The sequence below is a fragment of the Protobothrops mucrosquamatus genome, unplaced genomic scaffold (genome assembly GCF_001527695.2).
Source record: "Protobothrops mucrosquamatus isolate PMUCROS unplaced genomic scaffold, P.Mucros_1.0 scaffold8, whole genome shotgun sequence".
Classification (NCBI taxonomy): domain Eukaryota; kingdom Metazoa; phylum Chordata; class Lepidosauria; order Squamata; family Viperidae; genus Protobothrops; species Protobothrops mucrosquamatus.
This window is the reverse complement of record NW_015386395.1, coordinates 2,698,452-2,768,084: the sequence shown is the minus strand read 5'-3', so window position 1 is coordinate 2,768,084 and position 69,633 is coordinate 2,698,452. Positions and strand designations below refer to the sequence as shown.

At 40.4% G+C, this 69,633-nt stretch overlaps 1 protein-coding gene across 1 annotated transcript; it reads left to right on the top strand.

Moving 5' to 3' along the window:
- The first annotated feature begins 9,214 nt into the window (after nucleotides 1-9,214).
- Nucleotides 9,215-57,315, top strand: LOC107282551 (potassium voltage-gated channel subfamily C member 1-like). Its single transcript, XM_015810347.1, has 4 exons — nucleotides 9,215-9,814; nucleotides 24,600-25,533; nucleotides 35,973-36,167; nucleotides 57,194-57,315. The coding sequence occupies exons 1-4, from the start codon at nucleotides 9,215-9,217 to the stop codon at nucleotides 57,313-57,315; spliced, it is 1,851 nt and encodes a 616-aa protein (XP_015665833.1).
- The last annotated feature ends 12,318 nt before the right edge of the window (nucleotides 57,316-69,633 follow it).

The following is a 69,633-nucleotide window of genomic DNA, read 5'->3' as shown; positions in this document are numbered from 1 at the left end:
AGAAAGGAAAGGGGGGGGGGGAAAAGAGAGGAAAGGAGAGGGGAGAGGGGAGGAGAAGAGAAGAGAGGAGGGGAGAGGAATAGATTGCATTCATATTCATATACATATGCAAACATATAAGGAACGGTTGCTGGAATTGGGTATGTCTAGTTTAACAAAGAGAAAGATGAGGGGGGACATGATAGCAGTGTTCCAATATCTCAGGGGCTGCCACAAAGAAGAGGGAGTCAAGCTATTCTCCAAAGCATCTGACAGGCAGGACAAGAAGCAACGGATGGAAACTGATCAAGGAGAGAAGCAACTTAGAACTAAGGAGAAACTTCCTGACAGTTAGAACAATTAACCAGTGGAACAACCTGCCTCCAGAAGCGGTGAATGCACCAACACTGGAAGTTTTTAAGAAGAGACTGGACAGCCATTTGTCCGAAATGGGGGTTTCCTGCCTGAGCAGAGGGTTGGACTAGATGACCTCTAAGGTCCCTTCCAACTTTATCATCATTATCACGTTTGCATGTTTGTGTGGGTGTGAATGCTGACAAAAATGGGCAATGGCTCTGGCCGCATGAGCCACTAACATGAAGTCCTAAGGAAGAGAGATTTAAAGGGAACCAGGCTGGACAAAGTTTTTCTCCCCTTCCTCAGTCTTTCATTTCACTTTAGATTGTAAGCACATGAGACTGAGACTTTTCCTCTGCAAAAACTATGCAGACTCATGGCTGCCTGCCTCATTGCCCTCCATCTTTCTGCAAATATTAAAAGCTATTTTAAATGTTTAAACAGCAGTGGTTTTTTTTTTTAAAAGTGCACTATCTGAAAAGCAATAATAACTTCTGGCATTTTAGTTCCAATTGGCCACAACATGAGTAGATCCTAATGTTGATTCTTACATTTTTACCCCACATTTCTTCCACGTTTCTTGGTTGTTGGCTGTTGGTTGTTTATGCATTGCTCTTATCTACAGCAGGTGGCAGCCCTTAGCTAATCTTGAAAGTTAAGCAGGACCTGATATTCCCAAAACATGAGACTACAGGGGAATATCAGAAGTGAAGCCCACACTGGGAAGTCCAAATCATCTTTTGGAAGAAGGCGACTGTTTTTAAATTGTTGCTATTAGAACTTCATGGTTGTTTTTGTTCATAAAGTCATCAGGAATCAAGGAGAGCTTTACCCTAAATAATGCCTTTCCTTCAAGGAACATAAGGAAACTCATCTTCCCTTTTTTCTGCTGAGGTTGATTACGCTGATAAATAGCAATTGGCTAAATTTCACCCACTGAGAATAATAATTAGATGTGAATTTCAACGTCCATCTCCTGGGAGTGGTCTAGTCCCCCAATCAATACCCCAATACCTCTTATTGCCTTGAAGCTACTGTGTCATATTCAGTTCTGGGAATAAGAAACCAGTTTCAGCCTCGTGTCCAATAGGTTACCTGCTAAATTGTTGAAGTTCTGGGCTGGGAGAGCCTGTGACACACTGGGCAAAATTCCCACAACTGCTTGTTTTGCATGTTCAGCAGTTAGTGGCAATGGATTTTTTAGAAGAGACTTTAGTTATGATGACAGAAATTGGATGTAAGCCAGAAGGGTGGCCTTCTAATGCCCCATAGATTAATACCATCTTTTCTCAATGACTCTGGATGATTGGAATTGATTTTTTTTTTAAATCCTCTCAATATTGTCTGGACTGAGATGTGGGGAGAAGAAAAAAGAGCAATTGATCTTCGCACACCTGAGTGCAACCTAGCCCACCAGAAGGAAAGCTGAGTTTTCTGATCATATATTATGCCTGGGATGTAAGGGAAATGTATGTTTCCAAAGAGCAACAGTCCTCTTAAGAGTAGCATGTAGGGAGGGAGTATTAATGTAGCCCCTTCATGTTAGCTTCTTTTGTGTTTCCTGCAAGGTAGTGTACACCTCAAATAAAGGTCAGTCTCTTCCTATAGCAAACTTTATCATATCCTGGTCTGTGGGTGTCCCCACAACCATCAGCTCAGCAGTTTAGGAACAATCTCCTCAACTCACCCCAGTATTTAAGCCCTCTTTCTCTTTAAGGTGGCTACCTTCACCATCTATACCTTTACTCTCCCAAAAGATTCTAATGTTTTCTAGAGTAGAATAGGTTACCTTCTAAGCACCATAACTTTAGATATCCTGGTTCAGAAGAAGCCTGGATGGATAAGTGGATGGATGGATGGGTGGGGGTAGGGGGTGGATAGATGTTTATGTGGCAGCTCCAGGGAACATAGCTCTTCAGGCCATAGTCCCAAATTTATGCCCCATCCTATAATCACTTGTTTATCTCTGGTGGCAGCCACAAGTAGAAAAACTGTATGCGTGTGCGTGTGTGTATGTGTAGGTATTTCTTTTGCAATTCCCTGTGAGCAAAATTGTGTTGTGCTTCTCTGAACCTCAGCACTCCCCAATCACAGAAAACAAAACGTTCCCCCACCTCCAAACCAAACCAAGCCAAGCCAAAAAAATCAGACAGCCTAGGAGATGCCCCAAAATTCCACCTTAAGAGGTAGTGATGTCATCACAGGGTCTGCAGTACCAGAAGGCGCAGCCCTGCATCCGGAGACTAGGGGTGGAGGGGGGGGAGGTAGGAAGCAGAAACACACAAGGTGTGTGGGGGGGAAGAGGCAGACAGAGTGACTCTATTCAGCAACATCCTGCGTCTCCTTCTCCCCCCCCCCTCCTCCACCTCACCATCAATTATCGACTCCATCCTTCTGCGCTGCTACAGAGATATCTCAATCCCCAGAAGGTGGTGGTGGGGAAGCACTCCATAACCTCTCTCCTGCTCCCCTATTTTTATTCTTTTTTATTTTTATTTTTATTTTATTTTTTGGCGGAGAGGCAGGGGCAATTCCCTCCATCACGGGCTTTCCTTCTGTCTCTGTCTTCCTCTCTCAAAAATAACACTAAGCCAAAAGGGCTGGTTTAGCAGGTAAGTATGGGCCTTTAGTGGCTCTATTGGTGTGTGTCAGTGTATGTTTGTTTTCTCTGTTGGATGGCAGAGGGAGGGGGTGGCTAGGGTCAAAAAGCTGGGGGGGGGACAAAAATACAGGCTGGTTGTTCCCCCCCCCCCCGAAAAGGGAGCTCATAGAGAGCATATGGGGCCAGAGATGGGGCGGGGGGGGGGAGAGTGAGAGTTTCAGCACCTGTGACTGGACAGCAGCATGTTAAAAATAGACAGACGGCAAGGATGGCTTGTGCTCTGCTGACACTTACTGATTTACCATCTTCTAATCTAGAGGATTCAGGTCTGTTTTTCAGTTTGGTGGTTATTTGCCTGCTCATATTGTGTGTGAGAGAGAGAGAGGGGGGGGGAGATCTTGATTTGTCTACATCTGTGCATTGCAGTGTGTGAATGCATGGGCCATGGCTTCAAGGATACCTCAATCTCCCCCAAATGCAGGCCCTCCAGACATGCTGGACTACAGGTCCCATCAGCTTAGGGGAACCTTTGCTGTCTGGAAAGTGTGGAGTATGGAAGTCATAGACATAGTCCATTACATCTGAAGGAAGGGAAGGGAAGGAAGGGAAGGGAAGGAAGGGAAGGAAGGAAAGGAAGGAAGGAAGGAAGGAAGGAAGGAAGGAAGGAAGGAAGGAAGGAAGGAAGGAAGGAAGGAAGGAAGGAAGGGAAGGAAGGAAGGAAGGAAGGAAGGAAGGTAGGTTTAGAGGGATATGAAAGCAGAGGAGGAATCAACTCAAGGGTGTGCAAAAAGACAGCTATTAATATGATTGGATGGTCAGTGTGTATGAAAGTGTGTCTCTGGGATTATGACTCTAAAGGGAAGTAAGTTATATTTGATTGGGATTGGCACATGAGAGGAACTACCAAGCTAAAATATGGCCAGCAATTGGGAAATGTTTGCATGCCTAGCTGCACCTGAAAAATAGGCAACAATTTGGTGTGTCATTGCATTCCTGTATGGTGGTTGCATTAGTGATGTCCTCGGCTTTTGTGTGCTATCCATTGCTCTGCTGTAGTGGTAGGACAGAAAATGTGGGGAGAGAAAGAAAGAGAGAGGGGAAGTTAGAGTGAGATTATTTCTGTAAGAAAAAGCCAAACACAGTCACATACTTCCTCACAGGAAAGCACAAAAAGAAAGCTGTAAGAACCAGATGGCCCCACAAATATTAGGGCATGCAAGGTTTTAAAAATAACAGATTGGCTCCTGCCCTTGAAAACAGTCATGCACCATTGCTAGATACATGTGCTCTATTAATAATAGTATTATTTCAATTTATAGCCTATCTTTCTGCTTGGGAACACTCATTCCAAATTCATATGAGGTTGTTGGCAACTTCCTTGCATTTTGCCTTCATGTGTAATTACAAAAATTTAAATTGCATCCAGAAACAAAAAATCTTTTGCCTTTGAATACTGTATACATATAGAAAAGAGATTCAGGATATTACTAATGTATTAACTATATTTTAAAATAATAATAAATGAATTTTCAGCCAATCATTCTCAATAAAGCTTATGATGAAGGCAAATTGTAAGAATTTTCCATTAAATAAATTGGCAGACCAATCTTATCTGGATGGACTCAGAAGGAATCCCAGCTAGATTCCTCAGAAATTGCTGTCTACATAAGGCTGAACAGGTTGCAGACCTGAATAATAAAATTTTGAAGGTTCTTTGTGTGTAGGGGGGGGGTTAGAAGTTGGCTCCTCCCATTCCCACATCCTTCAAGCCAGCTTTATCCCAATGGAATACTTCCAACCTCTTGCAAAGCTCTGGTGACCAGGATGGTTTGAAATGATGAGCATAACTGGAAGGGCAATTACTCTAAATGTTTCACCTTATGCCTTTCCTCTTTCTCAGTTATCCTCCCTAAAACATTTATATATTTTGTTTTTGGAAATATACTATGGAGCAGATTATAGCTTTCACTGTGGGAAATATATTTCAAATATATGCACACTATTAAAAAAATGCTAACTTTGAAATGGAAAGTGCAGGGTTTGGGATTTTAAAAGTCTAAATCCAAAGTCTAAAACTCGGATTCTTGGTGAGAACAGTTCATTAGGAATTTAGTTGTGCCAGTTATCCTAAGTGACAGACTCAAAATTCGGATAGCCATTTACTTTCCTGCATGTTGTTTTTATAGATCTGTTTCCACAACCTGTGCATTTTTATTCCCTCCACAACCTTACATGCCATGTTAATTTAGGAACATATGTAACACTGAGGCTTGAGTCTTAATTCACACACACAAGCCTACATTCCCTTTACAAATACCCAAGCTCCCTTCCAAGTACATGAGCATGCATTTGAGTGTACAGGGACAATTATACACTCCATGAGTAAAAAAACAGCAATTAGTGAAACTCCAGGCTCCCCCCCCCACCTTTGGTATACTCACACAACCAATATTTCCCATCTGTTCTTGAACAAAAATAATCTCAGCACAAACGTTATTGACAATGGATATCCACCCATTTAATTGCATGGTCATGCTTTCCCTTATTGTCACTGGTCAAGCTGGTTCTCCTCTTGGAATAGGTCACTTGATAAGAGAGAAACTTGATGCTTAGCAGCTGAATGTGTGAACTGTTCATGGGGTGACATTGCATTTCAAATATACGGAAAGCTCATCTGTGGTGGTTATATTTGTTATGGCTTATTCACACACTGCCTTGCTGATGCTGAGACATCAAGCAATATATAAGCATACATTAAAATAAACCACTCCTAAAGGTAGCATAGTCCTTTGGTTGCAAGCCTCTCTTAGAAAACCCTTTCCCTAATTCTCAAAACAACAGAGCTGCAGCCTTATGAACTGATATGGAGCAACTCCATTAAACACAGTGGAATTTACTTCTGAGCAGATAAATGCAGGATCATGTCTGAGAGACATTTTACAAATGCCTAATTGCTGAGGTCTTGTAGATACAAGTTTAATGCAGTCAGGTTAAGCATCTATTGGCTAAAATTCCTCATTTCCTTCCAACTGATCTTCAAAGATCCCAAAATCCAAACATTGGTCTTCAGGTGAATATGGACCTGAATTCTAGGCATTTTCCCTTCTAGGTAATGAGCAGATCCAGATGTGCCCAGCTTCACTGTAGGAGTTGCATTATGTGCCTTTAGACCAGGGGTCTTCAAACTTGGCCCTTTTATGACTTGTGGAGTTCAACTCCCAGAATTCCTCAGCCAGCGTGCCTGGCTGATGAATTCTGGGAGATGAAGTCCACAAGTCATAAAAGGACCAAGTTCGAAGACCCCTGCTTTAGACCAATGCTTCTCAACCTTGATAACTTTAAGATGTGTGGACTTCAACTCCCAGAATTCCCCAGCTAACATGCTGAGGTTGAGAAGCACTACTTTAGACTCAGGAGAGAGAATGATATAAAATAAAAGGAAAGGTTATATAAAGCTGGGGAAAAACACAAGCCAATTTAGGCCAAGAGAAATTGTCCAAGAATATAACTTGCATTCAAAGTGATAAATCTCCCTTATACATTCATACAAACTTTCCAATGTTCCTCCTGCCTTTTCACCCCATCTTGTTATCCTGACTATTTTAATCCAGTAAGTATAACTAAATCCTCATTCCTAACCAGGCCAACACTCTTCTGGTCCTGAGGGACTTTACACACAAAAATACACAAACACATAAAGGAAGAAAATTAGGGAGAAAATGTTTTTCCCAGCCTGGCAATTCTGAGATGTGTTGGAATGCAAGGATGGCTGCATAGGGAAGCTTGCAGGGCTGTGACTTGAAGATTGTTGAGGTAGATATAGAAGGGAATCTTTGAAAAAAAAAATAGCCAAAACCAATATATACAGGAGAAGAGCTACAGATCAGAGGTTGAGGATCTCTGAGGCAGCGGGATTTGAAATAGAAGCAGAGGTCATGAGAGGTCAAAGGAAGGGGTCAAGGGCAAGGATACATAAAATGAGGATCCAAGAAGAATTAGGGTGGCAGTTTGACCCATCGTGAGGAACAGAATGAGCCGGGATTCATCAATAAGAGAAGAGAGCTATAAGACTTGTGTTGGGAAAGTACAGGTAGAAAAAAACTATCAAGACAAAAGAGCAATTGCAGAAAAGTCACTGAAGGAGGACTGAAAGGACTATAACATGTAGTTGGTGGCTGGGTTCATACAACCCACAACTTGGTTACTGAACTAATCCATTTTCTGGATTTGCACAATTCACCAAATCATACTAACTAACATTAACTAAACAAGCTGAGTTTTCATAACACATTAAAAAACCCAAGAAAGATGTCTTGAATTAGGCTTAGTACATAGGGCAGTCTTTAGCTGCTTAGGCATGTTGGGTGTACCCAGCCAGTGAGGATTATCTGGAAACCTCCATGCTAGGAGCTTCAAGGGAAATCTGGTCAAGCACAGGAGAAACAAGGCAGTGGGAATGGGGGGGGGTGGGGGGGTCACAGAGGGACCTAGAACTTGGGCAGAGGTAGAGTAGCAGCTCTGCCGTGGATGGCTGCACAGAAGCAAACCAGAGCATTTCCTTAAGGCAGCGCCAAGAGTCGCACAATCAGCAAAGAGTGTGAGCCAGGGCAGTGTTATTCCAGAGCCAACAAGAGAGCAATGCAGGGAAAGGGCATAGAAAAAAATTGGCAACTCTTGGGAGGGGGAGAAGAACTGAAGAAGGAGCCTTGAAAAGTGGCTCCACAAGGGGAAAACGTTGGAGGGGGAGGGAGGAAAGAGGAGGGAGGGAGGGGACAGGGAAGCTGAGAGATGAATGGGGAAATGGACAAAGGCAGTGGAAGGGCAGTGCAGGCTGAGCAGCATATTCTAAAGAGAGGAAAAAAGAAAAAAGGAAAAGAGGAAGAGGAGAGGGGAAGCCAAAGAAAGAGAGAAGGACAGAAAATGGAGACAAATGAGAGGAGTTTGATGCCTGGGAGGGCTGAGTGAAGCAGGGAATGGAAGGAAAGGTGGGAAGAAGGGAAGATGTGCTCAGGCAAAAGATCTCTTTCGCCTTGTTCCTCCACATACCCACCTGCCTGTTAGGAGGAAGACCCCAGTGGTTTCTCTCTTCCCTGCAGGAAAGCATACCCTGAAGTGATTCCCACCAGCCACAATGAAGGAACGCAGGGCAGAGCCAAGAAGGGGTGAAAGAAGAGCAGAAAAGAGGCAGGAGGCAGGGGAAATGAGGGAACCAGGCAACGGGGGCTGGGAAATCAAAGGCAGCAGCCAGGGAGAGGAGAAACAGGCAAAGAGAGGAGGAAACCGGTAGCAGCTTTGGAGGAAAAGGAGAAATCGTTAGAAGATGGGGAGGGGGCGAGAAAGAGGCAGAAAATGGAAAAATGAAAAAGCAAGAAGTAAAAAGAGGGAGGAAGGAGGAAGTAAGGAAGAGAATAAATGAGTGAATGATAAGATGGATGGAAGGAAGGAAGGAAGGAAGGAAGGAAAAGATTGAATGGAAAAGGAGGGAGGGAAGAAATGAATGAAAAAACCGAATGGAAAAGAAGAAAGAAAGAAGGGGAGGAAATTAGTGAAAAGACTGAATGGAAAGAAGGAAGAAGGGGAAGGAGGGAAGAAAGGAAGGTAAAGGAGGAGACTGGAGGAAGGCGGCAAAAGTGAGAGAGGCGAGAGATGAGGGGGCGTCGGAGGCGGAGGGAGAGCTGCAAAGGGACAGAGCTGCGCCAGCAATGGAGCGTCGTGTTGGCAGGATAGCGCGCAAGGAGGCTGCGAGGCTCCCCGTCGAGCCCACCAGCTTTCGGCAGAGGGGATCCTGAGTGGCATAGGGACCGGGGCGGGTGGGGAGGAGGGGAAAGGCGCAAAGATTGAGACAGGGAGCACAGCAGAGCAGAGGGGGCCAGGCTGCCCCCTCTTCCAAAAAAAGACGGGGCGGAGGTGGCCGAGGGGTGCAGGTGTTGCGCTGGGAGTGGGTGGATGGAGGGGACCGGCGGGATGAAGGGGGAGAAATCGGATTGTGGGTGGGTGGGTGGATGGTTAGGGTGGCGGAGCAGCGTCCGCACTCACCTTCCCCGTCCCTTCCTTTTCTCTTTTGCAGAGCCGGGCGCTGAGCCGCGGGCTCCCTCCTCTCGCTTGCCCGCCCGCCCCGTCTAGAAAGAGCGGGAGTGGGAGCGGGAGGGAGGGAGGGAGGAGGAGGAAGAGGAAGAGGAGGAGGGGCCGCGATGACGCCTCGTCCCCTGATTTGACACCTGCCCGGCCTCGGGGGCGGCTACCCTCCCCCCCGGCCCGGCCCGGCCCGCGCCCCCGATGCTGAGCTCAGTGTGCGTCTCCTCTTTCCGCGGGCGCAAGTCTGGGAACAAGCCGCCGTCCAAGTCATGTTTGACAGGGGAGATGGGCCGGAACGAAGACAACGACAAGATCGTCATCAACGTGGGCGGCATCCGGCATGAGACGTACCGCAGCACCCTCAAGACCCTGCCGGGCACGCGGTTGTCCTGGCTCACCGAGCCGGACGCCTGCAGCAACTTCGACTACGACCCCAAAGCCGACGAGTTCTTCTTCGACCGGCACCCGCAGGTCTTCGCCTACGTGCTCAACTACTACCGCACCGGGAAGCTTCACTGCCCCGCCGACGTCTGCGGACCGCTCTTCGAGGAGGAGCTGGCCTTCTGGGGCATCGACGAGACCGACGTGGAAGCCTGCTGCTGGATGAACTACCGGCAGCACCGCGACGCCGAGGAAGCCCTGGACAGCTTCGAGGCCCCCGAGAGCCAGGACGATGAGGACAGCGGCGACCTCAAGCGCCTCTGCCTGCAGGAGGACGGGCGCAAGCTGGGCTGGTGGTCCAGCTGGCAGCCCAAGGTCTGGGCGCTCTTCGAAGACCCCTACTCCTCCAAGATGGCCCGGGTGAGTCGGAGCGGGGCGGGGCGTTAGGGACCCCTCCAGACAGGTCGCCCTTAGAGGATCCTCTCCTCCCCATCGCCACTTCTAGTGTGCCTGCTTTGGGGGGTGTCGGGGTGGTGGTGGAGGTGGGGGGTGGAAAGAGAGCTGAATTCCAGCACATCTGGAGAATGCCCTGCTAGGAAAGGGTCCTCTTTCCACATGCCTGGTCTTTCCCCATCGGTATTTCCTCAGATTCCCTCCCCCCACCCCCCCCAATCCCTTTTTAAGGGGAAAATAGACATAGAGTTGGTTCTTGGGACTGTTGCTATGAGCCTGACTCTTCCGTGATTCTATCAGTTTGTTTGCAAAGTAAATGAAGCAGGAGAGCAACCCCCTAGGATTCTGTGGTTATAAACGTAGACCTTAGGCGAGACAATTGGGTGCAAGAGAGGCTCGGAGGAGGAGGAGGAGAGGATGTGTTGGGGTTATCTTTGGTGCAGCACATTCTAGAAGGAAATGTAGCACGTTCTAGAGGACTAGTGTCACAAAGGGGGACAAGCTTGAGTTGTGTAAAGGGGAAATGGGTGGAAATCCTGTTCCTTCCTCCAAATATAATCTTAACTCGAATATAGTCCTAGCTCCATGTAGCCCAAAAATGTCCATAGTTATAGCTCTCTAGGACAGCTTTCCCCCACCTGGTACGCTCCGGATGTGTTAAGACTGCAGGTGCCAGAATTGCACTGATGTGTTGACACCACAAAATCAACCCCAGAAGAATTCTTACATTGCAGTCCTAACACAATTGGAGGACACCGAGCTTGAGGCAGGTGCTGTAGAGTTTTCATGTAGGCAAGCATCAAACTCAAGTCCTGTTTTGTAATTTGGCATTGCATGTAAAGTATACACTCTGCAACTAGCTCAGGTTCCAAAGTGAGCTGAAGAAATGGCCCATGAAAAAGGCAACAACTGTTGTTTGATTTTGTAATTGAATCTCGATTCTCTCCACAAGCGGGCCTTTCTGCTTGTGAATCCCGCCCCCTTCCCACAGCATTTTCTGTGCTTGTCCTTGAACCTTGAAATTGCACTCTTAGGAGAAGGTCTCTCTGTGTGTGGGGTGTGTGTGTGTGTGATGTGTCAGGAGAGGTGTGAAAAAGACAGAGGGAGGGCTACTTGGGATAAACTGCACTTTAGCAGTAGGCATGCAGTGATTTGCTAACTTCTTTCAAATGCTGATTGAGCAGTAACAGACAAAATGTGCTCTTAAAGATATAATCTATATATGCAGCACTTGATATGGATGAAAGGATGTGCCACTTTGGAGGTGTGAGTGGCACTGAACGTGTGTGTGTGTGTGGGGGGGGGATGAAATTATTCTAGGAGGGGGAGGATGCACCAGCTGTATCTCATGCACAAATTTGGACAAATAACCTGGAAAGGAAATGCCCAGAAAGTAAGCAATGGATCAGGATAGGATGCTTAGGGCACTCTTTTTTTCAATCTGGAAGCCTTCAGAGAAGTTGGACTACAATTCTCATGACCCCCACACAGTTTCATGAACAGGCTGCCTGGGACAATGGGAACTGTAGTCTGAACACATCAGAGTTAGGGTAATATCTGATAGTGAGAACCGAGTAGATATCTACCAGGGCAAGGTAGAGCAAGAAGAAATGGGTTTGGCAGTGAAAATTAAGCCAAAGTTCCTTGTCTCAAGGAAATAAAGTTGGAGCTTGAGATTGGATGGTTGTGCCCTAGAATAGAGAGAGAGAAGGATGTCTGAGTTTGGGGGGGGGGGGAGTGTGCTAAAGGCCAAGGGTGGGAAAGGGAGAAGGGGGGGGGAGGAAAAGCACTGAGAAGCACAGAGATAATATGAGGATTGTGGGAGGCAGCAGAAGTAGCTAGCTAAATATATGGTGGGGAGCGAAGACCCTAAGTTGAATGCCACAGGACATAAATGTGTGAATGAAAAGTAGTAATGTGCAGCGGCAGGAGGGCCCCAATACGCATGCTCCAGAGTTATGACTAGCTTCTCAGTGTTAAGAGAGAATGCCTTGGTTCCCGGCAGGAGGTGCTGCTAGCCCGTTTACAAACTCTTTCCTCCTTGTTCCCCACACTCGGCTCTCCTATCAGGTATACCTTCCCTTCTTCTTAAAATCCTCCTGTCCCACACAAAAGTTTGGACCCCTTGCTCTCACATACCCGTGTAATTCCTTTCCCACAGCCGGGGAGAAGTTTTAGCATTCCTCAGCATTGCAGTTCTGGATTCACTGCTTCCCCCCCTTCCCCCCCCCCCCCGCCAAGCTGAAACAATGTTCCTCAAAGTGACCCCCTCCGTTTCCAAGCACTGCAGTTCAGAACTCCCGGCTCTGCCTGCCCGCCGGGCTGGCTGGCTTCCTTGCTTCCGCTCTCTATGCAGAGAAACCCTTTTCCTGGATCGAACAGTTTTGCACAGGGACTCAAGTGGCTACCCTCTCCTTCCCGGTCCCCCTTTTCGTATTATTTCTAGGATAGTATTAAAAGCCTTGCTGCCTTCTGAATTGCAGAGACAGCAGGTTGGGGGGGGGGGGAGGGGGCACCGCAGTGCAGTGTGGAAACCCCAGAGTTTGCAGTGCAAAGCAGAGTTGGCAGCCTGTGGCAGCTTCCCCTCCCTCTCCCCCCCCACCTCCTTCCCTCCCAGGCAGTGGGTCTCAAAGCTGCAAGCACTGTCAGATATCCTCATCGATTTCCCCCCCCCCTTCTTCTTCCCCCACACAGTTGGGAGCACAGCCAGGAAAAGTTGCAGTGGGAAGGAAGATGAAGAGAGAAAGCAGGAATTTTAGTACTGGAGTGGGGGGGGGGGTGCGCGGATGTGGATGGTAGGAGCCGAGATTATGAGCTGGTGCTGCATTGGGCGGGCATCAAATCAGGAGTTTCCATAAATGGAGAACAATTTGGGGGACTATAGATCACCCTCCTTTGTACAACATTGTCCCCCCCCCCCCATTGTATTTAAAAAAGATTTGACTTACAGTGTTGGTAGCCCCCACTCACCCAGCCAAGAAAAATAATGGGAATAAGATATGAATACCTACTGTGGAAGGAGACTTTTCATTTGCCTAGCCATATATATCTGCATGAAAAGCCTACAGAAAAAAGCTGCAGAGATTGTTTGAGTGGCCCATTTTGAGCACTTCTTCAGTCTTTCTCTCCCCCCCCCCTTTCCCTGCACCAACTTTCTGTCATGGTAAAAAGAAAAAAGAAGAGAGTGGACTAGAAAGAGCAGGTATGACAACTAGCTAAAGGAGCAGAACAGAGGTTAGGCAGATAGACCAAACTCTTCTGTAAAAGGTCTACCCAGTGCCACATTTGCTGAGTTTCCATCTATGAACCACGATGGATATTTTACGGCAATGCACAGGCAGGCTGGAACTTCAAAACTGTATATTTGATAATGCTTATCGGATAGCCGCATCTAACAGCTGGAATACTGAAAAGAAGTTGAGTGTGTACATGGAGAGAACTCCTAGGCAGCTCATAAAGACATGTATATCTGTAGATGGAGCCTTCATTCCCTCCAATTATCAGGTTTTTCACCTGTTTATGTTCTTTCTCTTTCTTTCTTTCCTTCTTTCCTTCCTTTTTTTCTTTTTTCTTTTTTTCTTTCTTTTCCTTTCTTTTTTCCATCCTCCTTCCCTTCCTTTCTTTTGGGGAGTGTTCAATTCTCAAACTTTTAAAATTCCTTTAAAGAATATAGACAAGTTGTTATTTATATCACACGTGTCCCAGAACTACCTCAGTAAATATATACTTCCACTATTGTAGGTAAGGGAATAGATTATAGAGCATATTATGCCAGCTGAATTAATTCACAGGCTGTGCATTGCAAATATAAGCTTGTTACGGGAAAATAAATCCCATCATATTCAGAAGGATTTTATTCGGAATAGAAAGTGGTTAGGGTTATCATCAAAGTTTTCTTCTTCAGAATATAAATCTTTGTTTTTATAAAATGAAAACATACACACAGGAAAAAAAATCTCATGGCTCCAGAGACTGCATTTCCTCCACATTGTGGATGGCCAACTCAGTGCAGGATTGTGTGGACCTCTCAAGTTTTCTTTTCTTGCAGGTTCCAGTTTAGTTTACTTCCCTTCTGAGGTAAAAAAAATGTATAGAAAATGTAGCATAAGCGTAGCATACTCTTTAAAATAAACAGGAAATGTCAGGTGTATCCAAATAATAATAAAACAACTATGGCAAAAAAAACCAAAACAAAGATAGCAACAATAGTAATAAGCATCTTGGATGCAATTTCAAAACATCTGGAGCACCACATGAACACCATCGACACTGACAAAATCACCATCAGTTGATTACATCCTGTGACAATATCTTTAATATTATTAAACAACAACATCTGCCTGTCCCAGGTTCTTGGGAAGGACTGAATAGGTGGACAAAAATACCAAATGCAGTCTAAGCATCTGGCTGGCTCTGCTACCAACCATAATAATAATAATATATTAAATTTGTATTCCACAAATACAAATTTCAGTATTTTGTATTCAGTATTATTTCAGTAATTTACAGGGTTGTATGTACTCTTACTTCTATGGTGATCTTATACCCTTCCCCATATCCATTAAGTATAGCTGCTGGGTCCTCAAACATTGCTAACTGCTTTTTTTACAGCAGAACCATGTTCTTAGTTATGAACAATACATAATTTGAGAGTTCAGTTCACCATCAAAATATGCATAAGGTCATCTGTATCATTTCAACAACAACAACAAAAAAATTGGGGGTACCCTGAAGGCATTAAAGAGAGAGAGTTGGTTAGTTGATGGTGGTAAAAAAATCAGAGGCTGGTCACATCTTAACAGATAACTTGTGAATATAATGACAGTGAGAAAACAGCGAATGAAGAAAACAACACAAATTAAATAGCCTTAAGAGTCGTTTAGTATCTTCCATTAACTCAATTTATTGTGATCATCTTTAAGAGATTCTTTTGGGTTTTCTTAGGATATGGTATGTGCCATTTTTAAACCTTATTAGGAATACACGCAAGAGAAAAGGGAAAAGGGGACAGAAACGGAGGACGAAAAGTCAGAACAAATCTCAGAACAAATCTGTTTCCTGTTAAGTGGAGGACTTGCTAAAAAAAAAAAAGGTCATTCAATATGCCAGGAAATTTGCATGATGGAAAATAAATGCGGACAATCATCTTTGACTAATATTACAACTGTTGAATAATGGGTTCTTTTTTTACAGTAGATCTGCACTTTTGACTAAAATAAGGAAGCCAGCACTAATTTTAGCATCATTTAAAAAAAACCTCAGTTATTTTCCCCTCTGCAGTACCTGCCTGACCTTGGCTGATCTAAAAGAAAATAAAGAGTCAGTCACCTAGTTATAGTATTTGGGTGGGAGACCACTAAGAAATTCCAGAGCTGCAGTTTACACTGGAAAGTTCAAAAACAAATCAAAAAGATAATGATGGCAAGCTATATCCCAATCACTGCTAACCAACTTGACTCAAGGCTGTCCTTCCCTTTAACATAGCCCTGCAGTTAGAACTCAATTAATACCTGATATATTTTTCCCGTATAATTAGTTCTGAAGTTGTACTTTGAACTAAGAGTAATTGAGGCACTCAAAAGACTAGTGCCATCCCGCAGAATAAGATCTACCTGAGCTAAAATAATGTGTTTTTAACTAAATTTACTTCTGCTTCTCTGTCTCATGTTCATTCACAATATCATATGTTCTTTTTTTAAATTCTCAACTCTGAAGGAGAAAGCAAATCTTTGGGGCCTATAGGGGTGCCCCAAATCTCATGACAATGTATATCTCCCTTTTATCCGTTTCTCAAACCCTGAACAACCCAATTGCATTCCCTTTTATATTAATTATTCTATTGTAACCTTCCTTGCATGATTAAACAGAGGTGCAGAATTTCTGGTTCAACTTCTTGGGGAATGTAAAGGAGGAAGCATTTGAAAGGAGATAAATAAGAGTGTTTTAAAAAGGCTTTTAATGACGCTTGTGAATAATGACTGCAGAAAGGGAATAGATTCCAAACATTGGCAAGAACCAGTTATTCTTATTTATTACAGTGAAGGATTCAAGAGGCATTTCGATTCCCCCAACACATTAGCTATACACTTCCTCACTCAGTGAACCCACAAGTCTTGACATCCAACAGCCTTTGTCTGAATTTAGCAGTCTCCATTTTACTTCCACGACTTTCTGAATTCAGCTCCTGACCATCATTCTGACCCGCAAGGTTGGCGTCCTTCCCAGTCCTCGCTGCAAGCTCTCCATATTTTAGTGTCCTACTATTCAAAATCTTTCCAAAAGAATCTGTCGGGATTTTAACTCATCCTTCAGACCACTTTATCTCACTTCTCCAATTTAAAAGTCAGTCATATTAAGTCACTTCTCCTAGTCTTTTCTCCCCAAACCCCAATTCTACTGCACAGCATAGTGTCTGACAATGTCATTCTTTCTCTTTGTTTTGATCCATGGTCCTTCTTTGCTACTTCATTAAAGACTCAGAAAGAAGTACCCTCCTCAAATTCAGAACCCCGCAACTCATTTCTTTCTGATTTAAATCAACCAATATGTAGAATAGTTTAGATTCCAGTAAAATGATGTGTTCTATTACAGATATTTTCATCTGGTCTTGCTTGAGAACTCAAGATATCTCATTAGATTCTTCACTTTCCAGAAGGCTAGACGTAACCCCTCATTTCTAAAAGTTCAGAAGTCTTAATTTTGCATCCTTTCTTTCATGTCTTCCATCCCCAGTAAAACCGGCTAGCTTTTCACAATATGCTAGATCAGGCTAAAAGTTTTAATTGTTGCACAAATCCAGCTATTTCCTTAGCATGTTGTAGGAACCATTGCATAATGTTAAACCATTTTGAACTCTCTGATCTGGGTTTATAGTCTGGTATGATATATGGTTCCAGCCATCCAGAAAGTTGCTTGACCTTAGATGGTTTTCACAGATGTTTCAAGAACTTTGCACCACTCACCTCTTCAATTTTATTTGACTGTCTTTTGTTCCAACTTCTTGATGAAGGACTTAGTAACTAGTGTCTGATCCCTTTACTCTAAGGCTTTCTATACCAAGCAAATATTTTCCTTTCCATCTCTCCCACTGGTGAATATAGAAAAATGACCCTTTTGTGAAGCTAAAATTGGGCTATTGCGGTTTTAATCCAGGCTTCATTGTGTTACTCTCCGTGGTACTGAACTGCAGTATTGCATCCAGCAGTAGCAGCTGATGGAAAGAATACACAGGAGCAGAAACAGAAGCAGAAATGTTCTCCTACTTCCAGACCTTGCTGGCTGAGGTTACTCTATCGTGCTTTGCATTAAAAATAAGACAATATTCATGACTTCGCATAAGGTGTCATATAGGGATGATAAATGCAATATCCCATTCAGCTATTACAGAGTAGAAGGACAAAAAAGAAATAAGGCCAGTGAGGTTCTGTAAAGTGGTATTTGTGTGTGTGTGTGTGTGTGTGTGTGTGTGTGTGTGTGTGTGTGTGAATCTGGGGACATTGTAATTTCAGCATAATTACTTTTTTTCCATAGGAGCTTACAAATAAAAACAAGGGTTAAAGAAGAACAAAGATAGGACAATAGAGTCAAATCAAACTGGATGATGGCACACACACCCACAAAAAAGGAAAATGACAAAAGAGGGCTGACTTCATTCTTATCCCACTTTTCTAGCTCCTGGGCTCTTTCTTTTGCTGTGGCAAAAGTAAGGATGTACAGATAGTCCTCGATTTGTGATCACAACTTTATGTTGCTAAGTGAGAAATTTGTTAAGTGAGTTTTACCCCATTTGATGACTTTTCTTGCCACATTGGTTAAGAACCATTAAGTGAATCACTGCAGATGTTAAGTTAGTAACATGGTTGTTAAGTGAATCTGGCTTCCCCATTGACTTTGCTTGTCAGAAGATCGCAAAAGGGGATCACATGACCCCGAGACATAGTAACCATCATAAATATGAACCAGTTGCCAAGCAACTGGATTTTGATCACATGACCATGGGGATGTTGCAATGGTCATGTGTGACAAATGGTCATAAGACACTTTTTTCAGTGGCACTGTAACTTTGAATGATCACTAAATGAACTGTTGTAAGTCAAGGACTACCTGTACAGCAAACTTTGTGGAAAGAGGGGAGAGTCGTAGAGCATTTAGAGAAGCATCAAGAACAAAGTAGTCCCTTGTTTTTCTAGATCAGGATTAGGGAACAATGGCCCTTTTATGACTTGTGGACATGCATGGCTGGCTCAGGAATTCTGGGAGTTGAAGTCCACAAGTCACAAAAGGGCCATCGTTCCCCACCCCTGATCTATATGGAAACTATCCTTATTTCCAAAGCTTTGTTTGCTACCTTTCACTTCCTCTCCTTTCACAGCATTGATCTTCTTATCAAGCCATAATAAATTAATTAGGTGCCATAAGGCTCTGGATGGCTTTTTTACAGCCACAGACTATTCCTCTGGGGGGGGGGGAATACAGGCATTGCAAATAAATCACTGGAGAGGGATTATAGTTTAATTGCCATCAATATCCTTCATCTGCACTGCATTTGATGTTTCCATATTTCACTATCTTTCCCCCCCCTCTCCTTTTACTCATCTACTTACTTCGTTTCCTATCTCCCCATTAAAATAGATCTTGAAGAGTGGAAAGTACATAAAGATTTAAAGTCATAACACTACTTCATTATATTATTTCCAGTCATAAACTATTATCCAAATTTACCTCAAAGTGGCTAGGAGGAGAGACTGTCTTTCCAAGAAATGTTACCTGCTCATTCTGATAGGTCTGTGCTTATTTGCCTGTTTCAGGGAATCTTACAAGCCTTTCAATATGATCTATCCATCTGTATAGCCTGGTTGCCCTCTCTCTCTGCTTTAGAGAAACCATGACCCTTAGGCTTTCCAAATCTCTCTTGTTCAACCAACATCAGCTCAGGTACTCATACATTAGGCATCCAAGCTTGATGACCCAAGTAAATTCTTCTCCAGCAGTCTGCAATACCTCTCAGGCCTCAGTTAATCCCCAAGTAAATAGAGAGAAAGCTAAAATGATTGATAATTTAGAAAGAGTTTCTGATTCCCAGTCATAATAAGAAGGCTCTGTCATCTTACATCTGAAACTGAAGGATGCTGGAGTTGAAAGTCTGATATTCTGGGATAAAAACAAACTCTGAATTGAACTTGGGCTCAGAGATTTCTTTGGTTAATCTGGAGGATTCTAGCAAAATGATTCCTGCAAAGCCCGAGGCCTGCTACCTTATCTTTTAATGAGACAGGCCCCAGCCTTTTCCTGAATATTTAGGAATATTCATTTCCTGTTTACACTATTTCAATCCTGTTCCTCCAACCAACTCATATTTTAATCCCAAGGAGAACAGTCTAAGACCACAGGCTACTCAAAAAGCCCTAGGTACATTCAGAGATTTCCAAACATGGTTAATCTATATGTAAGTGACATTAAGGCAAATATATCTTTTTGTCCTGGCCATTATTTTTTGGAGCATGCACCTACTACACATCACATTTAACAGCCAAGGGGGTTATTTAGCCTTATTCTTTCTCATTAGTTTCTCTTCCCTAGAAACCAAACAACTGCACACACACAAAAAAGTATCTATTCCAAGCTCCACACTCCGAGTTCACTTGGCAAGAAATTGAAAGATGGAAAAGAGGTGTCTAAAGAGAGAGTTTCCACTTTGGTTCTCATATAAAAATAACTGACTAGGTAGTGCTTACAGCTTGCCTGATACACAAAGAATACCTCACCATATTCACTGGGTCTATGCTTAGGTTTTTCTTTCTCTCCCCTGCAGTTGCACAAGTTGTAGAATGGAAGCTCTGAACAGCTCAATTAAAGATAAAGTCATCTCAGGGAATAATGCTGGCTAAGTCAGGCTGTTTTTGAGAGATTTCAGAATAAACTCCTATTTTTTGACCTTGTGCCCTATACCAAATGCGCACACATGCACACACATATACGTTTATTTATTTTTTTCCTTTCCTTCTTTCCACCCCTGCTGGATCTTCCATCTGCTACTGCAATATGTTTCTTCATTTATTTCAAAAAAGAAGGACTATTCCTGCACTGACAGAAGGACAGTCGTAGCCCTGGGAAAAGATGGAAGGCGGGGGTTGGCTAGTCAAGGCAGCAGAGTCAATAACAGTCACAAGTTTCCTAGTAAAGGTCCTAATGGGTTGGAGGGAATGCATAAGACCAAAAATTGGGGAGTTCTCTGGAAGAAGAGAAGTTTAAAAGATGGTGGTGAGTTAATAATAATAATAATAATAATAATTAATAATAATAATAATAATAATAATAATAATAATAATAATAATAATAATTAATTATTATAATTGTTAATTATAATTATTAATAATAATAAAGTTGGAAGGGACCTTGGAGGTCATCAAGTCCAACCCCCTGCTCAGGCAGGAAACCCTATACCATTTCGGACAAATGGCTGTCCAGTCTCTTCTTAAAAACCTCCAGTGTTGGAGCATTCACCGCTTCTGGAGGCAGGTTGATCATGTCTTTCTGAGCATTTCACCCCTTCGCTGTGTGACATTGTGCTGGTCTCCTTCCTGCCTCACAAACACCTTCCGGGAACAGTTACATGAGTAATATCTATTCTCTTCCCCACGTATTCTGTCGCCAACCATGTCATGGCTCCCAGGAGACAGAAGTCATTATTTCCATCTGAATGATTTGGGACTCCCAGTGCTGCCTGAAAAAAGTCCCATGTAGACTATTCCTCATTACTTTTTGCAAGGGCAATGAATGCAGACTACAGCGTGTAGCATTAAGGGATGAGAGCGCCATCAGCCTTCTTCCCCAGACCTCCAGCATCTGGAAAAGCTGTATGTGATACACACAGCTCTGGAAGTGGGTCAGAACCACTAGATGGTTTCTGGGAAAAGCACTCCTTTGGGATTTCAAAAGATCTGTCCCTGTTCCCCTTCCCTCCGTGGAGAATGCCATTCGTAAAAACAAGGTTCTGCCCAAACAGTTTCTCTGCTCTAATCCTCAGTTTTCCCATTCTCCTCAACTCCCTCCCTCCCCTTGGATTCCTTGGCTTTCCCCTTCATCTTTTCCTCCTCCTGCTCTCACCCCCCCTCCAGTTCCTGGGCACCGCACTGCGCTTCAAAAAGGATTCTAGGATTCGCTTGTAGAAAGTGCTGACGGGACGGGAATTCTATGCAGTGCAGAGAGCAAGCAGCAAGCTTTTGCCCTGCAGAGGGGAGATGAGAGTAGAGACTGAAAGAGAGTTTTGAACACGAGTGTAAATATGAATGGGGAAATCTATGTATGTAGTTGTGTAAGCAAGGGCAATCATGCCTGCGTTGTATTATGACATGCATGCATCTGTGGTGTGTGTACTGAGCTCAAGTATGTGTGTAGCCTCGGACAGAATTTGCGCTGCCAAGGAAGATTTTGTTCCATGCATGTATATTTGGTGCATAGCCTAGAGCTTTTCTGGGTGCATTAGAGCAAACAGTGTATGGGGATATAAATTCATCTTTGTATGAGATATACACACGCATTAATATATAAACGTGCACCCAGAAAAACTTTTTTAGTGTATAACAAACATTTTATATAGAATGTGTTATGAAAGGGAATGTGTAGTTGTATTTAACTGCAGATATATGCAAAACTTTCTTTGCACCTTAATCTGCAATTAAACCAACTTAAATGTAATTGAAATTGGTAAATACAATTCCATTCAACACTGACCTTATTTGTACTGTAGGTAGATCGGCATTTGTACTGTAGGTGTGTGTGTGTAGAGCCGCAGAGAGATATGTTCTGTAATATCCATGTTCTGTAATTTTCAAAGTGAGTTGTGGAAGGAATGCATAAATGGGCATAATCTCCCCAGAACCCAAGTTCATATAGGGCCTATAAAACTGTACTGAGATGAATGTGTTAAATAGTGGTAGGCTGGCTATGGTTGGGAGAAACCTAATTTGGGGGGGGGAGGGGATTAGGGGGTGTATGCATGCAGAAGAAGTTGAAGTGAGAAAATGATTTGTGTACACTTGTACACATGAGCATTAATTCAAAGCCTGGGGGGAAATAAGTTGAAGATTGCATGTAAATATTTGCTTATATGTGGTTGTATGTGGGACATACCTCAGAGGACAGTGTCAGAACCCACGTGGTGACAAAGCATTTGGTAATGATGTAGCAGCTAAAACTCCTGGACAATCAGATCTTGTGTGAGTTGTGTGTATACCAATGGGGGAATGTGAATGAATGTGAAGTGCTCAGTATATGTGCAAGGGAGCACATGACTGTTTGCGTCATTGCTGGCTTTCACTGTTTTCTCAAGGGACAAAAATAGGAGAATGGTGTAACAGAAGGCGCGTGAATGTTGAGCCTGAAATCTTAACAGAATCCTTTCTGTTCTGGGCTTTTTGTCCATTCATCCAAATTACTGAAGTTAGGATAGTTAAAGCATTCAACATTTTGCTGAAAAAGAGCAGAAATTCAAGAGGGAGGAAGGAAAAGTTTTACCATCTCAAAATTCCCTTGTAAGGGGTTTTTAAATCCCTAGCTTCTTCCCTAAATGGCACACTGGTTTATGGACAAGTTGCATGGTTTACAACCTATAATTCCCAGTCTGAAAAAAACAAAACAAAAAAAATGGAACAAAGTTGACCTCAAAAGAGCCGTGACAGGATCACTGCAATTCTGCCCAAAAATAAACCAGAACACACACCAAGGGAAGATCTGCAACCTGCATTCACTATGCAGATTAAAGAACAAATATAGTCACAAGGGAGGGAAACTTCCTTGGGTTCTTTTCTTTCTTTTCTTTCTTTCTTTTTTTTTTTTGTATTCAGGTTCAGAGTCTCAATTCAAAATGTTGACTTTTGTGTCACCTAAGCAAATTATGTACCTGCATAATGCAACTGTCAGTGGGTGAATGCTAAAATAGGTGTTATATTGTAATAATACATTCCTATTCCTCTAAGGAATAAAGCAGGTTATTTTCATTCTCTCCCCCCCCCCCAGTCATTTACTGCATCAGTTTTACAAGGTAGATTGGACTGAAAAAAAAAATAATTGGCCCCAAATCATGGAATGAATTTCATAACTGACCAACTAATGGAATACAGTTTTTCTCAAGTCCACCATCAGCTGAGAATTAATGAAGAATGAGTGGCTAGCCCAGAAAGTGTCCAACCTTGGCAACTTTAAGACTTGTGGACTTCAACTCCAGAATTCTGGGAGTTGAAGTTCACAAGTCTTACAGTTGTCAAGGTTGGACACCTCTGGGTTAGAGCATTAGGCTATGATGGGGATGCCTACTTATGAATCTTTTGTTTGTTATAAAATTCCCTGGGTGATCTTGGACTTGTAATCTCAAAACTGTTGTACATAAAGCATAGAGGAATATGGACTCCGCTCAGTTTCTTTGGAGTAACGATGAGACAAAAATGTAAAAAAAAAAATATGAGGATATTGGGGAATGGTCATACTACAGTTCCAAGAAAAGTTTCCTTCAAGGAAGACAATGCTGTCTATCCTCTCTCATGAGGCATGCAGAGACAAGCCTGGCTATCCCTACAAGATGTTGGGATTCCTCTAGTCTCTGATGGTTTTAAATCAAATTGGGGCCTCTAAATGCTAGCCAGAATTGTGGGAATTCCATCCCAACCTAGCTGAAGGGTACCCTATTTAAGAAGGCTGATTTAGAAAGTGATCAGACCAACCTTCAATTGAGGGCTATTAAACATGATGGCCAACTATTATGAATTCAAGGAGGAGGCATTGTTTAGAGTAGAGATTTGCCAAAAACCCTAGGTCCAGTCAAATGGAAAGAAAACATTGGGAAACAGGTCCCACCAAAGAACCATGATCCAAAAAAAGGGCAGACACTAACAAGCTGGGGTTGGAAAACAATCTGGATTTATTGGTAGATCTTTATAGACATGCAATAGATCAGTAAGATTTTTTGACTTTAATGACAGCAACAAGAAAACATATATATGCAACATACATATACAAACATGGTTAGCACCCCTGAACCATAATAAATCAGATGCAGATCAATCCATTTAATAGGTAATAGAGTGCACAAATGGAGTGCAATAAGCAGATAAGCCACCATCTCAGCATACTACTTAAAATAAATCTCTGTAACATAAGGGTTGATATACAATAAAACAGAGAAATGATAGAAAAAATAATTATTATTTATTGCTACATCATTTTGTAGGTTTTTTTTCTTCCAATAGCTATTAGACCTGTCTTAGATATGTTAAAATGGCAGAAACGACTGCAAGGGATGGGATATCATTTTTAAATACAGATCCCTCCATTTGCTAAAAAAAAAACTTTTTTGCATAAGAAGAAAACTAGGCTAACACATCAATATCTAATCTAATTGTCTAGGTATAGTATGAAGATTTTTTTTTAAGTGGGCCACATTTTAAAAAAATGAAATATGTCCTTCCCTCTTACCCCATACGTGTTTTCCCTCACTAACATTGGGATGGAGAGGAAGAATAAGTAGGGTATTTGCTATCTCCTGGGATATTCTTAACAGCTATTTATTGAGGAGGGGGCAGTTATTGGGAAGGGGCTGACTTTTGTAGGGTAAGTTCTTCCTTTTCTGGAAGAGTTTGTTCTTTTACAATTATGAGTTAGCACTAATGTTTTCCTTTCCTGTCTGACATTCTCGTCTCCCTGCTGTTCCTCTCTGTCTGCTTCTTCCCTGCGCTCTTGTCCTTCTGCATCTCCCCAGTATGTGGCCTTTGCCTCCCTCTTCTTCATCCTTATCTCCATCACCACTTTCTGCTTAGAGACCCATGAGGCTTTCAACCACTTCAAAAACAAGACAGAAATCATAAAGACGGGGAACAGTACCAGCATAAAGGTGGACTATGAGATGGAAACAGAACCCTTCCTCACCTACGTGGAAGGGATGTGCGTCATCTGGTTCACTTTTGAGTTCCTCATCCGGGTCATCTTTTGCCCAGACAAAATGGAATTCATCAAGAGCAGCCTCAACATCATCGACTTTGTGGCCATCCTGCCCTTCTACCTGGAAGTGGGCCTCAGTGGCCTCTCATCCAAAGCAGCCAAGGATGTGTTGGGCTTCCTGAGGGTGGTAAGATTTGTCCGGATCCTAAGGATCTTCAAGCTGACTCGGCATTTTGTAGGACTGAGAGTCCTAGGTCACACGCTAAGGGCCAGCACCAATGAGTTCTTGCTCCTCATCATCTTCTTGGCCCTAGGGGTCTTGATCTTTGCCACCATGATCTATTATGCCGAAAGGATCGGTGCTGACCCAGACGACATAACGGGCAGCAAGCACACCGTCTTCAAGAACATCCCCATTGGGTTTTGGTGGGCTGTAGTGACCATGACGACTTTGGGCTATGGTGATATGTATCCTGAGACTTGGTCAGGCATGTTGGTGGGAGCACTGTGTGCCTTGGCTGGTGTGTTGACCATTGCCATGCCTGTGCCAGTCATCGTCAACAACTTTGGCATGTATTATTCGCTGGCTATGGCCAAGCAGAAACTACCAAAGAAAAAGAACAAGCACATCCCACGAGCCCCTCAACCCGGCTCACCCAACTACTGCAAACCGGACATGCAGTCCCCTCATCGCAGCAACCAGGGTGACTCATGCCCCCTGGCTCAAGAGGAGATAATCGAGATTAATCGGGCAGGTAAGGGGGAGACAGGATGGGCAGAAATAGTGAAAAATTACATCTATGTGAGTCAAATCTATTTGCTCTTTGTGATTCTCAAACATTCTGACAGCTAAAGATACTCTTCCTGCTAAAAAAATAATATTATATGGAGGGAGGTACAAGTAGTCCTTGACTTACAACCACAATCGTGACCAGAATTTCTGTTGCTAAGCAAGGTGGTTATTGAGTTGTGCCCAATCTTACAACCTTCTTTGCCTCAGTTAATCAAATCACTACAATTGTTAAGTGAATCATATGGTCATTAAGCAAATCAGGTTCCCCCCCCCTCTTTATTTTGCTTGTCAGAAACTGGCTGGGAAGATCACAGTTGGCGATCACATGATCCCAAGATGTGGCAATCATTATAAATACATGCCGGTTGCCAAACTCTTGAATTCTGATCATGTGACTGTGGGGATGCTACAATGGTCCTCATTGTGAGGATCTGTTGTAAGCCAATTTTGTCTGAATCGTAAGTTCAAATAGTCGCTAAATGGATGGTTGTAAGTTGAGGACTACCTGTACACAGAACCAGGTAGATTGAGGAGGATTCCTGAGAATCTTAACGAAGCATGTTTTCGGTTCACATGGGCTTTTACCTATGTCGAGTCTCACTTTTGTACCTCTTAGAAACAGTGGAGCACACCCAAGAATTATTCCTGTTTCCCAGCCTTTCTCAAGCTGGCTGGAGATGAAGAGGGTTATAGCCCAACAATGTCTGGGATACCAAGATTGCCCACAGGTGCCTATGCTAGTTTGGGGCTATGTATGGCTAGAAAGATTAATAGGGGAAGTTTTCCAGGTGAGCTTACCAGAACATTGATACTTCTCATTGAAAACATCTTGGTAAATGTATGATAAAATTTTAAGTCAAAAAGTCAACTATCAGGTGCTTGCAGGGACCATAACTATCATCCTCAGAAAGTTATATGTGAAATACCTCAAATTACATTATTCTTTTTTTAAAAAAATTGGTTGAAAACTTGTGGGATTGTAAACATTTGGCAAGATTTAAGTGCGGTTTTGCCTAAGAATGCTACACTCATAAAATCATGTATCAAAAGTTCATGCAAGAGTTTACACCTTTGTATCACTATTTCTAAAATAGCTGGATTTTTAAAATTATTATTCACTCTGCTTTGGAATGGAGTTATATAATGCCTTAAGTTGCTAACTATAAAAAAGAAACAATAAGAGCAAAAATATAATGTCCTATGTATGTAAGCATATATAAGTACATAGCGCTACAGTACAAGTTCCTGTTTGTGTCTCAAGTGCAAAAATTGGAAATGCATACTTTGCATAGAATTTCTTCTGTGAGAAACTCTGTTTAATTTTTTAAAGCAAATTATTACCCCATATTCCCCTTTAAGTGAATCCCTGCCTCTCCGTATATTGCTTAAATTCTTCATTCAACCTAGGCAATACTAATGGATGCTAGGAGGAGTTGTTTTAATTCAGAAACATCTGGAGACCATATCTATTTAAGATCATGAAGGCATAGGTGGAAAGATCTTGCGGAGTAAGAGACACAGAATAACATTTTCAGTGACCCAAAGATGATTTTTTTTTAGTTCCTTACATTGCTTCCAAGGGTGGTTCATTTGTCCTTCCTATGCTTGACAAGATTTTCAAACAGTGACATAAATGTCCTTGGGATTCTCTTCCTCATTCTTCCCTTGCACATTTCTTTCTTTGCAGCAAAGAAAGTAACCGCCAGCCACTGAGCTGGTCCGAAGGATTGTGAATGATGGAGGGAAACCCTCCTTCTGTATGATGTCATATATGACCTTGAGGAGGGACTTGGGAAATATGAAAAATAGGGGGCAGGACAAGTTGGCAACTACTGGCAATGGAAAGCCACTTGGCCTGTAGCTCTTCAAAACACTTCCAAACTATCCCTCCCAGAAATCTCTCTGGAGTATCTGCTGAGCTAAGAGTTAATCATCTCATGTGAGAAGTTCTTCACGAGCCACAATAAGATGCAGGCAAAGAAGGTTGACTGCAATATTGGACTGGTGCAGCCCTTACATATATGACTTTGCCCTTCTCAAGGCATTAAAGAGGAAACGTTTGAAGCTTCTATTTTCCTGTTAATCAAAATCATTTTTATAGGAAATTAAACATGTACTCTTATTCAATAATAAGTAATATTCAATAAGTTCAATAAATAATATGAGACCCTCTCATCTGCGTTAAATCTAGCCTGATTATTAATCATTGATGTAGAAGTCAGTTGTAATACTGAATAGTTTGCAATTGGTCCACAAAATGAAACTCTCTTACTCCTATTTTGCAGGACACAGTTTTAGGCATACCAGCCTGGCTGTGGCTCACTTGGAGGACACAGCAGAGGCAAGAGTACGCTGAGGCCAATTTGTGATCCTCTACCTCGAAATCCAAATTCCCAGCTTTAAAACTGGGGCTCACCCATCACTTTCCCATGGTAGACTGGAGTTCTCTCAAATGCAAAACAATTGATTCCTTTACTCATTAGCTATGGGGCAAATGCTGGAAATAGGAAGCATTTTGAAGCAAAAACCCTCTGGAAACCAAAACATATTGAGCTCCAAAGCCCTCTTGATGGATTACACAAGAGCTGGCTAATTTCCATACTGACATGCTTAATGGCAATGAAATCTATTGTCTTGAGCAGCGTTTCTCAACCTTGGCAACTTTAAGGTAGGTGGACTTCAACTCCCAGAATTCCCCAGTTGAAATCCCCCTATTTTAAAGTTGCCATGGTTGAGAAACAGTGTCCTTGAGCCTCCTTTCTTACCTTTATTATTAACACTTCATGGTCTGATAATAAAGTCCACAAATTACATCTTATCTCTTTAGTGAAAAAGAAGGGATGTTTAAGAACATATTTGGATTAGAAACTCTTTCTAGACTTATAATCTTATAATACATTCCACAGATTACATCATATCACCCCAGTGAAAAAGAAGGGATGATCAAGGCCATATTTGGATTAGAAACGTTTCTTAGACTAATTTAATTTATTTAATAGAACTTGGATTGGAAGTTAGCTGTATTAAGAATGTTGACCAAAGGCAGAGCTGACCTATTATTTGATAGAATAAAGTGAACAGGGGCAGACAGCACATACTGGGGAACAGCAATGGCACTTAAAGTACAGCTGTTCCCTTCTGTTGCAAGACAGATGCATTGGCTCAGGACCTTGGCCTGCATCCCAGCTGATAGGAGTGAAGTAATGCTCAAACCAGCAATGCACTCGTCTTCAAAGAAAAACAAGAAAGTCCAGTTGCCCCTTGAAAAAACTCCTTTGGGATGAAGGTGGTAAAACATAGGCAAAAAAACGAACAAACAAAACCTTTGACATTATTGTCCCATTATTGTTCACAGAAAAAATGACAATAAAGGTTATCTTTTTCAAAAGGCAACTGGACTTTCTTTGTTTTGCTTGAAGACGTTTCGCTTCTCATTCAAGAAGCTTCTTCTGTTCAGAGGTGAAGAAGCCTCTTGGATGAGAAGCGAAACGTCTTCAAGAAAAACAAAGAAAATCCAGTTGCCTTTTGAAAAAGCACCTTTGGGTCAACAATGACCTGGATGACTGAGAATCTCCACAGACCTTTGGCAATTATTAAGACTGGTCTGAGTCTTTGTAATAGATGGATTTAAGTCATCTCACTTTGGCAGAGGACTACATAAGGGAAGGTGCATTGTGAAAACTTTCTCACTTGATAGCCTCTGTCCATCGGTAGCATGATAACCAAGCTCAGTTCTTAAAACTGGTGTTGTATTCTTAAGACTCTTATCAATTTGCCTGGTAGGGTGTCAGATTCCAGCAGGTCTGATCGGCATTCTAGAAAATGTGAAAAAATTCCTCAGAACGTATCTTCTTTGCAGACCAATTGTTGGTGAATGGAGAATTCCCTTTGTGGTCATCATATAAATTATGAAAAATAAATAAATAAATAAATAATTTGAAAGTAGTACCCAATGCTCATTCTCTCTCTCTCTCTCTCTCTCTCTCTCTCTCTCTCACTCACTCACTCTCTCTCTCTCTCCCCTCCCTCCCTCCCTCTCTCTCTCTCTCTCTCACACACACACACCCACACACCCACAAACTCTTTCTCTCCAGCTATGTTCCTCTTTATACTTTGAACTGCTGACTCGTGGAGGTGGCATAAAAATTACTGCTGCATAAAAAGACCTACGTGTTGTTCCAGAAAGCAGTTTAGGTTATCCCATCTTGGCTATGGATTTGGAAGGATTTGTCCTTCCAAAACGACTCATACGTAAAGATCAAAGGGCCTGTTTTGGCAATTCAAGCCATTTTTTATTGAATTATTATTCTTTTTCTTCCGTGAAGAAAAGGGGATGATATTGCCAATCATGTTCATAAATATGTGACTTAGATTCATGGGAATGTTTTAGCTACAGTGGAATCATTAGTGATAGAGGCTAAAATATACGAAAGACGGTGGACAATCACTTAAATATGAGCCAGCAGTGTGCTGCAGCTGCCAAAAAGGCCAACACAGTGCTGGGCTGCATTAACAGGGATAGAATCAAGATCACGTGAAGTATTAATACCACTTTACAATGGTAAGGCCACACTTGGAATACTGCATCCAGTTTTGTTCACCGCGATGTAAAAAAGATGTTGAGACTCTAAAAAGAGTACAGAGAAGAGCAACAAAGATGATTAGGGGACAGAAGGCTAAAACATATAAAGAACGGTGGCTGGAATTGGGTATGTCTAGTTTAATGAAGAGAAAGACTAGGGGTGACATGATAGCAGTGTTCTGATATCTCTGCCACAAAAAAGAGGGGGGTCAACTTATTCTCTAAAGCACCTGAAGGCAGGACAAGAAGCAATGGCTGAAAACTAATTAAGGAGGGAAGCAACCTAGAGCTAAGGAGAAATTTCTTGACAGTTAGAACAATTAATCAGTGGAATGATTTGCCATCAGACATTATGGATGCTCCAACACTGGAAGTTTTTAAGAAGAAATTGGAGAACCATTTGTCTGAAATGGTACAGGGTCTCCACCTGAGCAGAGAGTTGGACTAGAAGACCTCCAAGGTCCCTTCCTACTCTGTTATTCTGATTTGTTGAGAAAGGTATTGAGTTTAAATGGAAAGGGGTTTGACAAAACACACCGTGCCTCCTAATGCTTCTTCTTTCCTTTGAGTAGATAAAAAAGATTGCTGAATAGTAATTGCTCTGAGAAAGGCAAGAGAATACTTCTTGCCTACAACCTTGTCTTGGGAAAAAATATCTCAAATAGCCAGGATGTTCAAGGTTGGAGTAATAGATGAATGTGCTGGCAAGAACAGGAAGGGAAGTACCATGAACATCCTTAGTAAACGCTGAGAGTTGGGACAGTGCTTCTCAATCTTAGCGGCTTGAAGATGTGTGAACTTCAACTCCCAGAATTCCACAGCATGCTGCAAATGAAGTCCACACATCTTCAAGCAGTCAAGGTTGAGAAACACTATAGGCTATTTGGTTCCATAATAATAGGAGAGGAAAAGATCAAGAGATAGCCAACTCACTTTATTTATTTCTTAGAGTTATATCCTACCTTAAATAGGAGCTGCACAGTACTCTCCTATTTTTCCCAAATGACAACAGCAATTCTGTTGTAGTTGGGTTGGCAGTGACTGACCTCAAGTCATCCAATGAGCTTCTGTGGTTGAGGATGGATTTCAACATAGGTTTCCTCAGTGTCCGTCCCTTAACCAGTATACCACTGTTTTTCAACAATAGTTTACTTTGGAGAGAGGGTTAGTAGTTATGGTTGATTGGCAAGACCTCTTGGATTAAAACAGGAGTGCCTTAATAGAAAAACAAATAAAAGAGTTAATTTGTTCAAGCAGAACAGAGTTGGGTAGACAGGAAACTAATAGCTCTGGAACAATCCAGACGCAGAAGAAATTCAGGCTTGCGGGTTGAGAAACCCAACTGCAACCTGAAGCAAAGTGATCGCTACAAGCACTACAACCCACCCTTACCCTCACATCTCTTTGGGGTTCACTCAGTAAATGGATCCCCAAGATGGACCACAAGGCAGAAGTGGCAGGAAGAGAAGATTGTGTGATGATGGGCCTGCAGCGTCTGCAATCAGTTCCTAGCTTGCTCTCCATCTGCTCCAGGTCCTTTGGGCCAGGAAGCCCATTTGCAGCAAATACAGTGGAGGATCAAGGATTCACTTAATTTAACAAGCTCTTGGCTATGCACTGCATAGCAGGGGAGGCCAAAGGGGATGTGGTTGCTGGAGCTATTGCTGTCAGGGCACGGCACAAACAGCATCTGACAACTGCAACCTCAGTCTTTATGCCCGGCTTAATTTTACCTTAGTCCCTTTTTATTTCACTAACAGCCTTACATTTTCCACTTGAGTTGCCTGATAACCCAATGCTTTTTGGTTCCCATGGCAACAAGTTGCCTGCAACTCCTTCAACTCAAGTTTATGCGCTCATTTCAATATACGAAATGATTAATATCAGTGGTGAGATTGTCTCGGAAGGCCTTTCCTTTGAGCATTATTTACTATTGTTATACATGCTAATTTTTGTGGATCAAAATTGATCAAAGGTGAAGTAATCTGAGTTTCTTGCCTCCTGTGGTATTCTGAGGGGCAGCCATTAAATGTAGCAGAGTGCTTATATGTGGGAATTTTTATTTTCTTCCTGTGGCAACAGATTTTCCTTGACTAGCCCTAATTCTGCATGTCAGCGGCTATTAAAAATACAAGCACAGGGATAGTAATAACCATAAAAGTGGGCAATTTTGAGGTTGTGAATTAATGTAATCTGTTTAATTATCTCTGAAACAAACAAAGAAAAGATATTCACTCCAATTCTGTAAAGGAAAGTTCATTCTAAATAAATGCAGAACAGCCAGAACTTATTTTGGACAGATCGCTATTTGGAATGGTCATTAAAAAAATAATCTATGTGAACATTTAGCGAATGAGTGCTTATTTGGAAGGATCTAAGAAGAAATGGGAATTAAAATGTAAAAAAAATCTTGGAAAACAATAGTAAAAATGGTTCCAGAAGATATCAAAGATTTATTTAATGAGTTCCTTTGAGTCCATACTGCCTATGGCTACTAGACAATTACCAGAGAGCTTTCTATATCTCTCCATTACAGACCGGATTTGGCATCCCAGATTTGGTAGCCTTAATACAGCCTTATGTGGAAGACAATAATCTGAATAGCAATGAAGATAGTAACTGAATATGCATGTGATTCTTTGAATGCAGTTAAAACAAAATATCTGTACAGTATAATTTGTATAATTTGACCTATGAGGTTTTACAGACTCTACACATAAATTCCATAAATAAATGAACAAACAAATAAGTAAAATAATTGTAGAGATGGCTTATAAATGATTCTCAAATGGCAGCTATCTTTTCAAATTTCACCTTAGGCTTAGAATACCTTCATCAAAATATTTCACAAGGTTAGCAAATACTGAAGCCTCCTCCTCACTCCAGCCCCCCCCCCCCAAAAAAATAAGTTAGGGTCTTTTATATTACAATCCAAGCCATTGTCTAAAGTTGCAAAGAGACCAAACCACTCTAGTTTGCCATGTATTAAAATTGATGGCCTTGCCATTGTGGCACCATAATTAAATCATTCTTCTATTCCAGATTGAATGGAATTGATTTCAAAGAGATACAAAGAGTTGAACATGACCTGAATATCTTTGCCACTTCCCACATCTTGTTAAAGAGAGATTAATGTACATCTTGTTACAGAGAAAGATAATGCATTTTATTTTGGCTTAGTTACCGTTCAGTTGGGATAGCTTATTTAGCTTTCGGCACAAGAGCATAAGAAGGTTGTTGACAAGAAATTCTAAGAATAGTATATAGATGCTAAAAGGGTCAAGAAGACAAATATATGAGAAAAGGTTGAAGGAACTGGATATCTTTAGGGCTCCTTGCAGTTTTCAAACTGTTCCAGGGCCCTTTTTCTGACATTAGGGAATTCCATGGAGATGTGCAACATTTACTCAGCTGACAATTCAATGTAGGCTGCAGAAAGATTTCTGGAGGGCAAGAACTATGAAATTCATTAGTTTGGGGGGGAAGCCTGGAGGAGAAGCATAGATGAGACAATTGTTCATGTGAGGAAGAATGGAAAAATTATTCATCCTATCTGCTAAAAGACCAGGGAAAGAGGCAATAAGATTAAATTTAGGAATGACAGAGGTTTCATGTCAGTGTGGATGAACGTGCAGAATAGATACTGTTGTTTATTGGGGCCCAAAACCCTTCCAGAGATCTTTGCTCAAAGAAGTGTTTCTCTTTCAGCACGGAGAGCTTGCCAGTGCACAAACAAGTATTTTGTCACTGGGTAAATGGGAACTTTAGCTAGTGTTTCAGTTGCTATTTCAATTGTTGGGCAAAATGTGATTGCATAAGGGTCATAGGCTATACACCATTATGTCCATCAAAATCAAGACCATACCACTTGAGCAAGGGGTGCCTCATCTAGCACCTAATTCTGTACAAAGCAATGCCCTTCCACTTCAACAGTGTCTCAACATTTCCACAAACTTTACCCCCTCCCCTAAGAAAAATTGTTCTAACAGCCTTGGATTTTTCTAGAATAATTCCGTTACAAGATACAACATAATGATATATGACAAGTAACCTCTGATAGCCTCATCCATTCAAATGTCAAGTGATATTATCAGGTTAAAAATAAAACCGGCAATAAATTCCTCCACAGGATTGCTTGATCATACCTAAGGGCCTGCTTATATGTAGCTTATATTAAAGATCAGGACAAGATATGAGAATGCAGCTATGAAGGCCAAATTTTACTTAGAACATTGTCTCTAAATAAAATAAAATTTCTATTTCAGACTATGATAATCCCCGAGGAAACCCAAAATCTCTTATATATGTGCTCTGCCGCAAACTGCAATGACTCTATGTGTGTGGTGATGTCATCGCACAAATGTGACTTTCTTGAGTCACAATGTCTGATTCAAGTACATAAGTCACAGCATCCATATGACATCATTATGCATGTTTTCTTTGCATCCTACCCATGGATACTTTATTTGTACATTTTTAAAATTTGGTAGCCCTAACAATTTCAGGCAGGTTGTTTTGTCTCTTTTGAAATTGATTAGTGAATTATACCAAAAATACTTTTTTGGGCTTGCTTGTTTTTAGGGGACCTTCTCCAGTACAGATGTTAATTGATTGGACAGTTGGACAAAAGTCTATCTGTCATAATTTCCACTACAGGACCTAACACTAAACTGCAATTCCTGAGGCAGATTGCTTGGGGACCTAATCATTATTTTAAATAAATATTAGAAGAGCCGTGACTTCTTGGATCATTGCTTCAGCGATATTTTCTTATCAGATTCCTCAATGCCTTCAACAATGGCAGAGCTTCTAATGTACTTGAAAAGGTGTTAAAAATTCAGGGAAATATTCATGGATGTATCTGCCTTAAAGGTAGCACCATGCTGAACTGTATAGCATAGTCAAACATCAGCACAGGAAATGTTTTATGACATTTTGTATTATGTCATAAACTGGTTTATGATAATGTTTATGTCATAAAACATTTTATAAAATTGGTCAAATTTCTATTCCATGGGAGTCATGGACCAGTTTTGGGATGCATTCTGTAAGTTAGTCCATTTGAGGTACTTTGGTTGAAAAGGCTTTGCACCATTTCTCCCAGTTAAAAGTCACAGACACAAGACTATTAGTAGTATATAGATGGGAACCCATTCTTAACACATAACTCTTACTGACAGAAATGATAAATACCTTCACTCTTGAGTCACAGACTGGGGTACACAATCATGGCTAAATTAGTATTTAATATTTGTCAAGTGAATTGAGCACTGCCTAGGCCAAGCAGTTAGAGTGACAGTACTCCCTCATTTTCTGAGAGGGGAAATATAGTCATCACTAATTTTTTTAACAGAGGTTATGTTTGAACGAAATCTTCTGAAACTTGACTGTTAATTGCTTGTCACTTGTAATTATAAGAAATCATTTACATCTTGGATTTGCAAGAACTAAAATTAAATCCCTCACTTCCCAGTAATAGGTACTACTTTAAAAAGGTTTAAAGTATTTGGACTAGGAGACTTGGAATCATCACAAAGCAATCTGAGAAACAGTTTAAATTTTCCCCTAGATTTTCAAAACATACATAATGTACTTTTAAAAATATAAGAAGAGCCAGACTTCTCCTGGATTAAACCAAAAGCCTATTTAATCAGCATCCATTTCTGCAAAGACTATCAGAAGCTTCTGAGACATTTGAGCATCAAATTTTGTTTTAATTCCTTACGGGTTGATATTTATATTTAGAAGATATTTCAGTGATCTTCTTAGGTCTGCTCTACATTTTTTCTTTCCCTTCCCCTTCCCCTTCTCCATTACAGATTCCAAGCAGAATGGCGATGCAGCAAACGCAGCTCTGGCTAATGAAGACTGTCCCACAATTGATCAGGCCCTGTCACCTGAGGAGAAGTCACCTGTCACACCTGGTGGCCGAGAGCGCTATAATCGTGACCGAGCCTGCTTTCTCCTCTCCACAGGTGATTTTGGGCAGTCACCTGATGGAAACATCCGAAAAGGTATGTGTACATATGTCACCATCATTTTCCCCTGCCTATTTCTGCAAAGCTTGCATTCCTTCCTCTAAGCTTGTACCCAAGTACGTTATCTTCCACCCTTATCACTAATACCACCATAACCTTTGTCTTAGTAAAACGTAGAGCTGTCACTTTTCAGGGATAAAGGAGACAATTGCAAATATGTAAGTGACTTAAGTAAAAGCCTAATCTTGATATCAAGATGGGCAGATAATGTCCTAGCAACCAGCGAGGTCTCCATTTGTTCGACTCTAGTGCCTTAATAACAGAATGCATTGCTCAAGGGACAGCATTATCTCATATAACCTTTCCCAACCTGGTGCTTCCAGATCTGTTGGACCATAATCCAGAATACCCATTGGTCAAACTGACTGGGAATTCTGAGAACTGTAGTCCAGTCTATCTAGATCAGCCTTTCCCAGATTGAAAAAAACCTGCCATAATACCTCTTTCCAGAAGACAGTCCATGAACACAGCTAATTTTGAGTTGAGATTTTGGGGAGAAGCTTGATTCTCCATCAGCATCGGCAGTCCATTCTTTTCAAAACTCTGTTACATAATTATATGCACAGTTCCCCAGTTTCATTACCTCACCCCTTCCCTCAACAAAGTAATGTTTCCCTTATCAGCTTTTGCTTTTTCATCAGTTTCCCCCACCCCACCATGTTTTCTCCCCATAGGTATCATTCTGTCTTCCAATAGTAGCCTGCAGTTGCTCTTCAGGTGTTTCAGATTGTTCTTTTAAGGGAGATAGCAGCAAATGACAACTGGTTATTTTACAGGGATTTATTGGAAGAGCATGGAAGTGGCCATAAAGTGTTTGAAGTTATTTCCCATTCTCCAAATTTGTTATAAATAGAAAAAAAGTAAAGCTTGAGCCTAACTGACTTACTTCAAATTCCTGCAACATTTTTATCTGAAACATAGAAATAACAAGGCTCTAGTCAGACATCTTGTAATGAGAGATTTTCCCCATTGTAAGCCTTGGGCTGGTTTAGACCAGTGTTTCTCAACCTTGGTCACATTAAGATGGGTGGATTTCAACTCCCAGAATTCCTTAGCCAGTTAATGCTGGCTAGGAAATTCTGGGAGTTGAAGTCCACCCATCTTAAAGTGGCCATGGTTGAGAAACACTGTTTTAGATTATCAGCTTAATTGAAGACCTACTAGCCTAACTGAAGAACCACTAGCCTGAGGTTCCCCAAAATGATCATTATCAACTCCCAGGGGTTGAGGGGACCATCCAAGGGGTTGATGTTGCTGATATTGGGAAATATTGAAGGCCAAAGGAGAAGGGGATGGCAGAGGATGAGATGGTTAGACAGTGTCATCCAAGCAGCGAACATGAATTTGGGCAAACTCCAGGAAACAGTGTGGAGGACAGGGGAGCCTGGGGTGCTATGATCCATGGGGTCAGACACAACTTAGCAACTGAACAACAACAACAATAAATATTTATTAAATCATTCCCCTATAATAAATGTTTGGGGAGGATCAATGAAGAATCTGAAGCTTCATGAAGAGGTTGATAAGCTGAAGAGTTTGGTGACTCCTGTATTAGCCAAACACAGCTGAACTCTTTTGTAAAACAAATAAGTTGCCATATAAAAGAGAATCATGTTCCTTCCACTCATCTTGTTGGCAGGTAGTCCTCGACTTATAACTATTCATTTAATGGATGTTCAGAATTAAAACAACACTGAAAAAAGTGACTTATGACCAGTTCTCACACTAATGACCATTGCAGCATCCCACGGTCACATGATCAGACTTCGGGTGCTTGGCAATCAGCATGTATTTACAATGCCTACAGTGTCCTGAGGTCCTGGGATTGTCATCTTCAACCTTCGTAGAGAGCTTCTGACAAGCAAAGTCAATGGGGGAAGCTAGATTCACCTAACAACTGCATGACGTACTTAGCAACCGTGGCAAAGAAAGTTGTAAAATGGGGCAATGCACACTTAACAAATGCCTTACTTAGCAGTGGAAATTTAGGGCTCAATTGTGTTTGTAAGTCGAGGACTACCTATATTCTGATCTTTCCTGTTCAAAAACCCTGCAGACTCCAACTCTCTTGAGTTCAGCCGAGATAGGTCACAAATTTAGCATTGATGTAATTGGGCATGATACACATACAATGCTTCTTCCCCAGTTCCTCCTCCTCTGTTTCCTTCAAAGATCTCTCCTGTCAAATCCTTGATTTGTTTTTAGACTCAAGTGAATCTCAAGAGAGTTGTGTTAGGAGATTCCAGACTGCTAATTTATAGTCAGGAAGCCCCACACGTAGTGCTTGTCCAGGAACAGTGCATCATGCTGGGCAACAACTGGGATCTTTACAACAGGAAGGCTGAAAACAGAGATCTCACAGCTTTTAGGGTTAGGGCTACAATATCTGGCTTGCAAAATCCTGGCTAGACATTATATGGCAACATACTCTGTATTGCCATCTAGTCATCATCCAAAGTTTTGCAGCTTAGATACAGTCTCTCTGCAGTACAGGTAGTCCACAATTGGGACCAGAATTTCTGTTCCTAAGCAAGTTGTTAGGTGAGACATGCCCGAGTTTGCAACCTTTTTTTGCCATGGTTGTTAAATGAATGATGCAGTTATTGAATCTGGCTTCCCCCATTGACTTTGCTTGTCGAAACTGGTTGGGACGGTCACAAATGGCAATCACATGAGCAAGGAACACCAGTTGCCAAGCATCCAAATTTGGATCACATGACTGTGGGGAATATTGCAAAGGTTGTAAATGAAAGGACCAGTTGCAAGATACTTTTTTTAGTGCCGTTATAACTTTGAACAGTTGCTAAACCAATGGGTCAAGGAGTACATGTATTCATGATTGACCTCCAAATCCGTGTTTATGGATAAATCAGCAAAATTTACCTAATCTTTATTAATTCTATTATTCTATTCAAAAATTCCCAAATGATCCATATTGCTTTTTTTAAAAAATCACTCACGCTAACTGCATGACCAAATAACTGGTTAGGAAAATATTTTAGGTTGTTGCGGTTGTTAACTCTGGATATAGTGATAACTGACTTTAGACTGTCAATGATACATCTGAAATTAATATTGCTAGAAAAGTCATCGGTCATTTTTATGGAACTTAGCACCAACTCTTTGCAGTCCTTCATTCCGCATTAGGTGAGAGTTGACTGTAATTGTGTTCCTCTCTGTGTGAAAAAGAATAAGAGATTGTGATCCCTCTAGCTCAGGAGTCATCATCAGCATGTTTATGTGCTGTGTAAGTTCTGGTCTAGCATCTGTCAGAAACTGATCTTAGCAGCAGGAAAACTTTCAAACAGAGACAAGGTTGCCCCTGTCACAGCAGGCAAACAGGAGGTGACAGCAAATGAAAGCTGACGATGAGTTTAATTCCACCAAGGAAGCGAGAACACAACAGACCTTTCATGGTGGTGCACAGTAGAGAAGACAAGCAAGCAATGGGCAAAGAAGAACCACAGAAGTGGAACGATCATCACAAAGTCCAAATTCTAGAGACGCAGACATTCAACCTAGGATTAAGTAGATTACCAAATATTTTCATTGGCCTTATTTCTGTTGGCATAAGGGTAGGCAGATTTTTAAGTTCATCAAGTGGAATGAAGTCAATCCTCCAAATAAAGGCAGCAGACAAGGTTAATCAAATCAGTTTTCAATGAACGACTCAGTTAAAACAGAGACAAAAATTCTGACGGCAAAAAGATGATTCTCTTTGATTTTAGGTGGGATGTGCATATCCAGTGCAACTGCACAGGATTCAGAGAGCCTGTCCTTCCTGAAGGAATGTAGTCTGATATTCAAACCAATATTGATGAGTAAACCCAGCCACTGCATTCTGTGAGCCCAACATCCAGCTAAAAAGGAGTACTGGGAATACTTTTACATTTAAAACAATAGGACCACTCTATCTGTCTGTCTATCTACTGTATTTATTTATCTCTCTCTATCTCTCTATCTGTACTCTATATCTATCTATCATTTATCTACTGTATTGATCTCTCTTTCTATCTCTCTCTATCTACTACAACTATATCTTTCTATCTTTATCTTTCTACCTCTATCTCTGTCTATCACCCATATTCTTTTTTAGTTGGAAGTTGGACTCATATAATGTACTCTTTAATATTGATTTGTCCACAGCAAATTTGCCACCCTGTTGAAAAACATTCTGGATAAGCATAAAAAAAGTGATGCAGTTATTGAAATACTGTTCAGTACCACAGGATAGACCTAAACTCACGACAAAGCAGCTTTAAGGCCATAGCCTATTCAGTATACACTATGGACAGATTGCCTGTTTGAATAGGTGGGCACTTTCTAAGCACATATATTGGTAGTGAAGAAGAAACAAAAGGGTAGTGGAGAAAACATGGTACTGCTCACACACAATGGCTAATTAATTCAAAGGTATGCAGATTAAACATGGTTAGGGGGATAAAGTATTGTTCAAATGCTGGTTTTTATTAACTGAAATACAAAAAAATAATTTGACACTGGAGTGGCTATTAGCCAGTGTACCAATGGCTTGTGCTCCTTAGATGATACTATTCATGGCTATGAGGGAGTATGTAAGTTATTGCTTTGTGGTATGCATTCCTGATGTTGACATTTTTCAGAGGCTGCCTTCTTTCCTAGAAGGGATATTTATGCAGTGCACTAATGGTAAATCTATATTGTCATCAGTGAACATGAGTATAAATAAGTCTCTGTATGCGGCACTATGTAAACAAGGGGACCATGTCAACCTGGGCACTTCAACTCACAGAATTCCCCAGCCAGCTGAGGAATTCTGGGAATTGAAGTCCCCAAGTTGTAAAGTGGCCACGTTTGAACACCCCGATGTAAACATTGAGGCATGATAGCCTATTACTATCCAATGATGTTTCCTCGATTTGCAACCTTTTTTCAGACATCATCTGTTTGGAGCTTACTCTATAGGTTAAAATCAGGTGGAGCAGAAGCAAAGTGCAGTCAAAATTGGGGGTGGTGGTGTGTGAATTTGAGGGAACTTCCTGTCTCAATCTATGTCTCTTCTGCCTCTCAAGGAAGGACTCAGGAAGCAACAGTACTGTAACTTTTGCTAGCGATCCTATATCTACTCCAAGTAGAACATAAATACTGTTATAGCTTCTCCATAGAGGTAGACTCATTGGCAGAATCCAATGGTTTCATCAAAGTGACTGAAGTAGCATCACACTTCTACAGTTCCAGAGGAGCCCTTAATGCATGTGGCCACACACATGCAATTCAAATGGAAGCCTAGACTGGTGAGTTGCTTTCAGTGAACAGTGTTGCTAAGACCTGCAGTGGCAGGTAGAGCAATCCTCAATTTACAACCATTCATTTAGCGACTGTTCTAAGTTATAATAATGGCACTGAACAAAGGGGCTCAACGCAAGTACTCACACTTACAACCATCACAGCATGCCCATGTTCACATGTTCAAAAATTTAGGCATTTGGCAACCGGCATGTAGTTATGATGGTTGCCATGTCCCAGGGTCATATGATCATCATTCACAACCTTCCTAGACAGCTTCAGGCAAGCAAAACCAATGGGGGAAGCTGGATTCACTTAAGTGCACTGATTCGAATAGAAGGGAATACTTGTAGCGCAAGGTTGAACGGTAGGATTCTTAGTGCTCTCTGAGCGGGTTGCACTGATGATGTTACCTACTTGGGTAATAAAACATCTGCAAGAGGAAAAAAAACCAACCTCAGGGAGCACTGAGGACCCTGCAGTGATCTGCTTAATAACTAGGGCAGAAATGGTTGCAAAATTGGGCACAACTCATGTAACAATTACCTTGCTTAGCAACAGAAATTCTGGTGTCAGTTGGGGTGGTAAGTCAAGGACAACCTGTAATTTTTTTTTTTTTATGCCACAGTTCTGATATTTTCACTGAAGAGCTTCTGATCAGCTTCCGAGGAAATCAGCAAAGCTAGATACGTAGTCTGAGTAATAGTGAAGAAGGCTGAAAAATGTTTAGCAAAATAAAATAAAGTAGTGCAGTTAGGTAAACGTAGGGCAGGGGTAGGCAACCTTGGCTCTTTTATGACTCATGGACTTCAACTCCCAGAATTCCTGAGCCAGCTGGGAGTTGAAGTCCACGAGTCATAAAAGAGCCAAGGTTGCCTACCCCTGGCGTAGGGGAACCAACAATATCTTTTATAAGCTTGCTTCTAAAGTTTCCAGTTTTTACTCTTAAATTTTAATCTACATGGAAATGTATTTTAAATCAGCCCCAGGCATTTGCCTATGCTCTTCAGAGCAAATAAAAGCATGTACAGCTGAGGGGAAAATCATTATTAATTTTCCTATTTGTACGTGTGCATATTTTAAAACACATTGGAAATAAGGCCAAGTGCCGTTTGGCAAAAGATAAAATCTTATTTCAGTTCAAGGAGTTGTTCCTGAAAAAAAGTGACAAAAGAATAAGAAAAGGTATCTGAGCATAAGAGAGTGCACTTTAAATAGCACTGAAGAAACAAGCTTGTACTACATTTTTATGATTAACCAGCATGATTTCAAAAATAGGGGAATTCAGACTGACTTTAGTATTCTGTGGATCTTAATCCAAAATAAAATGAGAAGTAGACCATTGTTGATTTGCATATGGTGATTAATCCACATATGCGCAAATGGAAATTCCATATTGCTTAGCACCAAGGCTAAGATTATGCAGACAAAATTTAGATATAGCTTAAGGCAAGGGCTGATAGGTTAAATCTTATATTAGGGGATGGGAGGCTATTTGGATTTTCATTTCTTTAAAAACGTTTAAAGGTTTGGGGTTTTATTTTTCACCGGCCAGATTGACTGTTTAGAGGAAACAACCCAAAGTCAGGGATGCTGCCTGTATTTTGCATTTATATATTATTTCTTTGCTTGCTTGCTTTTTTAATTTATCTATTCACAGTATTTGTAACCTGCCCCAAGCTGAGAACTCTGTCCAGAGTACCACAGAGTAAAAACATAGAATAAAAATTAAAAGAGAGACTCCTCCTCCTCTCTCCCAGATAGCTACCCAAAACATTAAAAAGCATAGTTAAAAACATTGTGGAATAGTTTTGTTTTAACAGCTTTATAAAATGCTGGGAGGGAAGGCAGAAATATCTCCAGTTTTGGCCTGTCAAAACTACAGTTTACTCATCTTTGAAGGTGGCCAAGATAACAAAAAACTGCCCACCTTTTAAATACTTTTTCTCTTTACCAGCATCCTAAAGAATAGATTGGTTTGAACAGTAGCATCTGTGTCCAGGTAGGCTCAATTACTCTAGGACAGCGTTTCTCAATTTCAGTGACATTAAGATGTGTGGACTTCAATACCCAGAATTCCCTAGCAAGTCATTAATAGAAAATTTTCTAGCTCATTCAGATAAACAAAGATTCAGACTCAAGCAAATGAGGGTGAACTGCTACCTCAGAGATTAGCGTGGCATGATCTGGTAGAAACATAAATTGCAAACAGCAATAAATAAAAGATGCTGAGACCATTTTAGACTTCATTAAGAAATCTAAAGAAAGAGATTTACTGAACAAAATTACAAAATTCAAGAACCATTAAGCAGTCATAGTCCTATTAAAATCACAATATTCTCTTATATTTAAAAGGAATGCTTAGCATAATTTTAAATTCAAACTTTCAGGAATCTTCCTCCAAACCATGCCTGCTGGATATTCTCCGAAAGAAAGAAAATACTAATGATCATTTGATATTGGAACCCCTGAGAATCCAGAAGAAAAAAGACTGGATTTCTGGACAGAAAAATAATATTTTTATTTTAAATATTATATATTGTAGCTCCGCTTCTTCCATAGGCAGCAGAAAAAAAAAATCATGAGTTACTAATGGTGTTATCCTTGTGACACCCAAATATTGCCTCAGTAGCTTTCAGGGCCAAGAATGGATTTGAATTCAGATCAAATCAAAGCTAGCATTGAATCAAAGCTAGCATTCCTAAACTTGGCATCATTCCATTTAAACAGGAGGGAAGGGGAAATTAAACATTAAAATCAACAGGGAAAATAATAACAGCTTTCCCCGACCTGGCACCTTCCAGATTTTCTGGGACAGCAACTCCCAGATTTTCCAGCCAAGAGTTTTGCTAGAGACCTTGAAAATTACCATTCTGGAGGGCTGTCAGATTAAGAAGGATTGTTCTAATATGATAGAACAGGTGAGTCAAGCAGCAGGCTGGGAGCAGAGCAGGTAAGTGGGTAGGTGGTTTCCCACAGCCATGCCTCCCTTGACTTCATCACATGCTCATCTTCAGTGCCTCCTCCTCACACCGCCTCTGTCTGTTTTTCCCACCCCCGACCCCCTTTTCATCTCCATCCATTGCTCCTATCCCTACCCCTCCCTTTATCCCACTGCCCACCAAATCTGGGCCTCACAGGCGCCCGCCGCCTGCCACCGACAGCATTTGACTCCTCTGCCACCTCCTGGTACCTGCATGACTACAATGCCAACGCAGCTCCTTGGAAGCATGAGTAGGAGGCCTGGAAAGCAGGGAATTGGTGAGTAGGCTTTTCCCCATTGCTCTCCATCCCCTTGACTCGCACTTTCAATTTGGTGATCTACTTGCACTTTGCAAACCCCTCCAAAAGAACATTTGACATCCACTCTGAAGTTTCCTCCTCCTCCTCCTCCTCCTCCTCCTCCTCCAGCTCAAGTTCTTGAATTTATTTGGGCAAAAAAAGGCCATAAGAACTGCATTTGTCAGGAGGGAAGCCATTGGAGGAAACAAAAAGCAACAGCAGACTGGGCTAGATCGTCCCCCACAAACACTGTGTTTCATTTCTTTGTTGGTTTTCTTTTTGCAAAAAAGGTTTTTTGACATCTGAAAGCATTACAGATGTAACCCCCCTCTCTGTGTAGGTAGTCCTCGACTTACGACCTCGATATTCAGTCTAAAAGTCCGTTGCTAAGTGGGTTGGAAAGTGAGTTCTGCCTCTTTTTGTGACCATTTTTCCACCATTGTTAAGTGAGTGCAGTTGTTAAGGGAATCGTGTAGTCATTAAGCAAATCTGGCCTCCTCCCCACTCTGCTCTATGGAAGCTGACTGGGAAGGTTAAAACGGTGATCACATGACCTCAGGACACTACAACTGTTGTAAGCACATGCCCATTGCCCAGCATCCAAATTTTGATCACATGACCATAGAGATGCTACAATGGTAACCAGTGTGAAAACCGGCCATAAATCACTTTTTTCAGTGCCGTTGTAACTCTGAATGGTCACTAAACAAATGGTTGTAAGTGAAAGACTACCTTTAGTCTAATATAATATTATCAGCTTTTCAACCCACTGGCATCTCATTCTGTTTCATGTTTGAGCCAGCCTTCAGATGTTCCCCCTGTGTGAAGTAAAATGGGGCAGAATTATATTCCCTTCTTTAGCACAGCAGACCACACATAATATTAAATTTAGTGAAGGTCATTAGTAAAACCTTCTACTCAGTACAAGATAGTTTTGATTTCAGAGGGTTGCAGTGAGTTAATTTTAGAAATAATTTTTAAAAATGGCTCTAAGTATGACTGAAGCAGGGGCCTACAAGATCTGGATTGCAAAGCTCAACAGAGGATGACAGCAAAGAGATACAGTACAGAAAAACTCTTTTTTGCTTCCCCCTGGTGATCGAATGCGGGATTGATTGATTGATTGATTGATTGATTTGCAACCCAGATCTGCTATCCTTACAGAAGATTTCAAGAAGAACTTAAGACCATAATTGAGCCCAAAATGTCTGTTGTTAAGTGAGACAGTTAAGTGAGTTTTGCCCCATTTTACATCCTTTCTTGCCACAGTTGTTAAGTGAATCGTTGCAGTTGGCTAGTAACCTAGTTGTTAAGTGAATCTGGCTTCCCCCCCTTGACTTGGCTTGTCAGAAGTTTGCAAAAGGTGATCGCGTGACCTTGGGACACAGCAATGGTCATAAGTATGAACCAGTTCCCTAGCATCTGAATTTTGGTCACATGACCATGGGGATGCTGCAAAAGTTGTAACTGTGAAAAATGGTCATAAGTCACTTTTTTCATTGCTATTGTAACTTTGGATGGTCACTAAAGGAACTGTTGCAAGTCGAGGACTACCTGTAGATTGGACCAATTATTGTTTTAATTATACATGTACACTGCCCAATTACAAGACTAATTATTATTCTTGTATAATCCAATAGCCTTTTTCCCTCAAAGGCCATTTTCTTGATAATTGACCCGGTTACCCCCTAGCAGTGCTAATTAGAAATACGCTGCTGATGTATTGGACATGGAATTTCCAATCAGTTGTAATGGCCAAAGGCTATTAAAATGTTTCTTCCATGAGTAGGTTATTCCTTATCCTCATTAAAGCCATTTAAATTGGAAGTGATCATCTTTTGTACCACTGATAGCTTAGTGTTATCTCTGTCAACCTATTTACAACTATCTAAATAGTTCTCCCGAATGAGAGGCCTTCTAGTATTATAGGAAAGAGGAAAACCCTTTGTGTAATCACTGTACTGTACTCCATTCTCATTTTATAAATTTTAATTTCAGATCAGATTCAGGTAAAGGCCCCAAGGTTTTTTCCCCCCTGGACCAATCATTTTTATACATTTCAGAGAATCTGTAGCATAAATGTCCACTTAATGAGTTTATTTTTTTTAAAGAAATTATATGCTGTACTTCACTGAGCTTTAATATATTTTGGGCTATGAAGGTCTGACTACTTATGACAGACCCTTTTTACGACAAACCCTTACTATATGCCAAATATATCACAAATAAAGGTTAAATCTGTATTTGGAGAGCTGTCAGAGAACAGTCCACTGAAGGCGTTTTCTATTAATTAGCTGTGTTTCTCAGACTTGGCAACTTTCAGACAGGTGGATTCCAATTCCCAGAATTCCCTAGCTAAGACAAAATTGCCAAGTCTCAGAAACAATGAATTAGTTGCAAAGACTACATTCTGTTGGAATATTAGCAGGGAATAGCATCGGGACAACCTTGTTTGAACTTGGAAGTCAAGCAGGGTCTAATATGGTTAGGACTAGAGAAAACTCAGAAGCTGAGTTTTCAAAATGTTTCATTGAAAAAAACTTACTGATCTAAGAAAGGTGTCTAACTAAGAAAGGTAAGACAATAACTTTGCCCATCAGTAGTTAGCCTTTGAACTATGGTGCTAGAGAAGACTCCTGCGAGTCCCCTGGACTGCAAGGTGATCAAACCAGTCAATCCTAGAGGAGATCAATCCTGACTCCTCTTTAGAAGGCCAGATCCTGAAGTTGAAACTCAAATACGTTGGCCACCTAATGAGAAGGAAGGACTCACTGGAGAAGGGCCTAATGCTGGGAAAGATTGAGGGCAATAGAAAGAGGGGATGACAGAGAATGAGGTGGCTGGATGGAGTCACTGAAGCAGTAGGCGTGAGCTTAAATGAACTCCAGAAGATGGTAGAGGACAGGAAGGCCTGGAGGAACGTTGTTCATGGGGTTGCGATGGGTCGGACAAGACTTCGCAACTAACAACAACAAGTTAGGATGTAGTATGGATACATAGCATAGCTGACAACCCCTTTTTCTCTTACAGTAAACAGGACCTGTGCAGAATTGATAATTGGCATATTCATTACTATGGAAGACAAGCTCATTGGTTTTTATTCAGGCACATTTCCATTTATCACTGTAAGGGATGGTTCTGGGGTGTCTACAGGAAAGTGGTAAAAAATAGTCAAGGTATCAGCCACAACAATGTGTTTGAAATCCTGTCTCCTTTTTTACCTAGGAATCAAGATACCGCAAAGTTTGAGAAACCTCACAGTACAAGTAGTTCTCAACTTACAACAGTTCATTTAGTGACCGTTCAAAATTATAACGGTACTGAAAAAAATGACTTATGACTGTTTTTCACGTTTACAACCGTTGCGGTTTCTCCATGATTATGTGATCAAAATTCGGATGCTTAGCAACTGGTTCATATTTATGACAGTTGCAGTGTCCTGGGATCACATGATCACCTTTTGCGACCTTCTGACAAAGTCAATGGGGAAGCTAGATTCTCTTAACAGCTGTGTTACTAACTTAACAACTGTTGCAAGGAAGATTGTAAAATGGGGGAAAATCACTTAACAAATATCTCACTTAACAACAGAAATTTTGGGCTCAATTGTGGTCATAAGTCAAGGACTACCAGTAGTGATTTCCATGCCTGTATTTATATATAGAGAGCAGTGTTTCTAACCTCAACAAATTTAAGATGTGTGGAACAGACTGGGGAATTCTGGGAGCTGAACTCTAAAAGTTGCTGAACTTGAAAAACACTAATATAGAGCAGTATATGCAAATACCATGCAAACCAGCAGATTTTTAAATCCTCTTTTAAGCAATGCTTTTCTATTATCGAACTGATGCTATTTATACTGTCACTGTAAATCTCTGTCAAGAGCTTAGATCCACAGAAACAAGCAATGTGTTAGTATCAGGCAGTTCAATGATTGCACCCCCATTTTATATAGGATATGGGCACACATGTACCTACACACTCATAGGTTAGCAGAAGAATTTTTCCTCTCTCCAAGTTCTGAAAGACAAATCATACAAAAAAGGAGAGGTATCAGGCTACCTCTTCACTCTTATCTTCTCCTATCTTCTACAGTACAGCTAAAGTAACAATTAACTACTTCAGGTTATTCACAAGCCATAACATATCATGTTAATCCCTTGCCAGACCCTTCTTCATATTTTTAAATTAATTATAAGAATTTATTTGTGTTTAACCAAAAACCCACAAAAAGCCTCAAACCCAAGGAGTTACAATCTAAATTATGTGCAGTAAGGGAAACAACAAAAGGAAAGGAAAGTGGCCAAGAATGAGCAGATGTGAACAAATATTAGTTTTACGCATGCTGTTCGTTTCCATCTCAGACCTCAATAATATATTCCATACATAGATTTCTCCAACCAGTGGTGCTCCAGATGTGTGGGGCCCTCCAGAGGCTGGGTCAGGAATTACATGAGTCACCACATGGAAAGGGCACCATGTTGGGGGAAAGCTTCTTTAGTAGGCATTTTTTTACAATCAGGATTAAAATTCAAAAGAGATTGTGGCAAAACAACGGCCAAGTCACTCAAAATTTTACCTACTTGGGTAGGGTGCCAATATCTTCATTTCTATTCTTCTCACCTATCATATATATAGATACAGACTCATACATTCCTCACTAATTCCCCCTCCTCTCCCGCTCCCATGTCCTATGTGCTTTGGCTTTATTTCATTATTATCTGTTTTCATTTTCAGGGCAAATATTGCGCCTGTCCATGGAAGAGAACGATGGGGAGCCCCATAGCCCTAGAACTGAGAGTTGGGATGTCAAGCAGTCCCTGCCCTTAAAACATAGAGAAAAGAGAAATGGAGAAAGCTTTAAAAAGCAGTGTTTTTCAAACTTCAACTTCCAGAATTCCCTAGCTAGCATGCTGGGTGGGAAATTCTGGGAGTTGAAGTTCACACATCTTAAAATTGCCAAGTTTGAAAAACAACGCTGTAAAGAGACATTGACTATGGTCACCATTAGGGGAACAAATTAATGGAGGATGGAGCATGGAGCTGAGGTGAAATTGGGAGGAGCTGAATTGTTGAAGGGGTAAAAAAGCAGAAAACACAATCTGTAGCTTGACTGGGCCACAGAGATAGGTGGCATTCAACATCATCCATCAAGTGACAAAGCCTCTTGTTCATGGCAGAGATGGGGCTTCTCTCGTGTTCTTCCCAGGGGTGGGCTGCATCAATATTTGATACCAATTAATGCCCCATTTCATACGTCTTGTAGGGTCTACCCTGTATTCTCGTAACGCCCCGACTGCGTGAGCCAGGTACGTATCTTGTGCCATACACCTCAGCCTGCTTATTTATATGCCTGGGGGTGAATGGGGGGCACTTTCCATTTTTCACAGGCAGCTGGTTAGAGATGTCTGGATGAAGATGGGGCTTCATGCTAGTCTCTAGTTCAGGGGTTGGGTGGAGAAGGACAAGAATCCAAAACATAGTTCCATCAAGCAGCCTTTAGACTTCTTGTCATGCCTTAATTGCTTATACCAATATTTGTAGCCACATATGATTGAAAAAATTAAATCATGAAGATCCTGTGCATTGGATGCAATTCTTAGAGGTCCTAGCACAGTTTCGTTGCCCAGCAGTACCATGGTTCTCACTTTATGCTTTCCATTGGATCTGGTTCAAACAATGTTGTCCATCCAAATCCTTGGTACAATTCTTGCCATTCACACTTTTTAGTTTTCCTGCGTGTGCAAATCAGTGCTCCTCTCCTTTTTCCATGTGCCTATTGTTTTGCATGTTTACCTAAGCATCTGTGTTATGTGCATATGCAAAACCCCAAATCCTGGCCAAGGAAATAAAGGTGTGGCTTGCCCTGGTTGCAAAATTGAATTCTGGGTGTAGACAACAGTGTGTGCAAAAACAGGTAAGTGTCAAACAGTGTGGCTGGTAAAAGGTTTGGATATCGTTGCATGCCAAGGAAGCTCGGCTTCCCATTAGCACCACAAAACTGGTGCTAATGGGACAGAAACAATGAAATGCATCTGCATGCATACCTGGTTGGAGCTACAGGTGAACCTAAAGGTTAAGCGTGCAATCTACTGCTTAGTTGCATTTAATTTAAAGAGTTGCACGTGAAAATAAACTGGATAGTCTCCTTGCTTGTTAAGTTTCGCTTCATTTCAGTGATTCTGTACAATTTCACAGAATTGTACAGTAAAAAGTAAAAGTTTACTTGTTGTGAGCGAATCTTAGAATGTGCAAACTGTTCCTATGTAGGTAAAAATGAACTGATGAGTACAGGAAATCTGCACTTTGCACGTGCTGTTATTCCTTTTGTTCCATGCTGCGTGTCAAAAGAAAGGGTGAGCACATGCTGATTATATGCAAAAGTCTCCTTCTTCTGCACATGAAGGAGTGAACGTTTGCTTGCACAAGCTATCCTGCTTAGCATTTCCAGCCCGTGTGATCAGGTATCTGTGTCTTTCTTTGTTCCCAGCTCTGATTACCGCCTGAGACTGGCTGGGCATGTGAACTCCAGCGCTCCCTGGAGGAGGTCAGCCCTGCTCTGCTTTCACTCCAATCTCACTTGTTGCCTTTGGGGTGGGGTTGGGGGCTGCTGGTGAATAAGAGAGGAGGCCTTAGGACCCTGTCCTCTGTCTATAGCCAGGGCCATTTTCTCTCTCCTGCTCAGGACTGAATTGGGACATCACATAAGATCTATTTGGATGTGTTTGCATGACCCTTCTGGTTAACTTATTAAGTCAGTTGTGGAATCATAAACTAACTGAATTAGCTAGGTTAGCACATCATTGTTAGGCTAAATCATTGTGACTTTGTTTCTGTTCATTGTGTCATGTGAACACACCATGTGTATAGCAGGGCTGAGCAGCAGCCATCTCTGATACAGAATAACTCTTTTGCATGAAAGTACAGATAGTCCTCAACTTACAACCTTTCGTTCATACTTACGATGGACTCAAAAAAGATGTACTGACATGACCGTTGCACCACCCCCGCAGTAACGTGATCGCAATTCAGTGACTTGACAACTGGCTCCCATTTATAACCAGTGCAGCATCCTTTGGTCATGTGATTGTGATTTGCAAGCTCTTTTGCCAAATCCCAACAAAAAACATCCTTTGAGGAAGCTGGATAACCTTAACAATTACGTGATTCACTTAACAACTGTGTGATTAGTTTAATGACAGTGGTAATTTGCTTAATAAACAATGGCATAAAAATAGTCGTAAAATCGGGTCCGGCTTTGCATACAACTGCAACAACTTGTGATGGAGATTCCAGTCCCAATTCCGGTCATAAGTCAAGGACTATTTGTACTGAGTTATGAGAAAGAGAGAGAGAGATGAAGTTGGGCTTCCACAAGCTAAGAAATTGCACCAGATTTGTAATAGATTTAGTGCAATGTTCTGATCAGAAAGCTAATGCCTCTGTTACACATTGTGAATATATGTAAAAGCATGATCATCTGATAAAAGAGTATGCTTTGTAGAGTGTCCCCGGGATGACATGTAATGATTTACTACCTGCATACAAACATACAAAAGTATTACATACTGTATATCATGCCATATAGGTCTGCAAAGTGCACATTGGTATATGGGGTGGTGTACTTTACATGTATATTGTACTAAACCTCCAACCATCCAGTTCCAATTCACAACAGTCTGCAATATGTATACTGAAGTGGTGCAGATAGGCTACACAAGCACAACAGTGGATATCCTGGCATTCATTTGTATGCAATAGTGGCGAATTTCTGCAGCTTCATTTATATTGGTCTAGATCAGACTTCTGCTATTTGGTGGTCTTCAGATGTATAACATTAAAACTTTCATAACTGCCAGACAGCATGATTAGTTTATCTAGAGAATATCAGGTTGGAGATGGATAGGTGGATGGATAGAATGAACAGATCAATATCCAACAAATATACATATTATATCTTCATAATATACTGTATACACCTCAGAGTAGTATTCATGGATTGTATGTTCTCCGCTTCTTTCTTTTAAGGGGAAGGAGTATAGTGTTTTTACTAAAACAAATATTAAAAAAATAAAACAAATACCATACATTAACAGTAGCATATACATTATACCAGGCTTTTTCAAACTGAATTCTGTTTGAATTTGATGGCGGTTCCCTGAGAAACTTAAGAGCAAAAAAAAAACCCCTCAACTAATTTGAAGATATAAAGTTGCATAAATAAATTATATGCACAAACTTTATTTTATTGGCAATGTTTATCCCTAGAGTTTTGCCTTTTGATCAGGGATTCCAATGTTTTTTTAATGGGTTCTACAGCCTGAAAAAGTTTGACACCCCCCTCCTGCACTCAGTTATATGACATATGTGTCAGCCAGGTTTAACCTGGAACATATATTTAAATTATGTTTCACATATTCATTCATCAAATAGCATGTTAATTACATGCATTATGTTAATATTATGAATATAGTTACAATGGTTTGAGCTTCAAACATACCATCTGGAATAAACTAAGTTACACTTCCATTTAATACAGATCATGCTACCAAGAGTCTGTTGTGAGCTATAACCAATGAATCCTGTAGCCGACTGTGCACTTATCTTTGGAAGAGCTCCAGACCTTGAGCTGGGAAAGGAGAGCAGGCCTCTTCAAACTTCAGCATCCTTAGGCTGCGTCATTCCGTCCTGGAAGTAAACACCATTTTCAGAGCAGCTACAATGAATTATGGTCCTTGCCCAATGTGATGAGCACAATGAAATATCCCTTCCATTGGGAGCGGGGGCAGGGGGGAGACAAAGGTGTGGGGCCCTGTGGGGTGGGATGTGGGGCCCAAAGCCTGTGGGGTCTAATGGGGCAGGAAGCAAAGCAGGAAGTGGGAGAGGCCTTGAGACGCCCAGAGTAGGCTGCAGGTGAGCTAGAAAGGTACTGCATTACAGGTCTCGGCTTGCACTAGGCCTCCCAGGGCTTCCCCTACCCCTGAGGCACCCCAGGCTCCATTTAATGACCCCATTGGGAATGGGAGAAGTGGGGGTTGTTAAATGGAACAATCATGTGATTGCCTCGCTTAACGACCCTTATGATTTGTGACCAAAATGGCACGTTCTATAATGGGTAGGCTCTATTAAGGCCATGGATCAAGGGCTACCTGTAAGGGCCTAAAGACCTGGCTCTGTTAGTTGGCCTAGGGCCCCAATAGGGGAACAGCGCAATGGAAGTGGTTCATTGAGTAACAACAGATCCCACCTCCCCCATTCTGCCCCTGCCCTCCCCACAGGTCCTTGGTTTTTAATTCTTGCTTTTAATTTATGTTTTAATGTGTGTGTGTGTGTGTGTGTGTGTGTGTATCTCCAAGATCCCTTCCAACTTTATTATTATTATTATTATTATTATTATTAAATTAATTAAAAGCAAGAATTAAAAATCTATCTATCTATCTATCTATCTATCTATCTATCTATCTATCTACCTACCTACCTACCTACCTACCTACCTACCTACCTACCTTTCTATCTATCTATCTATCTATCTATCTATCTATCTATCTATCTATCTATCTATCTATCTATCTATCTATCTATCTATCTATCTATTGACTGTAAGCCACCCAGAGTCATTTATGGTAAGATGGGCAGCCAATAAATTTTATAAACAATAAATAAATAAATATATAGTGAACAAAAACAGGTTTTAGTGTCCTGGTTGCTACTTGCCTGTATGAGATACACAAAACACTTAAGTCATAACATGTTCAAGTCCCATGCATCTCCTCAACAGGTATATTGTCATATGCAAGTGTGGCCTGCATGGTTTTGTCTTTATTGCACAATCGGCTATGAATTGTATAGCAAGCATGTAAATCGTGACAGTGAGGATCTTCTACATAAATGTGAAATAAGGGGAAAACAGGTTTTTAGGAGGGGGGCAGAATGGAAAGTCATGGTGGGAATTGCTTTGGCAGCAAAAGGGTTTTTCAGATTAAATTCCTCCTCCTCTATACAATCTGTGATCCCTATAATTATCAGCCTTTCTTTCTTGAGGATAATAAGTGCATTTTTTAAACCTGCAAACTTTTTTCCCTCTCTTATGCAGGATATGACCTTTTTTTCTCCCTGTTTTTTATATATTCTGGAATGATTGGGTTGGGAGTGGGTTATACTATAGATACCAAGCAAGATTATAAAGTTTAGCCATTATAAATCAGTTGAATTAGGGAAAATCTGTGTCTGAGAGCACTTTTAATAGCCTTTTTTCTGGCATTCTACTTTTGGATGAAGATGGATCTTATTTGGGGGAACCATTCCCATCTGCAACAGTAACAACTCTATTCTAGAGGTGGGAAGTAAAAAAAAAAAATCAAGATGGTAGCTAGAACGGTATGATTGAAACCCCATCCCTTTTTCACATATGCTGTGACAAACTTAAAAGGGGCAGGGCTTCAAATCACATGTTTGTAACCACCATGTTGACTTTTTGACACCCCCCCCCCCAGGGATACCTATGATAGACCACAGATTAATAAAACAAAGGAGAGGACCTTGTACTCCTTAGTTCTGCTTCCTCAGGTTATCCTTTATAAATAGGAAAAGCTAAGGGGGAATGATGATCTCTACTGCTCATCCCTCTAACAATGCTGTGAGAGTCTGTAAGGCAGTCCTTTTGAAACTTGGGCCATTTTAAGATGGGTGAACTTCAACTCCCAGAATTCCCAGTCAACAAGGAATTCTGGGAATTGAAGTCCACACATCTTAAAGCAGCCAAAATTGAGAAACGCTACTATAGGGTATAATTTCTGAAGTGCTAGACCACAGCCAGGAAAATCAGAGCTCAGACTGCTGTTTAGAGAGTGATACCATTAAAACAAAAAAGGGAGAGTCCCATTTCAACCAACTATGGCTCCATCAAGAAACCCATCAAGATTATTCCATCAAGGTGGAATAATCACATAACAAAAAAGGAGATAAAAATAGACATGAATTGACAAAATGTTATTAGGCTAATTGATTAGACTGACATGGACTGAAAAGACCATAATCCAAGGATTCATGAATCTCTTAACTTTAAACTAGATATCCTGATCAGAAGGCAATTGTCTGCTAATAGTTTTCAATTCAGGTGGAGAGCATGGGGCAGCCCACTTCCAACTTTGCTGTCCCAGAGCTGTCCCCTTGATTGTAATGATAGCAGCCAGGCAATCCAGGCCCAGTAGGATCCTCATACCTACATCACCTGCTTTGCTAACCTGTGTTCTGCAGGGTCTAGTGAAGGAAGAATTACATGTGGGATTGGAGGAGAGATTAATTTATGGTACTACTGGGAAGAAAGCAAGAATTCATTTGAAGCCCAGACGGAACAATACAGACCAGCCAAAGCACTGATCAATAGATAATTACAAATATTGTTTTGATTTAAATAATTATTACTTAAGGCTATTTTGGAATCAATTATTATACAGTACAGCTTCATTATAGAATATGGCATGGGTTGTCACAGTTGGTGGTTTGAGATGCTGGTAAGGATGCAGGCTAAGGTCTAAAGTGAAGGAATAAGGTGTTTCCAGAGAATGTTTTCAGTGGGCAATTATTCTGCCTTATTCGTAGCATTTTAAAGGAGCAGAAATCAGGATGACCCTGTTTTCTATTTGTAAATTACTTTTTAAAAAAGCACTGAAAAAAGAATGAAAAGGAATGGTTACGTTAATGCCTTTTGACTGGCTTTAGTAGGTCACCCCACTGGAAATATCTTCAATCAGATTTAGCAGTTTTATGCAGCTAGTTAGCTGTTGTATCTAGTGACCTCTGCTGATCTAGGAACTGCCCTATAGCTATCTAAATAGCAGTATGGAAGGACTGAAACAGCACAAAATTTGGTTTTAGAAGACCCCAATCTGCACAGCCATTGTTGAGAATTTCAGGAGTAGAAATCCACACATTTGTAGTGTGCCAACGGTGGGAATAGACACTAGTATTCAGGGATGATTCCATAAACCAGCCTTTCTCAACAACAACCTTCCAATTGTACTGAGAATGCAACTTCTAAAGCATGCCAAATTGCTTAGACTGCTCTAAACCTCCACAAAGCGTGACTTCATATTAGTAAAAAGCTGTTTTAATTAAAACAAACTAAAATCAGAGTGCCCCAATTTGGACCATATAGCTAGCATCGCTGCAGCTGATGAGGAATTGGGAATGGAGGAGAAAAAGCTGCTTCTTCAAAAATCATGATTATGAAACCTCAAATTTTTAAATGCAGCCAACATTGGGGTAAATGGAGCAGATCTGAATCAGTGTAAAGTTATCAGTGAAGCATAGCAGAAAGTAGCTTCCCCCCCCACCCCGTGTATGCTATTGAGATTGCCTGACAGAATGCCTTTAAGTCTTAACCAGACGTGTGTTTTGTTCATTCACTCACTTCTCTCATCTCTCTCCTTCCTTCCTGACAGCACTCCCCACAGGCTATGAGAAGTCCCACAGCCTGAACAGCATTGCTGGTCTACCTCCATCTCCAGCACCCCCTTCCTTTGGCTCACCTGGTTCCGTCCGACGTCCTCGCTCGCCCATCCCTTCCATACTCTAGAGACACACCAGGAATGCTTGGGGTTAGATTGTATGTTTGTTTCTTTAAAAAAAGAAGAAGAAGGAAAAGGAAAAAGAAAAGGTAATGCCAAAAAATAGGGGGGGGCAGAGTTAAAGGCAAAGAAAACACAATCTGCCAAATGCATTGGAACACACGAAATGCGGGAGACACCCATACAAGTGGTGTTGCACTAAATTTGCACTTTCTGGAGCATCCATGAGAATTCTGAGGCCTGAAGCCTTCGGTCCCTGTAGCTTTAAATCAGGAGTACAGCTTAAGCATCTACTGCGGGAGGAAGGGTGAGGGATGGTTTGCTCTGAAAATCCAAACACTCTAAAAGCAGGAGAGGAGATGTGTCAAGGACAGACATTGCAGGAAAGAGCCCAAGGCCCTCCTGTCTGGATTCTCTGCATCCTTCCCTTCATCCACCTTACCAGACTGCACAGTTTTGTTCTCTGTTTTGTTCTCTGGCCCTGGCTTTGCAGTTTCTCTCTCTGTTTAATGCTCTTTCCCTTTTCATCATCTTACTCAGGACTTTAATGAGCCATAGAGCCTTCCTTCCTTCTTTCCTTCCTTTCCTTCTGTTTTGTGTCTCTCGGCCTGCACCTTGTTTTCTATGTTTGGTTTCTCTGTCCTTCCTATCTATCTCTGAACTTTTCCCACAGAAAAATCTATCTCTCTGTTAAATCTTTCCTCATGAATGTTTCCAGTCTCTCTACCTGTCTCTCTCTCTCTTAACTCTCCTTATTTCCTTAATAAGTGGTTCTGGTTCTTTAAACACATGGACCCTCCACCGTTCCTCCGAAGAAGGCCACTCACTCATCTGCCTTGGGTCTTCTGTCTTTCCTTGGAATTGTTCTTCTGTTCTGTGCATGGATCTTCCATCAATCACAAGCAATAAGGTCAGACTCTCCCTTCTGCCTGGATGCATGATAACGACTTTCCTATGATGTAGATAATCCAAGAATAACCAAGTTCCCACAGATGAAAGAGCTGAGGGTGAGCGCAGAGACCAGGATGGGGTCGAGGAGAAGGCAACTCCAGCATCTGACTAGGTTTGAAGGAGAAGCTAGAGAACCATCCTCCTTCTTTTGCCTCTCTCTCTCTTTTCTTCTCTTTTGTTTGTTTCTTTTTCCACACACCGAAAAGGACAACGGAGCACTATTTGTTGAGGTGGGTGCTTTCACTGTGATTTTTTTTCCTGTTTCCATCCAAAGTTGGGATGGGATGCTCTTTTGTTCTGATTGCAAAAAAAACAACAACAAAAAAAACCAAGAGTGGGGAAAACAAAGAGATATGAGAACAACAACCGAGAGAATGCAGGAAAAAGAAATCTATTTTTCAATCGATAAAGAATACTTTAACCACAGAATCAGAGAATTTGTTGGCGACTGCACAGGGAAAGACACCTTCCCTATGTTTCTTCTGGAACAAGAAAATATAGGACATGTCACTGAGCACTTGAGTATGGGACACCTGGTTTTTTTCAAAGCAATGCTGCTGATACAGACAAAAAACAAAACAAAACGTAAGGAATAGCACCACCGAGCTAAACTATTTAGAATCTGCATTTTCCAAGCCAGCATGTATTTGCATGTAATACTGTAAGCGACAATATTTAATGTTATATGCAAAAGCAAATGAAAAAAAATGACAAAAAAGAACTACAAAAAAGCAAAAAGAGGTATATTTTCCTTCAGGACTTGCAATCCCCTACAACAACAAACATCACCAAATTTAGCAAGTACCCCCTCCCCCTGACCTGTTTCCATCCTGCAAGGGGGTAAGAAGTGCTGCACATTGTAGGAGGTGGATGAATCCTAAAGGGCTTTTTCTTTCCCTGGGCACGTGTCACGGAAGGCGATAAGATGCCGACAGAGCGAGCCCTTTGTCCTAGACTAGAGCAAAATCCAACAGCCTCCTGTTTGTTAAGAAAATGTCCATATGATCTGAAATAATGCAAGGGGGAAGAGTAGCTTATACTCATTGCTAATTCAAGTAGTAAATTCCAGAGAAAAGGACGGTGCGGGGGCAGCAAGGCTGGCATTTTTATTATGTGAACACTGAGGAAGTAGCTTGGAGGGAATATAAAAGGCAGGAATTTGAGCAAGCTGGGAATAAGACATTGAGAAATGCTGTACTACAATCCCTTGTACATAAAGGTGTTACCTTTAGCTGATATATATTTTAGCACAGGAATTCTGTTTCATCAGAGTGGTGTAATACTCAAAGCCGTGTGTTCCTTTTGTAGATGTTATCTTATTGGAGGCTACCAATCTTCAGTGCCTCAGCTTCCATTCAAAACCTGTTTTCCTAGCAATTAATTGTAGGAGAAAAATTAAGCACCTCAACCTGGTTCAAAAATATACACAACCAGTCTGGTTACTTTTTTTTTTTTTTAAACGAGAGATAAGATTTGCAGATTTGCACAGCTCAAGTTTTCCAATGAATGCACTTTTGAGGAATGCAAAATACCATGTTTTGCAAGACGCTCAGGACCGAAGAGGGAACTGTTAGCAGCATGTTAGTTTCTTGAAGTTGTTTTTTTTAAAGAATTTCTTAAGTCTACCCATCCTGTGGGAATTGGAGTTGACTGTACCAACAACATATGTCACAGGCAGGTTGATTACTTTGGCAGCAAAATATATCTGGCATGTTATCAGAGTATGAATTAAATGGGGAGATTTGTAACTGGAGCAACATGGCTCACTCCATAGGCAGTCTAAAAATGTAGCTTTCTAAGGCCAAATATCACAAGTAGCTGAAGCAATAGTTATCCCATTGTCATGCATTGTTCTGTTGCCTCCTGTTGGCAGGCTTTTCATTGACAGGCTACAGGCAACGAATGGCACAAACCAAGCTATTGTGAAATACAGTTAGTCAACAGTGATCGGACTATATGTTATTGGTCCATGTAAAATCTGTGAACATGACTAAATGCATCACACCATCTTTAGCATCTGAATGGCTTCTTAGCAAAGGGATAGCTATCTCCATTAAATAACCTTATGGTTAAAATAACCAGCACCAATAGTTACATATCATTATGGTGGGTGCGTGTTCAGCTCTCAGAGAGCTAATAAATGATCTGACGGACCCTCTAGAAGCGCTTCTAGCATAGGTTTTTGTTTGGTCATACAGATGCTCTGCCTTTCCTTCTCTTCCATAGCATTTCCAAACACCCTACAAAGTGTGATGTTACCGTTTGTAATATTCAGTAGTAAAAAAATTAAAACATAAAGTGTTTTCTTTTTTGTTAGTCGTATTAGAAAAAAAAACATTGTTTAGCTTAGAGCAGCATTTTTTTAAACTTGGTCATTTTAAGATGTTTGGACTCCAACTCCAAGAATTTCCCAGTCAGTAGATCTGGGAGTTGAATATATTGAATATATAGTAAAGTTGCCTAGTTTGAAAAACTTTGGCATAGAAGACCATGGCTATATAAACTGGTTTTTCTCTCTAGCTAATGGCTATCACATATTAATAGCTCAAAGGGACTAACATAGTGAACAGTTGAGATAAAATGAGGTACACTTTTCTGACATGCCATCAGATCAAAAGAATTCATTATCTAGATTCTAGGTCTATGTTAATATGTTATTATTTCAATTGAAACTTGAAAAGGCCTTGTTTTCTTGAAATATTGACCTAATGCCCAATCTACATCAGCATTTGTAAAAAAAAAAAATGCTAGTCTTCACTATCAGAGTGGCAAATCTTTGAATAAAAGAAGGATGATTAAAAAAAACTAAAAGTGAAAGGAGGCGAGATTGAAATATTTATGGGCAGAAAACAAATGGAGACAAAGTATTTGAATATTGTCTCTGCTTAGTGAGATAACAAATATATAGACTTTTTTCCTCCTTTTTTATTGTTCCATAATACAAATTTGGAAGTCTTTAATAACACTCCTTCCTTCCTTCCTTCCTTCCTTCCTTCCTTCCTTCCTTCCTTCCTTCCTTCCTTCCTTCCTTCCTTCCTTCCTTCCTTCCTTTTTCCCTGAACTAGGAATTTCTATGTCTCTTATGTATCTATGGGGCAAAGGTTCTTAAATTAGTGTAAAAAACCAGAGATGACTAAAAGTATATTTTTGCTTATTAAGCTATGTTTGGCTTATTAAGCTATGTTTGTTGAAAAGAATAGCTAACATTTTTTCTTAGTCTGTTTTTTAAATTGTTCCCATTCACAATATTTTTGACTGATCAAATTTATGGAAGGGTTTATAATGTAGTCAAGGTTGCTAAATTAGTTTGTGTGTGTGTGTGTGTGTGTATGAATGTAACTTATTTTTATAACAATAAATTGGTCTCCAATAGATATGAAGAATATCTCATATAATTGATTTTGCAATGAAAAAAATTAATATATATGAGATGCAGTGACAAATTGGATGAATATCCATTAAACTCAAATATAATAAAAACTGTTTGACCTTGCGTTGCAAATTTATACTTGCAAAATCTTCAGGATTTCCTTTCTTCTTCCTCTTTAACCTACTTTTTGAAACTTATCATGGTTCCCCATTACATCTCAACTTGGAAATCATAGTTGTTCTAGATGGACTTTGTTAAAAGATGAATTTAGATGTGATAGGAAATTGTGGTTTGTTCAAAAACAAGGGATCGGAGCTCCCAGAATTTACAAAATAGAATGAGGAGAGAAAAGATGCAAATTTCATTGTACACAATATATTTTGTCATTCCAATTGAACAAGGCAGGATATTGAAATAAAACATATTTAGGTGTATTTTCATAGCTTAGATAAATAAGCCTGTAATTTCTAAGTAAGAAAATATTAAATATGATCGAGTTTATTCAATTTGTTTTTCATCCATAAAGTTATTGTTCCTACATTTGATATATGTGAATTATGTAGCATAATAATTAAATTAAGTTTTTTGTTGAAATAGTTACTGTATTTTTAAACTCCTATGCTATCTCAGCATAATTAGAATCAGTAAATAATAAAGCAATCAAATTAAATTAATTGTCCTTCATAGCATATTAAAATACCTCAGTTAAGAAAAAGCTATATAGCCAATTGAAACAAAATTGTCCTGAAAGGCGAAAAAGATGAAAAGCATTTTAGTACATTGATGAAATAACAAAAAAAAAAATTCCTTCCATTCATTTGTCTCCTGCACATCCCCTAAATTACGTATGATTTCATAGGAAAATATATCACTGAATTAATCCAAGGTAATTAATAATTTAATCAAAATTTGATTTAATCAATCATAAGTTAGTTCCAAAGTCCTTTATATAATCGAAGGCTGCAAGTGATATTATATGCCACCAAAATATCATGCCAATAGCAAGCACATTTTAATTTAAAAGTTTTGATTCTAATATAACCAATGAAAGAATCCACTTCCTTGTTTTTGTATTCTAGAATGCTTGTGAAGAACTTCAGAGATCATCAACAATTCAATAATAATGTGATTTGGAACGTGGTTAGCATAATTTATGGGCTACCACAGACTAGTTTACATAGCTTTGGAGACTAAAACTTTGTAGAACCATATTTGTAACATACTCACTTTAGATTCTTTGGACTTCAGCAATAGTGGAAATTTTGTTTCAGATCAGTAGGACTTTTTTTCAAGAAAATGCTGGTGCAGAAATAGAATTTTATTTTGTGATATTGGAATTCAGGTAAATGAAAGCTGTCTTCAGATGATGGGAGAAAAGAGTATCAACTGTACTTGATCTCACAGATAAGTAAAAATCTAAGTGAATATGTTACAAATGTGGTTCTACAAAGTTTTAGTCTCCAGAGCAGTGTTTCTCAACCTTGGCAGCTTGAAGCTGTGTGGATTTCAACTCCCAGAATTCCCCAGCCAGCCAAAGCATTCCCAAAAGAATGCAACTAGGTTCAGATCAATATGGCTGCACCTATATGAGTATCCTCTGTCTACCTGAAAAATTGGAGTTTGAGGGAGCCAGACTTGAGGGCTTATGTCTTCCAGTATGACTAAATATGTCACAAAAATTGTTCTGGCAATGAAAATTGCCCTTAAATCCATGGAGACTTTCTCATGAGATTAAATACCAGCAATGACATATCAATCCTACGTTATACTATGGCTATAAATTATGTCTGTAGCATCCCACTTTAGACACTTTAGGACTGTAGTAAAGAAAAAGAAAAGACAAAGAAGGTTTAGCACCCAAAAAACTAAAGCAGAAGGATTCCTAGCCAACTATTATTCTGCACATCTTCATTTTTTTATTTGCAGGGACTTATTTGAAAAGTGTATGTTCCTGTAAAGAGTAATTTTTTAGCACAGAATCATAGCTAGTGAAAGTACCCAAAATTGCATTTAATGATAAGAGATGATGAGCCAATTTGCTCTCAAACTTTTCTTTTTCATTAAAGATTTCTATGCCCATACAAAAAGAGAGGGAACTCCCCCCCCTTAACAGCCCACTACACCTCATCAAACATACCCATCTTACATACTATGCAAATATTTTTGTGGGTGCCTGTTTGAGTTCACCCCCCTCCCCAGACTTGCACAATTCAAAGATGGAAGCTCTTTATGCAATGATTTCTATGCAAAATAAATAAAAATATAAAAACTGACTAGATTCAGGAGAGCAGTTGGGAACATAGGAAAAACATGGGAAGGATGAATTAATGCAGATGACTATTTTTTTAAAAACGTTCCCTTTTGTGGTGCATGTTCTGTTTCCAAAATAGGGACAGTAGTTATGCTGGTCATGTTGACCTATATATCTCTTTGAAGGACATGTCGTTTCCTGTGTACATTATAGTGAGACTGAGGCGATGAAGAGGCTTAAATTTAAGAAAGTGATGGTCTTTTCAAAAGCTGCAATTCGGTGGATGCAGTACTATCTAGTAAGTACTGTAAAAATAAACGCATTAATTGTTTCTAAGTGGACACTCATATGACTACATAATGTCCATTTTTCCTTTTCCACTGATATGGCCATTTTGTCTTCTCATTGTCCGAATGGTCTGAATGACTAAGAATAAAAGACAAGACAGTGGGCTTTCTAACCAGAGATTCCAACTGCAAAAGGCTTATGTACAAATCATGTTTGCATTAATTGTAGATTTTTCTACCAAGAGTTCCTCTTCTTCCTTTAAAAGGTAGACACAGAAGAGGATGGTGTAGGCTCATTTAGGATTTCTGCCTTGTGGCACTTTGAATACTGTCTGTCCCCTACCCACCTCATTTAGCAGGGCAGAAGTGCAACTTCCTTTAGCAAGAGTTTCATTTATTTTAATTGCTTTCATTTGTATAATTTGATTTGGCTGGTTTGTCAGAGTTGATTGACGTTGATTGAGTTTGCATAGGACAGTTTGTGTGATCCAGTTTTCCTGGATTGTACCACTTCAAAAGATGGAGTGGTGGAAGGAATGTTCCCCAGGCTTGTAAAATTGCTATTCTCTCTGGCTTGAGTAACATGATCAGAGCAGGGGAATTTTGGAAATAGATTAAAATAGGTCCTTGATTTTTTCCTGATTATATTAGTAATATGCATGAGAATCTTAGCTAATAATATTTGTTAGGGCTTAGCAACCTGTCTGAACTTGATCTGTGTATTTGAATGCAAGCCCATATTATAAACTATTGTTTGTAGAAAACTAGCAAGTCAGGTAAAATAAGCTAATCTATAAACTTGACATTGGTAAGGAAAGACGAAGTTCTTATTGCAGCCAAGAATTCTGTAGTCATCTTTGCATTCAAAACTGGGGCAGGCCCAGGAGAGTCATAATGTCTTTTGCAAGTAAATAATTGGCTCTGAATAAGTAGCTTGAGATAACATATTTGTAAAACTGATATGGATGAATCATAGTACCATTTAAAGATCAATATCACTTTCTATTATGTCATTTCTTTTCACTCTTCCTTTGCAGTATTTTCTTCCTTGACAAGATGAAAAAATACACATTCTGTATGAAAAATTATGTTAGCAACAAAAACATTGCCTTGCTTTTCCATTTCAAATATTGTCATTGGAATAATTTTCTTTCTTGTGGTCTTTTTGGTTGTTTTTGAGAAGTCATTGGTCACTTATGTGTCAACAGAAACATTTTGAGCCTTCTCAAAATGTTTGGATGTCTTTTAAACGAGGACATTTGTGGCTACTTTATTCACTATCACTGAGGCAAGAAAAGAAATAATTTTCATTAAAAAAAACTAATTATACCATGTAGTCTATTTGCAAGAAATGAAGCCAGGTTTGAGAGGGTTTTTTTTTTAAACTATTCCAAATCACGGAAAAAAGTAGAAACTTTTCCAAAGGAAATAATCTGGAAATGTTAAATGTCAGTAATATTTTCCACATGTAAAATACTGTTATCGCTTCTGACCCTCTACCACAATAGAAACGTACATTCGAATTCAAATATAAGCACAAAGTAAAAAAATCATGAAATATGTGACAGTGATCTTTCTGAGATGTTTAGAAAATCAGTGAATTAAATGATGGCAGCATTTTTAATAAACCATTTTTGAACTTGCCACATCATGCTAATTTTTCCATTTTCCATATGCAAGAGACCCATTGCTGTCATAAAAATTTGCAGTTTCAAATGAGGAAGGTTGGATATTTAAGAATTTGAACGATGTCATCGGTCCTGAAAAAAGTCCTGCTAGTGTTTTCTCTATCCTTTTGGTTTAGAGAAGAGATGTAAATGGAAGAAAAATGAGGAAAACTGGAATAGTACTAATGAATGAATCAGGAGGAGGTTCCAGTTATGGTGGATCTTCAGAGATGGTGGATCTTCATATTGTTGAGTTCACAATGTCCAAATCATGGCTTTAATTGTGCCTTGAAAAGGAGTGAACATTCAACCTGTGCAATTTAATTTCTAATTATTTGGATATTTGCGTGTTTGTAAGTACAGACATATCAACAATATATTTGTGAACTGCCTATCACCTATGAATGGTTATGCATAAGTCTTCTTTGTGATCAGAGTTTGTCATTCTTGCCTCAGAATCTCATAAATATTTCCTCTGTGTATGTACAGAGTGCCTTTCCTGCACTAATACGAATTGCCAATTTCCTGATTCTTCTCTTTCTTATAAAAAAGGGAAGTGCAGCCTATATCAGGAGTGGGCCACCATGAGCCTTTTACAACCCATGGACTTCAACTCCCAGAATTTCTGAGCCAGCCAGGAATAGAAATCCACGGGATGTAAAGGGGTCATAGTTGCCCATCCCTGCCCTATATGATGAACCTGTAAGTTGTAAGGTTGGACAATCTGGGCTAAAATAATCATGTTTCAGTATATTCAGATGCTTTAAGTCTGGATGAATGTCACTTTTCTCCCCAAATTCCAATTTAAAATAAATACACAGACAATAACAGCGGCAGATTATCCTCTTTTTACATAGATGGATAAATAAATGGGGAAGTGGCTAAAGCCTGAGCAAGAGTAAAAGTGTACGCAAAAAGTAGCTATCATTTTCTAGAAATTTATCTTAGTCCAAATTTTGATCGCAAGGACAGGAATTTGCAAAGGAAAGGCATTCTGCACACATTCAGAAATATTCCTTTTCTTCCAGGGATCTTGCAAGAGAAAAAAGAACCAGATTTAACAATAGAAAAGCATCTACTTAAACAAAATAGCAATCAGCTCCAGGAATGCCCTCATGTGAGTTGTATATATTCGTTTGTCCATTTTTGTTCTCAAAAATCATCAGCTAATTAGTCTGCAAGCAGCCTAATGGTTGAGGCCTAGAACTTTGAACGATATTTCCTCCAATCGAAAACTTCTAGAGGGACCAGTCCAGTCCAAAATTCATTTTTTTCCACTTGAACTTCTTTTTATTTTCATCAGGGATAATGTTCAAACCAAGAGATGTCTTCACAGTCACTGATATAACCCAATATCGCAATCTTTCATTCACATCACTTGCAGCATTGAGATGGCATTGCAGCTGTTAAGTGGGGTTATAGTGCAAGGTGGAAACAGAGGAGAATTAACCAGTGGAGCAGCTTGCCTTCAGAAGTTGTGAGTGCTTCATCACTAGAAACTTTCAAGAAGAGACTGGACAGCCACTTGTCAGAAATGGTATAGGGTCTCTTACTTGAGCAGGGGGTTGGACTAGATGACCTACAAGGTCCCTTCCAACTCTGTTATTCTGTATTCTGTATAATGGATCTGTCCATGCATATTTTAATCTTTCATAGGTCTGCTTCTCCAGCTAGCACTTAATGGCTCAGTACCTCTGAATCCATGCATTTCTTGGTGTTGAGGCAGAACAGAAGTCTACTGTACTGATCTTTATTGTGCGTTTGAATGTGCTGCCAGAGACAAGGGGCTTCAGCCATCTGATAACATGTAAGATAGAGTCAAGCCTCCTGGGGTCAAGAGCTGGCCATGAATGACTAAATTTTCCATACAAATCAATCTTCATGAATGTCTCTCTAAGAATGGAAGGGTTTTGCTAAACTCCATCTCTTTGTTGCCAGATTAGCCCTAGCTTTCATTCTACCTGACGGATAACATTTTTGCCTAGTAGTAAATTGAAGTCACAGTCATAATCTGTACGTGTAAAAGTCAGGCTATTTTTTAGCAAATGTTTTCCTTAGCTCTGTCAATCGCCTGCTACATTGAAAAAAAACCCTCTATTTGTGTGTCTGTGGAGGTGACTGACTGGTTGTGTCTGCTACAAGACAATCTCCTCCTCGCCTTTGCTAGATGCCTTTAGATGCATTCCTACAAAGTGGCTAATAGGAGGTAGACAACTGCCCTGCTCTTGCAATGTTTAGGCGCCATGTGAAGTCTTAAAAGGAGAAGGAAGAATAGAGAATATCTTCAGAAGAAAAGTGTTGTGTTCTACCACTGTCTTTCCAGCAGTGCTTCTCCCCAGTGTTATATGAAATTAGGAGCAAGGGTGGGAAAAAAAGATAGAGGAAAGACGGGTGACTTTTGACTCAGGAAAGATTGGGTTTGGGTGGGTGGGGAGTGGAAATGTGATTTTTGCCCCACTGCTGGTTTGGCAGTGAGGCTTAGGTTTGGCAAAAGTTGGTGCCAAAAGTTGTTGATGATGGGTGGGCTCAGGGACGATGGGGGAGGGACACAGAACTATTTTTTCAAAACAGATGTATTATAGTGATTATAATTTTAAAAAACTGAAATTGATGCTATTTTTTCATAAATCCCTTCCCCCATCCAGTTGCCAGAGAAATATTTTAAAAAAAAGAACACTGTTAACGGAGGCAAAAGGATTTCATGGGGGCAGTCAAGGGGAGGAGAATCATGAAGGATGCAGGTGGTGAAAGCACAGAGTGGTGTTCTTTTGCCAAATATACATATATATATATATATACATGAGAAAGTTTTATTTGTGATTTTCGCAGTGTTTTTCTCCCAAATGAAATTATTTCTTCTGCTCACAATGAGCAAAAATATTAAACCAGGTCAAAGAGGACAAAAATGTTTTATAGTTTTTCTAATTCAAGAAAAAAAATGAAACTATTAACTTTTACTCCCTGAAAATATACAATTTAAATAATATTTATCTATGTTTCATCCCCTATCAGAAGCTTTAATACAGAAAGCTCTATTTTAATGCCTTGAAACTTGAATGTACATTTTACTTCTTTATTCAATGTAGGTGATACAGAATCCTCCAAAATAAATTATGTTCCAATCATTCAATTTCCAGAAATGTCAACCTTTTTAAAAAGAAAGAATTTCTTTGATTATTCTAAAAAGAAATCGGGCAGGAAAAAATTAAATATGTCAAGGGGGAGAGTTAATTGGTACAATTAATGTTTTTTCTTTTAGAGATGCAAATGTCTGCTTGATATCCCGTGGTATTTTCTTCCTTCACGTAGAATTGATGTGCCAAAAATGTTTAGAATTCTTAAATGTTAAATTATTAATTGTTGGGGAGGGGGTTGGCGAGTCAAAGGAACAAAATTCAAGTTTGTATTAATGTATTGGATCCTCTGTTTTGTCCCCCTCATCCCAATATCTGTTTACCCCGTCACAAAACATCACACCTAAACATACTCCAGTATCCATTCTTCTTCATCCTACAGAAGTACCATACTCATTTTTTTTTGCAAAACAGAATCTCATTTTGATGAGATTTAAAATCATATCATAATTTAAAGTGAAGATCATTGCAAATTCATATTGGTCATATTTATGGTGATTGACAAGGATGGCTTCCCCAAATGTATTTTAGTTTGGTGAAGATTATATGCTTTCCCCTTTTAGAGGATTACAAATTCCCTGCTAAATATTTAACTTGTTTAAATATCTGATTTGGATATGATCAAACAATGTTATTGTAGCAGTGGCTTTCAGGGGGAGTAGAATT

Excerpts from the sequence above, each read along its gene's own strand:
- LOC107282551 (XM_015810347.1), top strand. The coding sequence starts at position 9,215 with ATGCTGAGCTCAGTGTGCGTCTCCTCTTTCCGCGGGCGCAAGTCTGGG. Across the intron at positions 9,815-24,599 it reads ACTCCTCCAAGATGGCCCGG|TATGTGGCCTTTGCCTCCCT; the intron begins GTGAGTCGGAGC and ends GCATCTCCCCAG. Across the intron at positions 36,168-57,193 it reads TGATGGAAACATCCGAAAAG|GCTATGAGAAGTCCCACAGC; the intron begins GTATGTGTACAT and ends CACTCCCCACAG.